The sequence below is a fragment of the Hemibagrus wyckioides genome, linkage group LG25, assembly GCF_019097595.1.
Source record: "Hemibagrus wyckioides isolate EC202008001 linkage group LG25, SWU_Hwy_1.0, whole genome shotgun sequence".
NCBI lineage: Eukaryota > Metazoa > Chordata > Actinopteri > Siluriformes > Bagridae > Hemibagrus > Hemibagrus wyckioides.
Genome location: NC_080734.1, coordinates 19,466,520 through 19,530,385, shown reverse-complemented (window position 1 = coordinate 19,530,385; position 63,866 = coordinate 19,466,520). Strand labels below are relative to the sequence as shown.

Genomic DNA, 63,866 nt, shown 5'->3' with positions numbered 1-63,866 from the left:
ATCATTTAACCTTCCGAGGTATAAACAGCATCAGTGCCCATATGTGGTCCATCCCATCATGCTATGCAAATATTTTACCTTGACAGTCTATTGTTTCTTTGAAGAACAATCTGGCTCTACAGCCTTTTATTTACTATTTGTAACAGACACCAGTTCCTGACGTACGACTGACTTTCTTTGTTCGGCTAGTTCTCGTAAGCCTTTACACTTTTAAGGCTTTTGCTTTTGTACGAGGAAGAACGCTGTCTGCTATGCAAAGAATCAATACTGCTGCAAGTTCACGTCAGGTCTACGGAACCGCAAACCGTCCCCAGTGCCAGACGAGTATATGCACACGATGAATAATTTAAATCTGTGACAAAAAGCAGGCTGAGAATAGTGTGCACATTTGTCCAGATAGTACTGTAGTGTTGACTGCTGCTCTCGGATAGATCATTCGCAGATAGAATTACTGATCTCAGGCCAGTCAGGGTGATGTCCACAGCCCGAGGGGACACTGTCTGACTGTTCTCATAACTGTGGAGTGTGTTAGCAGGACGGAGCTGCCTGTCATACTGAAAGAGAGAGAGGGAGGGGGAGAGAATGGGGGAGAAGGTGAGAAAGAGAGAGTGTGTGAGTGAGAGAGAGAGAGAGAGAGAGAGAGAGAGAGAGAGAGACGTGGTGGGGGAGAAGGTGAGAGAGAGAAAGAGAGAGAGAGTGTAGAGGTAGAGAGAGGAAAGGCCTGGTCGGAGCACTCTGTCTTCTCTGGGTGCCAGGGGAGCAGGACTGCTGAATAAGCTTGCAATGTGTGTGTGTGTGTGTGTGTGTGTGTGTGTGTGTGTGTGTGAGGCACTGCATAACTGCAAGAAAGCACTCGTCAGAAAGCAGAGTGCACGCAGACAGATCTTATCAACTATACAGAGCATGAATATGAATTATACGCTGAAGCCTTCTTCCACGCAGCGATCCTCCGGTCTCAGAGACGCTGCATATAAACACAGCTTTAAAGACTCAGGGGCTTTTTTTATATCCCTACTCACTGCTGGTGTTTACACTAAAGCAGCATTGCATTGATTTCATTAAAAATATGACCCCTCCTCTTTCTCTTCTCCTCTTCACTTCTCATTCTCATTCTCTTTTCTCTTCTGTCTCTATCGCTGACTCACGCTGCCCGGCTCTCCGTGTCTCATTACACACATCCACAGAGATGAGCGTCACCATGGGCTCGCTCCGACTCTGGGCTGCCCTTCACTTATTCTCTCTGATGCACTCTTTCTCCTCTTGACCACCTCATATTTTTCTATCCCTCTTTCATTCTTTGTATTCTGCCACTTCACTCCACCAAGCTCTCTCTAATAGCTATCCACTCCAAACACCTCTGCACACACACACACAAACACACACAGAGACACAGATTTTACTTCACCAAACAATAAACATTTGCTGTAAACGCAGTGTGTGTGTGTGTGTGTGTGTGTGTGTAGATGCATATTTAAATTAGCTGTGCAGATAAAAAACCATGGAGGAAGCAGTGAGAAAGCCACTGGTTTTTCTGGCTCGGTTATGTAACTCCACACAGCAGACCTCGAAGACCCTCCAATCTAACAATCTAATTCAGCAGTAATTACGGATCAGCAGACAGGGGGTGAGTTTAATCTGGGTCTTGATCTGGAACTGCAGTGTTATTACCTCTGTTCCTCAACTGACCTTTCAGACACACCTTCTTTAATCTGTTCTGTTTGGTACCTGGTAATGAATGTACTCTTCAGGGGTCATATTAGCACTGAGCAGCTGTGAGAAAATGTTGAATGTGTCTGTTTTTGGGGGGAACAGAAGAACCACTGCTCATGCCAGGGGACCAGCAGGTGTGTGTAATCAGGTATGAGTGTCACTAAGACAGGGAGTTAATGCAGCAAAAAGTGAAGTGGATTTTGGGTTCTGTCCATTAATATTTGGCTAATCTGTTTTATGCCACAGAGCAGCTGAATTCTCAGATCTGATTGGTCTAAAGTTGTCTGCACTCCATGCCATGGTTATACCAAATCATGACCTAAACACTACCCCTACTCTACCCCTGTACTACCACTACACTGCCACTACACTACCCTGCCCTACCCCTGTACTACCACTATACTTCCCCTGCACTACCCCTACAATATCTCTGCTCTACTCCTACACTACTCCTGCACTACCCCAACACTATATCTGCTATCTATCTATCTATTTATATTACCCCTGCACTTTTCCTTGTCTTATGTCCTAGATTTTGTGTTTCATTGTGGGTCTGTCATGCTTCTGTTCATCATGTGTGTTGTTCTTGTTGCTTTGCTTTCCATAGCCTTGTATGTTTTGCTTTATACTCCCCATTTTGTTGTTTCTTTATAAAATAAAAGTCTGTACTTGCATTTGCTGCCTCTGCTGCCTCTACGATCTTCCATCTGCTGCCTCTGCTGCCTCTACGATCTTCCATCTGCTGCCTCTACGATCTTCCATCTGCTGCCTCTACAATCTTGCATCTGTTGCCTGTACGATCCTCTGACACATGGAGCTCCAGTAGCTCTTGCTTTAACATGAGCGACGGGTTTATATTAATTATTGTTTCTATAGTAACGGCTCATACTCAGGCAACACTCTACAGAATCTAAAACTAATTATAAACATAAAATCAATCACGTTTATGGAAGGAGTCTCCAGTGTCACCACTTCCTGGTTCTGTCTAGAACTGGAAAACCATTAAAATGTGTGACGTGTCGTTCATTAATAGATTAAACACTTTGTCAAGATTGCTGTTGTATATGTGGATTATCATATTCCAGCCTGTGTGTTTATATTAAAATAATCCACTTCAGGGTGGTAACATTAACTCCGCTCCACACTGAGCCACGTCACAACACCCCAGCGTGGATTATTTCCATAGACCCAGGCACTCTATTGTGTGTTATTCCTTACATAACATCATACCAGACATAATGATATATGACTTCTGAGTCTTTCTACACAGGAGGCAAAACCTACAATATATTAACCTCCTACACTCCATGTATAACCTGTTCCTCTGAAATGACTCCAAACTGAAGCACCTGCTATTATTATTATTATTGCCTACATACTAGAAATGTTTACTAGAGGTAATGAGAGAGAGAGAGAGAGACATCTGAACTATTCTAACATGAATCAACATGTCTCACAGATGTTCCACAAAATGAAATCCACAAATGATTAAAAAGTGTGACATGTCATTTATTTATAAATGTAATATTGTAATCATTGCCATATCACTTTGTTTTAAGTGGAATAACACTCCAGACTGTTCGGTTTCGCAAAAATAATGCACTTCACTTCTGGGAATAACTCAGCTTCTGCGTCATGCCACATCACAGCACCCTGGTATGGATTATTTATGCAGAACCACAGTCTTTTATCTCTCTTCTCTCTCTCCCTCTCTCTATCTATCTACCTAGCTCTCTCTTACTTTCTCTCTCTCCAATATATATTTATATATAATTTATACAGAAGGGTTGATATGCCGATGTTAGTCCATACTCCAGTGCCTCAGAATAAACTAGCCCTCTCTTATGTTTTGATTTCCTTTCTATCAGACAGCAGTCTAAACAGTCTCGTTTACTCTGGCTGCCATTTTGCTCTAAGTCTCTGATAGCAGCCTAACCAGCTCTCCAAACAAGCCTTTTTTTCTTTCCATATGTAAACATTGCGCCCCTGCTTCACCCTCTGCTGGTCACTCACAGGAACTGCGAGGACTGAAGAGGTAGAGTGCTGCAGGAACAGTGCTGCAGTATGGCGCATTTCTCCCTGTGTGACCTGAGAAGCTAAAAACAGGCCCGTTACATCCAGTCCAGTACGAGACAGTAATCAGATCTAGCAGATCGAGCGGCTTCGATTAAACGAATGAGCTCGACTGACTAACACTTTCACTCTGAATTGAATGATGGAACAATTTCAGCTTGCAGGATGTGTAAACAGTGCTGCTGTGTTAGCTTTCAGTCTCCTTCTGGGTTACAAAAACACAAACATTACTTTGCATATGCTTTCTTCTAAGACGTGAGGCAGTGGGAATAGAGGCAGTGCTCTCGAGGTAGGAGCAGCATGCAGATAGGACTCTGAGATAAATAAGATAAAGGGGGAGGTGTGGAGAAATGCCTGCATAGAGTGGCCCAGCCCTGAACGCGCACACACACACACACACACACACACACACACAGATCTCTTCCCTCATCCCTTTCTCCACCTACACTGCTGTTCTATTTCATCAGGAAGAAAGTAGAGATGTTCATTATTATTTATACGGGAAGGTATTTTGTGTTAAGCAGTAAGACGTATAAAGGAGGGAGGAGTTGCATAAATTCCTTATATTCTACAAATAGTTTTAAATATATACAGCACTTTTACAGAGATCCTTTTACTTTTGTCACATGTACAAATAAATCAAACAAATAAACAAAAAAAACATTAATCCATAACTACATATGAAAAGTTCAGTCCTTCAATTTATTTATTTATTCTTTTTTATATACATAAAAATGAATGAATTAAAGCTGGGCTTTTAGTTTGATAAACCCAGGACATGGTGAAAGTCAGATGATTCATCCCTGGTCAAGTCTGCTCAGAGACCCGTGACAGCTCTAGCGCTTTCTTCTCTACATTCTTGGTGAAAGGCATCCTGAAGTCATCAAAATCCACTTCATAAGTAAAACGTTGTCTCCTTTTCTCCTTCTTCTCCATCTGCTGGCCGGTAGTGAGGTATTTACCCCACACCTTAAACACAGATCCAAATTATTATCATATTATTATATTAGGAATATAATATAATCTAATATAATATTATATTAGAAAATCTGAAATATCCTTAGTGAGGTACACTGAAAAAGGACAATCTCTCTCTCTCTCTCTCTCTCTCTCTCTAGCTATCTATCTACTTATCTATCTATCTCGCTCTCTCTCTCTCTCTCTAGCTATCTATCTACTTATCTATCTATCTCGCTCTCTCTCTCTTTCGCTCTCTCTCTCTTTCGCTCTCTCTCTCTCTTTCGCTCTCTCTCTCTTTCGCTCTCTCTCTCTCTCTTTCGCTCTCTCTCTCTTTCGCTCTCTCTCTCTCTCTCTCTCTCTCTGTCTCTCTCTCCCTCTATTTCTCTCTCTCACCATTATTATAGTCTTTAAAATAATCTGACTCAGGCATAATAAATGTATAATTTGTGTATGTTAACAGAATCTCGGACATCCTCACACATTACTACTAAAAACCAGAAACGAACACAGCGTGAGAATTATCACCCGTCTTCTCTCCAGTATCACACGTTTGTCATCTAACCAACATACTGTTTTTGGCACAAAGCTGATGTCCACTTTCTTCAGCACTCCGCTGGTGATCTGAGTGCTGTGAATGATCACACTGTTGGCCTGCGCTTCTGTTTTCCCTGTTGAGGCTGCGAAGTACTCTGAGGCCTGCGGTGTGGGAACAGCCCCCTGCTAGAGAGATGCAGAAACAAGATGGCATCAGGCCACAAACCCAATCGCAGGGTTGAAAACAATGTTGGTGGATTCGCTTTTCAAGGGGAATTGATTAATTTTTCCTGTCAGTTATAAGTCACATTTAATATCTGTTTTTGTGAGATTTCTGAAAGTGAGTGTCTCTTTGGTCTGGTTTTTTGCAGCATGCAGACGAAACTGTGCGTAAAGGGGAGTGTGAGCAGTCTCGACAGATGCTAAACATGGCTACATGACACAACCCAAATACCACACACACACACACACACACACACAGGGCCATAAAAATTGTTAGTGAAATGAGACTAGAATCTGGCAAAGCCATTACATTTAAAGCATTTGGCAGACGCCCTTATCCAGAGAGACTTACAGAAGTGCTTTAAAGTCTCTATCAATGAACATGTCAATTAAGAGTAATTAAAAGCAACATCAGTATAAATGTTTGGGAAAAATACAGCAAGAAATTCACAGAGAGCTGATTTAAGTGCTAATTGAAGTATTTCAGGAAGTCTTTACATGCCATTTGAAGAAAGTCAGTGACTCAGCTGCTTGCATATCTGAGGGAAGTTCATTCTACCTCAATGCCAGAAAAGAGAAAATTCCTGATGCTGGAGGATCTGGGGGATCACGGTGCAGTGTGGGGAGAGATAAGAGCTTTGAGGTAAGATGGTACTGGTTTGTTTTTGGCTTTGTAGGCAAGCATCAGTGTTTTAAATCAGTGGATGGAGAGTAGCAATGGGGTGGGCTTAAACTCAGATCAACACCATGTCTGCACTGGAATAAACCTGGTCATCTTTATCATGTTGGAACTGGTTAGTATCTATAAATGCACTTTTAAAATGATTTGAGACAGATAAACAAGACAAAACACAAGGCCACCTGGTGGTCCAGTGACAGGAACCCGCGCTCTCATTGCCGTGGCCCAGGTTTGATTCCCGGGCAGGGCGCCACCCCAGCCACTGAAGAGTTAACTCTCGGTAATGGGATAAAAATGGGGGGGTTGCATCAGGAAGGGCACCCGGCGTAAAAACCTGTGCCAAATCATGCGGATCGAATGATCCACTACAAAACAGTGGACCCTGCCATTGTGCAGGACTAATGCTAGGATAAAACATAAGCCTATAGCTTGTTGCTGGGTGTCATGTTCTATCTGTCTCTCCATCTGAAACCATTTTGTGCCACTGGTTTCTGTAAGTTGTAGCTGTGTACGGTGTTTCATTACCGGCAGACGAGAAGCAATGGCTAATAGTCGTTGGACTTCAGTTCAATTCAATTCAATTCAATTCAATTTATTTTGTATAGCGCCTTTTACAATGAACATTGTCTCAAAGCAGCTTTACAAAAGAAGAAAACAGAGAAAGGGAGGGGAAAAATGAAAAATAATAATAAAAAATAAAAAATAACTAATTAACTAGAAATTAGAATAAATTATTAAATTCTATAATTAGACTATTTTATCCCTAATGAGCAAGCCTGTGGCAATGGTGGCAAGGAAAAACTCCCTGGGATGGAAAGGAAGAAACCTTGAGAGGAACCAGGCTCAGAAGGGAACCCATCCTCATTTGGGTGACACTAAACAGAAAATAATGTAACTGTAGCTGATTGATGTCCTTTCTACAACAGCAATCAATGACCCATGAGGAACTATAAGGTCAGTGTAGTTTCTAAGGTCATTATAGACACTAATTCTTTGCTGTCACGGGCTGACAGATGAAATGGCAGATCTGTGATGGTGTGAAAGTCCCCAAGTGGCTCTGTCCATGGCTGTCTCCTGGTCCACACAGATCCATCCACAGCATCAGTGGGCACCAACAAGCGGCAAGACTCCGACCAGGGGTAGGGCAGTGGTCACACTGGAACTGGCAAACAGTGGGAGCTCAGGAGTGGGGTGTATAGCTCGACAGAGAAGGTAGAGAGAGAAAGAGTCCACTTCACGTGGACTGAGTGAGCTGAGCATCTACACTTTCACTTATAGGTCTACTTCATCAATGAGAAGAGAGCAGTAACATGCATTACATGTATGTTTATGTGAGTGCTTCCCTTGACGGTAATTAAAATGGTGACTGACAGACACCACACACATGGCATACACGCTTTCTCTGGCAGCAGTGACACGGCCTGTTAAAGCGGACGTAATCCGACACGTCCACTCTCATTTGCTTACACTTCGGCGACGTCTGCTCCTGCCTTTCTGCTGGTTCAGTGTTTCAGTACAGATCAGTTACAGGCTGTGTATTAAATAACTAACCAGCATGTATTCATCTGTTCTAGATACTGTATTTATAAAGAACATGGCTATTTATGTTGTTAAACCCCTTCTATGCCATCCATCACCAAAAGGAACCAATAATGGACCTCCGCTGGCCATTTTAATAGAAACACTACTGTATAAAGACTGAAGCTCATCTTTTTTTGGGGGGGGGGGCATAATTTGTGTTAATCAAGACTCTCATTATCAGTGCTCAGTTTCTGACCACAGGACCACTGGATATTTTGGATGATGAGATTGATGATTCTCGATTCAGCAGTTATGCCTGAAACACTAATAAAAATCTAACAAGTTCCCTTGCCAGTACAAGGGAGTCAATTTTCACTAATAGATTTGGTAGAGGTCTGATGAACTGTGTATAATAAGAGATGGAGAACACACAGTGATTGTAAACGTACATTCATGTGCTAGTTGTATATTTTAGAATGATAAATAAGTACAGTTATATAAGTGCAGGTTAGTTCTACCTTCTCTTTAATGGGTGTGCTGGTGGCTGGTCTTGGTTTGGCCTGAGGTTTAACTGCCTTATCCTTCTTCTGGTCCTTTGGCTTACGAAGACTCGTAGTCTTGGCCTGGAGCATCTCAACAATCCGTAAGTCTGCATAGGCACGCGCAATATCCAAGCAGCTTTGCTCTGCAATTTAAAGATTTAATACCCTTGACTCCAGTGAGATCCAACACTCATCACTCTTAATGATTTAATACACCACAATTCAGAACAGGAAGCACTGATCTAACAACAACAACAAAATGTGATATATGCCTTGATCCTGCAAAGATACTGTTTGTTTAGAGAAATGTTCATGCTGTGTCACTGCAATAGAGATGGAGAGATGATAGTAACATAGTGTATAGAGTAACACAGTGATGGAGTTCCTTAGAGTTGATGATGATGATGATGATGATATGTAATAATAGCTCATATGAAGGACTGTGCAAATGTTCAGGCTTTTATAGTTGTTTTTTGATAGATGGATGGATGGGTGGGTGGGTGGTTGGATGGATGGATGGATGGATGGATGGATAGATAGATAGATAGATAGATAGATAGATAGATAGATAGATAGATAGATAGATAGATAGATAGATAGATAGATAGACCTCCCTCCGTACCTGACTTGTTTTCTGCTGTAACTGTTGCACCAGCCTTGATCAGGTACTCAACACAGCAGGGCCTGGAACTCTCAATGGCCCTCATTAGGGGTGTGGCTCCACTGAAAGTGGGTGTGTTCACTGCTGCCCCTGCCTCCACTAATAGTTTAATGATGTCAAGTTGTCCAGCATGGCAGGCGTGGTGTAATGGAGTCCAGCCGAACTGATCGTATGCGTTCACGTCAGCCCTGTGTATGACACTTACACTGTGTTAACTGACACTTTTAACAACATTAGTGTTAATAATGAGTTAATGCAAAATTTGTATTGGTATTGATTTTTTTAACCATATTGTAGTCTAGGCTTGTGTTCCAGAACCTGCTGAATGTGAATGATGAAATCAGTGAGATTTACCTTAAACAGACAGTCAGCACAAACGCAAGGAATATAATTCTGTCTGCCTCCAATTTTCACATAGTCACTGCTGGCAAAACCTGGGTACTTTCTTTAAGAGTTTCTTTAATATATTTGACCAGACAGATAGATGTTCTATGGAGCTTGTCATGATTTGATTTAAAAGTTCAGATATCAGAAAATAAAAAATATCATGGATAATCTCACCCAAGATTAAGTAGAATCTTGGCCACGTCGTAATTCCCGCTTGCACAAGCGGTCATGAGAGGTGTCTTGTAAAAGCGATCCTTCACATCAACTGGGACCTTCTGACTAAAGGCCCTCTTCAGTGACTCGGTGTCTCCAGTCTTCACGCAGTAGTTAATGTTTATGTATGTCTTGTCTGGTTGTTCTGTGTACCAGGCGGAGTCATCTTCTATGGGGTGCCTGGGTGGATGGTCCTGATCAAACCGGTTTGTGTCTGTAACAAGCTGGTACTTCTCAATCATGAACTGTGGCGGCCCTCCGTCATCCCTTCGGTGAACATTTTCAGGTGGGACGATGCAGATAGGCAAAGGAAGGCTCAGTTTGCCTTTCTTCTTGCCCTTCCCTGACTTGGTCGCCTTTTTCTTCGTCTTCTTGAGGTGATACGAAGTCATAACGAGAGTCCGGGGCAGATATCTGAGACCTTTGAAAAAGTCATTGATGTTGATTAAACCTTGCCTACGCTTGTCATGAGCAAGCAGTATTTTCCGAACATGTTCATCGTCTATCGGTGCCTGGAGGTTTCTTAGGACAGACACAAAATTCTCGAAAGTCACCATCTCTAAGTGGTTAATTCCATGTGAAACGAATTCGAAGGTTTTCCGCAGTTCGGATTCATTTTCATGAGACCAATCGTAAAGAGTCAGTGGCCACGATTCATTAGTGTAGCTCTTTAAAAGCTTCCCATTCAAACGCTCAGCCTTCTTAAGCTCTTTCACTGCGGCTTTGTGACCCAAGTCATTAGCAATCTGACGGGGTAACAGGCCTTCCGTGTTTTTCTGTTTGGGATTGCATCCTGAAATTAATAGGATCAAACATGTTAGAATAAAACATATAACCAGTGCAGATGTTCAAAATGAGAGTCTAGACGAGACAGTAGTAACACCATTGCTTTTTACTTTACATTGTACTTACTGCACATAATAATGAACAAAAGATCCACATCAATGTTCTTCAATGTGAACACTCAGTGTCTCTGTGAATCATCAATACCAAGCCATTTGATTCATTAATTTGATCTTGCCAACACTTGGTTATCACGTGACACTTTTTGGATTACATCTTTGTCTTTTTTGCCATGAAAATAAAATTCACTGAGTCCCTGTATTTGCCTCCTCAACTGCATCCTGTTAAGTTGATAATAATAAAGACCGAACCTGCACCATTTGTGACGCATTCATGAGAAAAGCTCCTACTAAATTCCACCCTAGAAGATTCTAGAAGAGTGTAATCATTACCTCTCTGTGCCAAAAATCTGCAGCAGTCAGCAAAACCCCCTCGAGCAGCATAGTGCAGAGCCGTGTTTCCTTCTGCTGTCGTTGCTCCCATATCAGCCCCATATGCAGACAACACCTGAAGGATCTGGAGGGAAATCAGGTAAAGTTGAACAATTTACCCTAACAAAAATAGCTAAGATTACTAATAATAACACTTAGCATGATGCCAGTGGTGTCCACTGGGTTATACTGCCTGCTCTAGCACACCGTTCTACACAGTGCTTTAGAATCAACTAGCTTGTCTTTAGTGTTGAAAAATGACTTTGAAAGATATTTGGTAGTCACTTCAAAGTAGCCTCCTTCAGCACCGAAGTGAACCGCGTTGAACCTCTTGCTATCCAGCATGTTGACGTTTGCCCCTCGTTTAATGATGGCTCTCACCAGCGTCACTGCTCCTGCTCTCACCGCCTCCATTAGAGCAGTGCGACCCGTCACCTGCAAGTGCAAACATGAAGAGATTCTCATCTCACACCTGCCATCAAAGTGCATTTGGCTTATGTCGCCTCGTATCAAGTTGCAGCTGACAGGAATTCGACAGATACATGCTGTCACCGCAATCTGACAATGATGTATTTCATGCAGCGTGTCAGAATGGATAACCGTCATACGCTGATGTAGTATGGTGTCTAACACAAAACGTTCACTTTGTGTAACACTGCAATATACATAAATATCCTGAGCTTGGATTTGTTTCATTGGAGACACAGTTACTTAAATATGGTTCTATTTAATGTTAACAGAGTCTGTTGTAGCTTAGTGGTTAAGGTGTTGGGTTTCTGATCAGAAGGTTATGAGTGTAAATCCCAGGTCCACTAAGCTGCCACTGCTGGGCCCTTGAGCCAGGCCCTTAATCCTCAGTTGTATAAAATGAGTTAAAATGTAAGTCACTCTGGATAAGAATGTCTGCCAAATGTGATGAAATGTCTATTGACCATAAATGACAAAATGATTTGTGGAGTTTAAATGAAGTTAATTAAAATGGGTGATGATTTTATATTTAATGCTTTAGAAACATTTAAACCAGACCAGGTCAATACTGACCCAAGAGGACAAAAGCTGCATGGTCAACTAGGAGACAACAGGGCAGTTAAACACAGTCAATGGCATCAGAACTGTGTCCATGTTACAGAAACTGAAATCATACCTAGTAGTCAAGCTGGTTACACTGAGAATGCCATTTTAGTGTGAGATAAAACTCACGTCACCTAAACCCCTAAACTTTAGAATAACTCCAGTCACTTCTGGTTTTCTATAGTTTATTGTTTGCTGTTAGTCATCATGCTGGAGATATGTTACACTTTCCTGAGAGTCGATGATGTACCATTATATTAGGGTGTGATGCAATCAGCTCTCTAGGTGGATATCAGTATATCGTGTACAGAGTTATGGATCATGACACAATGGGACACTGATGACTCAATTTCTGGCTACATGACTATACCCACAGGGTAAAATGTCACCACTGGCATTTATATTTCTTACATTTTAGTTTAAAGTAGATTCTAAAAAATAAGTTTTTTTGACCCAAACTAGTTTGCATTGTTTATTAAAAATAAGTGTCACGAAAATGTTTAATTTTTTATTAATAATCTACATTAAAATACCAATCTTCAACACTTTATGTCACGCTTCTAAACACTTTTTTGACTCGTGCTCCAATTTATCCAACACAGTCTCACTCCAAAATCTAAAATCCCCAGAGTGATGATCAGGTTTCCACAAAACTCTGTCCATATCTGGTTTTGTGTATGTTGTCTAGATCTGCGGTCAAGCCTTCAGCTTGTTTCAGAGGCAACCAGGTTTTGGTACTTTTGGAAGCAGTCCATTTTTGTCAGAAGGTCTTCCAGAGCTTTGAAATTGTGTTTAATACTATATTTTTTTAATCACAAAAATGCAATAAACAATTTTAAACCTGGGACCTTTGTTATCTTCATTGCTTTCATCACAATCCTGTCTGTATCCCTTCTGCATGTTCTGGATGTTTGTTCTACATAACATTATTTTATGATGGCCAAGTGTCTGTTCAGATTGTTGTCTTGCTGCTTGAGCTTGGTGACCTTCAGAATTCATGTGTCCATTAGTTATGGAAAGTTCTGAAGCAGCACATCATCCCTGCACCATCACCCTACCACCACCATGTTCCACAGTGAAGCTCTTATTGTGGACTGCTGTTCTAGCGTTATGGCAGATAAAAATCAACTGGACAAAAATCATTAAAAGAAATGTTTAACTTTTAGCTCCACAGATCATTACCTGTGAAGGAAAAGTGTTTTCTGGTAAATGTGATCCGAGTCTTTATGTTCCCTTTCATGAGAAGCTTGCAGTTGCTGTTTGGTTCTTTTATGACTTCTTGGACATTTAATCAAGGAATTTTGGTAGAGAAGCAACTTCCGGAAAGATTCTCTACTATTCTTTTCCATACATTTTCTCCACATGGAGTTCATGGCTCTTATTGCACTTCACTGATGTCCCAGAGCCTTAACGAATAAATGTTTTTGTAACCTTTTCCAAACATGTTTTGAGAGCTGTTAGTCTTCTTCATGTTGCTGGTAATGTTTAGAGTCAGAGAGCCTGGAGTAATCAAGCCTATGTGTCAGGCCTAGTTTATTCAAATACTTAATGAAATCTGGTTGGATGAGTAACTAAAGAGAGCCATTACTTTTTCATAATAAAGCCTTCCTCCATTAGTAAATTAATCTATCATTTAAAAATGGTATTTTTGTTTACTCAAATTGTCTTATATAATTTTTTCTGAAGATCTGAGTGGTGAATATGCACAAATAGAAGACATCATAAAAGGACAAATACTTTTTTTTAAACGCAAAATAAGTTGAAAATGGTAAGAAGTAGCTGGAGACTGAAAACTGAGACCCACAATTCGTTTGCAAATACTTCCATTATTTTTAGGGGTCTCAATTGAATGAGAATATTTTTAAATTATTCTAATATTTCAGCTGTTTTCATGTCTGAAATTGATGATATCAAGTGAAATTGATGACATCAAGATCTTCATGTCATTTTACAGAACTGAGTAATCTGTTATCCTTAAACTGAAATGCACATGAATAAATTTCACACATACACACACACCATTTCTTCGCCTTTTTGCTTACTCACATTTGGCAAACACACACGGCACACTCCTCAGCGCTCTTTACCTGACTGGCAGAATTGGGGTCGGCCCCCTGATCCAGCAGGCTGAGGCACATGCCCTCGCATTCCCCAGCGTTCTCGCAGGCCTGCAGGAAGATCGGCGTGCCCGCATTTGACACGTTGTTCACGTCTGCCGTGTTGTGCAGCGCCACCTGCAGGCAGCGTGCGTGTCTTTTAGTAGGACAGAGGCAGTAGAATAGCAGGCCTAGGAGAGCAGACAGAAGCAGATCACATTACAAACAAGGTTTAACTCACCTTACTCTGATCTGTAATTAGAAAGACCCACAAAATAGAGGGTTGTGCACTGTGCTGGGTTTGAGCTCCAGACACGACCTAAGCACTGTTAACTTACGTGACATGAATAAATATGAGTGCTGAATGTCGCACAGCATGTGGAGTTACTGTATCATGAAGTGTGCTTGAAACCTCATCAATATATTAGCAGTGGGAGAGAGCAGTGCATCAGATGCTCATCCAGATACTCCATGTACTTTAGCACTTTAGCAGCACTTGTGCATCTCAAGTAGTGAAGCTGGAAAATGCAATAAATATAACACTGTAGAGACTTGCTTTAGGGCACTACATGAAGCATCAATAACACATCAAAATCTAAAAATAAATAAATAAATACTATCCAAAGCAAGCTATTAATCTATATTTACAATGGTTTTAAAAATTCCTCAGTTCTCTCACAATTTTTGTATTAGAAATTCAATTATAATAAAATATAAGTATTCAGACCCTTTATTATTTAGTACTTTGTCAGCAAAAGGAGCAAACTGCTCCACTCAATGACATTGAGAGTCCTGGCTGCATGCTTTAGGCCGGGTGTTGAGCTGAAAATGACCCTTCACTCCAATACTTTATATAATCATGTAAACTCTTTTAGCTGTATTTATCCTCCTGTCAGTTCTGACTAGTCTCCCTGTCACTTTTGCTGAGAAATATTCCCATAGTATGATGCTGCCACCACAATGCTACACTGTAGGGATGTTATTACCCTATTTATGTCATGGATGTTTTGTTTAATTCCCTGCAGGGGGCATTCCAGTAGGGGTTTGTTTATAACCTGTGCCATGTGTCTTTGTTTATGTTTTGTGTTCTCACGTGTTTGCCCCGCCCGATCTTTAGCCCGTTCCCGCCTCTGCACACCTGTCCCTCGTCTTTCACTAATTACCTCCCCAATATATACCAGTTGTCTTGCATGTGTTGTTTGCTGAGTCCATGTCTTTGGGTGCTGTTTTGTTATTCAGTGTTCTCTGTTTTATGTTCTTCTGTATTTTCCTAGGGCGGCCCTAATGTTTTCCCGGTATCTGTAAATTTTTTTATTTTAAAATAAACCCCTGTCTGATGTCTATCCCTGCACTTGAGTCTGTTTTTTTCCCCGCCAGTACCCCGTGCTAAACAGTAGCACTTGGAGCTCAACCAAAAGAGTTAGACATTTTGGTCTCTTCAGAGCTGAGAATCATTTCTCTTCGAGCCTCATGCTCTTTAAATCCTGTAAGTGTCTGCCATATGTCTTTTACCCAGGAGTGTCTACTTTCTAAAAGCTTCATCATAAAAGGTCTGATCGATATCTGAGAGCATTTCTGAGACTGTTGTCCTTCCAGCAGGTCCAGAGGATTTCTCAAGCTCTGCTAGAGTTTCCTGACTAAAGGCAAAAGTGTGACCATGGAGCGCATGAAGTGAAAACAATTCCACACTTGTTTTTTGAGCTGAAAAAGTGAAATGATCCAGGTACATGAAGTGCACTTCACACTGTTAGGGTATGAAGCACACTGTTTATAGTACACAATGCTACAGAATAGTGCATGTGTTCCTTGTACTCCGTGGTTTGTTTTATTGTCTGATGTCTGTGCACTGTGAATTATCATACACACAGGTGATTTCTCAATGATGTCCAGTCAGTTGAATTTGCCATGGTTGGACTCCAGCCATATTCAAGATACATCTCAAGATAATCAAAGCTAACATGAAGCACCTGGGCTCAATATAGAACATCTCTAGCATGAATACATGATTTTTAATAAGAAAGCTGGAAAAGTTTCTACTACAGACACGCTTCTGCTTTGTCATTATGGATTGCTGTATGAAGCTGTAACATATATCATCCATATGTATTGGTCAAAACATAAAACACAGAGAAATGTGTAGAACAGTGGAAACTCCAAGTCCAGGGTTAGGAAACTGTGCACTATAGAGCCTTTAGGCAAGATGGAGAAAGTGCAGAACGTCTACAGAGTTCAGCAGGAAATTTTATTCTCCCTGAATAACACCATTATGACGTTTTCCCTTCTGTTATGTCTTTCTTTCCCTCACCTTTCCCTTCTACGTCTGTCAGCTTCATGTCTGCGTGCTTCTCGGCCAGCAGAGCCACCACGCCGTCGTGCCCGAGTTCGGCTGCCAGCATCACCGCCGTGCGTCCTCTCATGTCCTGGACATCTGGCCGCGCGCCATGAAGCATCAGAAACTCGATCATGTCGGTGTCGTTGGCCACCGCGGCCACGTGCAGGACGCCTCTGCCCTCGCGAGGCTCCGTTATGTTGACGAGGTCGTGAACGCCACCGCGCAACAGCTTCTCGACCTGCGCTCTGTCTCGCGCGCGCACGCACTGCAGCAGCCGGTAAATCTGCAGCTCCTGCAGGCGGCACGTGGCTACCGGGCTCATGCGGGAACCTGAAAATAACACACAAAAGATGATAAAAAACTATGAATACTATAAATATATGATTAAATAGACTAATGAGTAGCAGTAGGTGAATATGTTCACATTCTATTCGCTGTTAAATGTACTAAAGAAGTTTTTATTATCAGTATTTTTTTGTTTTTATTTACAGACTGTGGAGACTATCAGCTGCTATCCTCATAGATATACATAGGTGTTTGTTTATTTGTTTGTTTGTTTTTTGACATTTTAGACCACATGCAATGCACGTTCTACATGTAGTACATGTGTTTTTATTTCACACGTGATTTCTACGCATGATTTCTTTGTCATCACATGTTAATCTTTCAGATCTGATTTTCATGACGTCATAAAGTGAGGTCCTTGGTATATTACTCAAATTTTATCTCACATGCATGCAGGTATGAAATTTATTATCACTCATTCTCTTACAGCTCATGTTGTCAAATCTGCTATTAAAAGGAACTAATATTCTGATGTAATCTCTCTCTCTCTCTCTCTCACACACACACACACAGAGAGAGAGAGAGAGAGAGAGAGAGAGAGAGAGAGAGAGCTTATAGAACAGAGCTTACAAAAACTTTTATTCAATTTAGCAAAAGTGTCTAAATATTTGCGTTCCTCATTTTTTGTGCGTTAGTGTTTGTAAAATATGCAAAATATCTGAGGATCTCCGATCTACACAACAAATGTTTGTAATAAATAGTGACTTGAAATCAGGGCATTTGCTGTGAAACAAGATCAGTATGTTCAGTACTCTGTTTTTAAGCCTAAACACTGACTACAAAAAGTGTCAGAGTATCAGGAGGACAATAATAAAACAAACTGATTGATTAATGTAAAAAATAATAAATGCATAATGACAAAACTGAGGTCAAAAACAGCTTGTTGAAACTTACAAACTTGCCCCCACCCATAAGGCGATCAACAGCCACGCTGCGCTGTCCAGACTGAGGACTTGTGTCCTACTGACCACATCCACTAAAGATATCTTTAACTCTCAAACATGTCCGCGAGAGCATGATTATTATTATTATTATTCCATATATGTCATATTACCTACCTTGAACAGGAGCTGGAAAAGATCAGCGGCTGTAGTTTCCTTTCTAACGTAGAGTGCCGGACAGATAGTTTCCTAACTCATTGTGTCCTTCAGTGCCAGCCCGTATCCATAGCAACAAGAACAAACGAGCGCTTCTTAAGTCTGAGCTAACGGAGAAGTGAAGCTCGCGCTCCCGTTTCAGCTCTCACCATCTCCATCCTTTCTTTAGTTAAAGCTACAGTGCGGAAAAAATAAAGAGTTGGGGTCTGGGGAGAAAAAAAAACCCCACACTGTAATATTGTAGGGACGGTGTAGTAATGACGGGGGCGGAGCGTGGGCGGGGCTTTAGGCGATAAATTTGCGTTTGGACCTGAACTTATAAGTGATAAGGCCTATGTTGATGCAGCCATTCTTGTTTTGTGTTAATTATAAGACTCAGTTTTCTGGTGTAATTGAATGACGGATTGTCTAAGCGTTTTTTGCCCAGTGTGTGTTGCTCAGTGAGTTGTATTAGTTGTGTGTGCATGCTCAGGTCCAGAGGTTAGGTGGTTTTCACAATGGACACTTCACAAAGGTCTGTGTGTGATTGTTTCCAGCACCCCAGAATGTTGGCACTTCATTTTATTAAACCCAAGCACATTTCTATCCATCATCACAAATGTGTACAGAGAACAACCTGACTCACAATATTGTTTCATTTTTATCATGTTGGTCCTACTGTGTGCACGAAGGCTCCTTATCTCATCTGTGTCCCACAGCATTCCCCTGCCTCTAATCACACGTGTGTTGTGGAAATGATGTCATTATCAGCTAAAACACATGTGCAGGTTACTTTGCTTCCTGAACAAGTGCAGAAACTAATATGACTTAATATCAAGTCACGGTTCCAGTGCACCCGAACACACACCACCTGCTGCAGGTAGTCTCGGGGTTCAGTACCGTTTTGCGCTTCCCAGTATACATCATGGCTTTCATTTGACCAATTGCTTTGTTATCACTGGTCACTTTTTTGTCTAGTCTTGCACACTAAAATGTTATTGTTTTTTTTTGTTTATATCCTGTGCTAATAACACTCACTGTCCTTAACCCTGTTCCATTTTGCACACAGTTGGCGTTGTATCTTGTTTGTCTGCACTGTCTCGTCATCCTCTGCACCTTATGTTGTATGTTTAACTTTAAAAATTCTTTGCACTTTAAAAGTAGTAGTTTAAAACTTTAGTTAAATTTATAGTTTAGTTCTATGTTTGTCTGCACCACCCTGTGTTTTATTTGGTTCTGTGTAGCACCTCTGGTCCAGAAGGAACAATGTTTCATTTCACCCTGTACTGCATCAGCTATATATGGTTAAAATGACAATAAAATCTTTTTTTTTTGTACTTTGACTCAATGGAGCATGTGTTCTCTTTCAGACTAAACTGTCAGCGTGAAAGCCTAATGAATGTATAAATGATCCCTATTCTTAAGACTGGTCACAGAGCTACTAGCTATATATGACACTTCTATCACAACTACCAATTAAATACTGATTTTTGCTCTAACATCAGAATGAGGCAAATGTGATCTCAGGGACTCTCAGGCTGGTTTGAGTATTTCCTGGGAAACTCCTGGGATTTTTACACACAGCAGTGTTCAGAGTTCACACAGAGTGGTGTGAAAAACAAACATCCAGGAGTCTGTTGGTGGAAAATCCGTGTTGATGAGAGGGTCAGGAGAGAAGCACAAGATTGGTTTGCACTGCTACAGCAACTCAGATAATCACTCTGGTGAGCAGAAAAACATCTCAGAATAAACGTCGATCTTTGGGCCTTCAACACATTCAGAAATCTTACATTGTGTAACCCTAAGCTCCACTTCGATAAGTGGAATACAATACACTACTACCACATTCCCATACCTAATACTCTAGGATAAAATAAATTGTACAGGTTATATAATAGTACAAACAAGCATTCATTGTCTCTCTACAAATTAGAATAAAGATTTGCTCCATGGCATCGTGAACCATGGCCATAGGCAACATTTCCAATTCTAAAAGTTTAATCATTCACATTCAGTAACTGTGTACTGTACTCACAGTGAGTCCAGATTCTAGCCTGGGAACACATCTACATAGGATCACACACACACACACACACACACATTGTTAATCAGATTATCCAACACTTTAAATTTAATGTCTAGGCTACATGACTTTTCATATATTATCATAATAATATGTGTGTGAATGCAGTTTAAGGTTGCAAAAAATATATTAACTGGCAAATACTGACTTGAAGCCTAACATTTTGAAATGCCTTGGCTTGTATTTCACACATTTTCTAATATTAATAAATATTGTAAATTCCTCTGTTAAACCTGAAACCTTCTACATTTTTATTTACCCCGTTGCTGTAAGTGCTAGTAAAATTATTAATACTTATATGTGATGATTGATGGTATCATGAATTCTGCAAAGTGCCAGGAGTTTATTTTACCAAACACTGATTTAGATCACCTGGAGGTTCCTAAGACTTGGCAACAAACAATACTTTCATAAAGAATAAAACTAAACATACATCAAGATCAATTAGAAATTGTTGCACGACACAAAATCTTATTGAAATACTAAAAAACTAGCTGATGTTATGAAAATCCTCTGAAGCAAGGATAACATATGCTAATTTATTCTATCATTTTGTGTTCTAATTGAATCATGAACAATTCAACCAATTTGTAAATAAAAGATCATGTAATGGAATCATCACCATGTTTAACTGCCCATCTCAGGGATAATTCCAGCACACTTACAAGATCTCTTTCCTGGACTGAAGCTAATATCAGTTTACAGGGTAATATATCCTCAAGGTGGTGAGTAACTAATAGCATCTCTCACAAAAGAAGCTGAATAATTAGGTTACGTCATTAATGCCAGATCAGATCAGAGCCTGTTTTTAACCCCGGTTAGAGGAACATTCCACACGTGTACTTTAGAAGTAGTACAGTGTGAGACAATATGGTGTTAGAATGGCAGAGCTCAGTGCTTCATAACAGACATCCAATCAAAAATCTGAACAAACATGCTTCTTATCATGGTCTTTGTACTACTTTTTTTGTAAAAAGTATTTGCAGCATTTAAGGGTAAAATTAAAAAAGAAAATGTCATATGATGATGGAAAACCAGTCAGTCGGTGACAGTTTTATTATTTCAGTGAAGACAGCTCCAGGTCATGGAGCGAGTGAGAGTGTGGAAATCTGTAGCTCATGCTGCAAATGTCAGCTTTTGACACAAGAGGTCCCCAGCACTAAACACATCCCACAGTACTGCGCTGTCTACAGCAGGGAGTCTCCAACATTTCATAGGCCAGGACCTTTATACCTACATTTTCCATAACAGATATTCAGGCCAAGGTGCACATGAACCCCTGTGGAGCCACTGATCTGTGTATACTATACTGTACTATACTATACTACCTGTATACTATACTATACTATACTATAAGATACTATACTACATTATACTATAGGATATTATACTATACGCACTGTGTATACTCCATCCTCAGCAGGTTCACCATGCTCAGCTGTTCTTCACCATTACTTTACTGACTCCAGCATTCAAGACTTTACATGTATGAATAATGTAATAATCTTTATCTTTATTTAAACACATAAACACCAACAAACACACAAAAACAATAAATGTCTATAAAGGTGTATCTTTTGCCAAATGTTAGAAATGAAAAGATTAGAAATGATAACCTTCATAAAAAAGCAAAAAATAATGATAAAAAAAAAATTATAACAATAAAAAATAAAAAGCACCATAAAGATAATTTTCAAACTATTTGGGTGACAAATAAAATAAATGCTTAGACTGTATTTGATACACAATAATACTGTATAGAAACTATGAGCATTTAGAGTATAAATCAAAATATACATATTATTATTGTTTAATGAAACAAGTCCAGTGGCTTTACAGGATCTGGTTCCTTTTCTTTTTTTCTCTCTCTCTCTCTTTTGGGTTAATTTCGCTCAACAGGCCAGTGTTTGTTCTCACAGCAGTCACAGTGAAAGGCACAGTCCCTTGTGTTGCGTGTTTTGATATTAACGTTCCTTCTGTTCCTCTCACAATCTCATGAACAGGATGTGAACTTGAAGCTGCAGTACGTATGAATTGTAGTTCATTGTTAAAAGCAGAAGCACACTGGCAGTCCTGTGGCTTCTCATGTCCATATATGATCTGAAATATCTCGTTCAGAGTGCAACCTTTTTTTGCCGTTTGTTTTTGCTCATTGAATTACAATCACAGCAGCAGGAGCATGTGAAACCTTCCCCCCAAATATGGAGCTTTGAAGGAATAAAATAATGACAGCTTTATTATTGCTATTTCAGGAAAACCTGAATGGAGCCTTGAGCAAACACATCAGACTTCTCTCTCTCTCTCTCTCTCTCTCTCTCTTGCTTTCTCTCTTCTTTTCAAATTCATTTCAACTTGCATGTATAGAAAAACATAAATGTAAAAGCAGTGGTTTGGGAGAGTTACACAGATCCCATGACATGTTCTGGAGGATTATAGAGAGCATCAGTATAAAATTTCAAGACTAAGCCACTGAGACAGTACAATCTTCTTGCTGTATAAAGCCCTTATTAACACTGTGATCAATCATCAGAAATGTTCAAGTCCTTTTATTGATCTTGACAAAAAGCACTCTCCTGCCCCAAATATCAACAGGTGGCAACAACAAACCTGAATATTTCAGGTTTCTTATACCAAAGCGTCTACGTCCTCATACAGCAGCATTCCACTGAACATGGTGAGAGGTTCGATGGAATCAGCCAGTTTCCCCGTGACCAGGTCAATGCACACGGTGTCTCCCACCTCCAGGGGAAGGATGATGTTGAAAATGACCAGAGATCCTGGAGCGTTCCTGGATTCAGCTATAGGTTTCTCCAGACCCTCTGGCTGGTATCCGGTCGAGTCTCCACGTGCGATACCGTAGTTAGACTTCGACAACACTGCCTCGATTTTTGCGTTCTTCTGACCAGTCAGGACTGCGCTGAAGAAATAACGTCCACTCACCGGTGCTGTGAATATACCTGTTGAAATAATTCACATCAATTACTGTGAGAAATGACAGCCTTTAATCATTTACAATTAACAGATCAGAAATGAACCCTTTTTACTATTGCATGTGGAACAGAAATCGACTTGTGGGTCATTTTGATTTGATTTTTGATGATTTTCTGGCTGTGAGTCTGATATGAAATGAGTCAGGACACAGAGACGTGTGTTTTTTCCACTGTTGAATAACCTTACACAAAAGTTTTGTGGTTGAAGATAACAGATTAAAATTTTAGATACTTATGATCAAGCACTTGGGGCATCTCCGAGAGCAGAAATGGGTTTGATATCAACATTTACATTGAAGATACAAACATTTGTGTGAAGAAAAAAACGTTTTTTGGAACTTTTCTCTAAATATATTACCACTGATAGCCTCGGTAAAACCAGAAATGCTTACGAAAACCTACAGAGTGACTACTCTGAGTATCTACTTTCATAAGAGCATCAGATTAACCACCACTGTGGACAGGGACATGACAAAGACATTCAATACTCAACATGGACACAACAAAACAGGAGCAAACTCCAGTTTTTGGCCCCTGGTAGAAAGATATAAAATGCTTGACTCCTAAAATCTGAGACTCTAGATAATCTTATTTATCAGACAATGATAGTTACAACATGGTCGCCTACCTGTGTGTGGACTATAGGACATCCCTTCATTGACAAACACCTGGTTGAAGACAATGGTTCCTGCATGACCCTGTGGTTGTGTAAGTGCTGCTGAAAAGGACAGCCGTGGTACTTTAGCATCGTCTCCTGGAGGACCTGTTGGGTGAAAATGACAGTCGTTATAAAGATGGCGGTCATGCCAGTGTTCCCTGCAGTGTATTTAACCTCCCCTGACCCATTTCCAATCCTTCTGCTTGTTCACCAAATATGGTTATATTTCCTATTATAAAAAGGATCATTCCGGCTCTTGTTTCTGATTGGATGAGACGCATTAAAAGGGTTTGTATTAAATGGTTTCAGGATGTCAGATTTTGTTGTGAATTTTGACTTATGGTGTGAACTAAGTGAGGATGAGTGATTGAAAGAGATTAACAGAATAAGAGGAGGAAGATAAAGAATGGAGACACACTGAAATTTTGTCACTTTCTTTTAATCAACAGCCTTATGTTCTTTTAAATGCAGCAGCATGCTAACGTACTACATTAAACCAGGCTACAATGCTAATTGTGTTGTTTCCACTAAGTCACTTTAACCATTCTTTTTCACAGTTAAAGCAGGGCTTAGACGTAGCTCTCAAATGTTTAATATTGGCCAATGATGCCACCTGAAAGCTGCATTATCACCACCTACTGGACTGGAGTATAACTGAGTGTACAGTGTTTATAATGAGTGTGCTGCTTCCAACCAGTCTGAAAAATGTTGCTGAAGATCTGAAAATAATTCTTGTATTTTTTGATGCTGTGTGTTTCAATGGAGTTTACCAGCTTGCCAGGTTTATGTAGTAACCATTTTATAAAGCCAATAAGCTCCATGAGCTGTTGGGGCCTAACAACACCCCTGAGCTGTTGTGTAATCGCTGTAAACCACGGCACAGGTCTTATTGCTTTAGTTTAGTACTGTGAGGTAGTGAAGTCTTACTTGTGTTGTCATTAAGCACTTTATCTGTGTGAAGGATAATGACTCGAAAAGCATTAAAACACTAACCTTTTTCGCCTCTTAGGCCTGTAAAGGAACAAAAAAACATTTAAAGGTTTAATTAAGTAGCAAATGAAATAGTTATGGAGTTTCTATATTTTTGGGCCTGCAAACAAAACAAAGACATTTAAAGGTTTAATTAAGTAATAAATTAAGTAGTCATGGAGTTTTCATAGTTTGGGTTTTTTTCCTTTTGTTTTGTTTTGCATACCTGGCTCACCAATTGGTCCCACAATCCCTGGTATACCCTGGGGACCTGGTCTGCCCTGTGGACCTACTGGACCTTGTAAACCCTGGGGTCCTCTCTCTCCTTGTGGTCCAGGCGGTCCTGAAACAAAACAGATTTTATTACAATAAATGTTTGGAATTTCATGTATATCAAAATGGTAACAGGTTCAGATACGATGTTTATGTCATTTTAAAAACTTCTAAAAGCTTTATTTGAGATTGTACAGGAGTTTATATAGCTGTTTAACAAGAGGCACAACATCTGTTTCTTGGTCTAGTGTATGAATGTTCCCTTCAGTTCGAAACACTAGTGTGTCATTAGGGTTGTAAGAGTCGAATGGATGAATTCATCAATGTGAAGTTCTTAAGATTCCTACAGATTGTTCTTTCATCATAAATTTCTCTCACAGGTGATAGTCTTCCTTATGAAAAACCCTGTTCCCAAGCTCCTAACACCTTTAAACTCACTATATAGCAGGAAACCACCATATTAGTACCTATTTGATGAGAAATCTCTTTCTAAAGTGATTTTGTTTTGAAATTTGAGTGAGTTTTGTTTATGCACCAAATGACACCTCTACTATTATCACCATTTCTCTTGTTATTATTCCTGGGTACGTACCGATAAAGTCCTGTTCAGTGAAAGTCTGGAATTCTTTCAGCATATCCTGTAGTGTAGAGTTGAGACCGTTCATCTTGCCATGGATATTCTCTAAATGAACACTCTCAATGTTGTGTATGGCTTCTCCCTGAGTAATGACGGTAGCATTGAGCCCGTTCACACAGGTCCACAATCCAGAAACCTGTCTGTTTATTATATTCTTGATCTGCTGCAGATTCTCTGAAAGTGACTCCAGTCTGCCACAAACATTCTCCATTTTCAAAAGCCTCTTCTGCAGCCCCTCACCAGCATATCTGCATTCTCCCATCTGCTCCAGCAGATTGATTTTAAACCTCTGAATATCCCGGCTAATGTTTTTGAACTGCTCCTGACTGTCCTCTATGTGCTCGTCCAGCTCTTCCTGGATCTTGTTGATCTGTGAAAAGATATTATTCTTCGTAGTACCCAGTTCAGTTATAGTGCTGCCGTGTCTCTGTACGGTGTGATCCAGTCTCTTCATGGTGTCATTGATGGAGTCGAAGGTCAGCTTGATTTCAGAGAGCTCACCCTGAATGGACTGGAGATTCTTTACTGCTGTGCTAATTATGAAATTCTGACCATCTATATGTTCCTGGTGTTCAGTCCTACTAATCTTTCCCTGTTCTTGGCATTGCTCCACTTCCTCTTTAAGCTTGCCCACTTCCTCCTGCAGGTTGGAGCAGACCTGTGAGCATGCACTTTCTTCAGAGTTCACTTTTCGGTGCAATTTAGTGAATTCACCTTGATATTTGTCAAAGGTGCTGAGGGTTGTGTTTTTCAAGCTCCTGAGTTCATTCTCCATGTCACTGAAAGCAGAACTGCATCCATCACAGTTAGCCCTTAATATCTCCACATCTGTGACAATCTTATTAAAATTCTCTCCGTTCTCACCAATCAGAGCCGTGATTTCCTGAACGTTGTGGCTTAAGTCTGCAATTTGGTCCATCATGGAGTCACCTGACACAGAGAGATCTTTCAGCCTGGTGTCAAACCTCTGGATGTCTTCCTGGTTGGCAATGACTTTCCACTCCAGTGTTTTAACAACATCCTCAGTTTTATTTTCTTGTGCCGCACATGTATCTGCACACAAAACAACAACTGATGATAACTTGCTGTCAAAAACAGACGTCTTGTTTTCCAACTCACTGATGCGATCCTTGTGGACATCAACGTAATCCTTTATGTCCCTCATGTCGAACTCAATGTTAGAAAGTCTAAGATTAAAAGCATTTTGATCAAGAACAGAGTTTCGTATCTTGCTGATTTCTCTTTGCACTAGCTCCTTCATGCTGGTCTCGGTGTGAGAGCATTTTTGCTCAGCTTTCCTCACTGTTCCATTCAGTCTGCGCTCCAACTCTCTCAAGCGGCTGCTTAACTTCTCCTCTGATCCCTTTCCGCGTCCATTGGTTCCTTTCAACTCTTTATCAATGCGGCCCTGTAGGACATCATATGCTTCTGCAGTGGAACTAACCTTCTTTTCAACTGCGCCCACGCGCCTCTCCAGGTCCTCCATGGAGTCACAGCAGGTCTGTGAGCGGGCCAGATCCCTCTGCAGCACCTCCACTGTCTGCCTGTGGTGCAGCTCCATGACATTCATGTGCTTTTCCAGGGCACGGATTCTCTCCCTGTCTTCCTGCTGTTGCTGCTGAATGCTCTCCACTCCACTCTGGCAGGCGGAGCAGGAGAGCGTGATGCGAAGTTCTAGCTCGCGTAGAATCTCATCCTTCATTTTGCTGTACTGACCATTTCTGTCTAGCTCATTGCCTGCACTACTGCCACCGACTAGATGGTTGTTTATACTGGTGAGGGTCTTGTCATGTACTTGCGTCATGTTGTCAAGCAGGTCCAGCTTGGTCTGAATGCTGTTAATGGTTTCCCTCATTTCTGGTTGCGCTGCATCAGCAATGTGGACTCCATGTGACTCTTCTTGTAGTCTATGATTCACTCCCTCTAACGTGGACTGAATTTTATGGAGTTCTTTAGTCAGACTCTGAATCTTCTCCTCAAGTTGTAGGATTTTATCACGATCCCCACTGCCTAGGGAAGGGGAAATAAAAACACTCAATAAATATGGGAATTATTCTATTGCTTCTATACTTCCTGATCTCTATGGCTTGGTTCTATACTTCAACAGAATGGAGCTGACATGAAACCAGGACTATGGGCCAGATAGATATCTTAGACAAACCATGAATGTCCAGCCCCGAATTTTGATTGAATGTGTACTACTGTCAACTGCCAGATTGATCTTTAATGGTGGGGAACAATGTTCTTCATGGTGGAGAAAGGATGTAGAAGGTAAGCAAGTCATAATGATTATGTTAATCACACAGTTACTGCAAATTTTAACAATATACGATCCTTCCACATTGATTCGCTGCTTAGAGAACAGCACTTGATACATGACAGCTTAGTTTTTGCACAGCAAGCATAGAACAACATTGTTGGTTCAACAAGAGCAGAATTAAAGCATAGACTGGACTGATCATCGACTGAACCAGGCACAGTTTTACCCTTTTATTTATTTTTTGTTAATTTCATGTTCTGACATTTAGTATGTGTTAATGAAGTCTGTAAAATTCCTTCTAAATGAAATCTTACTTGGCCAATAAAGGGCTTTCTCATCCAGAGATCAATAAATAAATAAATAAGTCTTATGTGCCTGTACAGGGCACTAAATAGTATTTTTGCATTTTAATATGTCTGGAAGATTTAAAATAGCACTGAATTGACCACTTAATGTTTGAACAAATTGGAAAGAGTACTTCTTGCTTGAACAGTTTTCACCCTTAGCTGAATGGATGGATCCTCAGAGCACTTTTACAGAGGGCTAAAACCTTTTCAAATCTTTTAAACGTCAAACCTTACCATTATCTAAAAAAAACACTGAGATGGAGGAGCAGAGGCAAGACCTATACATATGGCAGGGCCTATACAGATGTATGGCAAGGCTTATACGGGCAGGACATCAAACCCCTGTCTGTCAGACCTGGTATTATAGGAGGTCAGGGGATGAAAAACCAGAACTATTAAGCTCAGGAGAAACTGAAGCCCCATTCACATCCTTGGTGATCCAATTAAAAGGACAGCACAAAGTACATGGTTCAATGCTCTGTCTCTGTGTTTTCTGCCTGAAAACAAATACAGCACAAGATTGACGTAATAAATATGATCCTTCATCCAGAGGAAATGATGTATGAAACCAGATCCTGAGTGCTCACAGAGACACGTTCTCAATGCCAGGTGTAAATAGATGTGTTTCAGCGATTCACTTTCAGGTGTGAACAGGCCCAAATTCGCGAACTCTCCAATTACATTTGTTCACAGTTGATAAAACATACTGTAGGTACTAACTACATAGAACTATATATGAACCCAGTAGATAAACTGCTAGAACTAAAGGCTCTATAATTACAATGCATCATAAAATGGGTTTCTATAAAGCCAAGGTCACATGTTCTGTACCTTTTCCACCGCTCTGTTCATTCCCAGTGCCAGATCCAGAGGTAGAAGTTCCACTGTTGTTGAACTGTGAGTTGCTGTTGGGGCCGTGGCTGCAGTCTTCACCTGAGTAACCATTACAGCACTTCCATTCCATCTCTGACACCATTTTGTAAGCAATCTTGTACTTTGGTCTTCTGAAAGTCCGATATCTATTGAGTAAGAAAGTTTAGACGTAGATTTAAACACATTCAGTGAAGAGGAAAGGCTGATCTTAAAAATTTCATCTGTGGCATCATGTCAGGACAGAGGGCCAACACCCCCCACAGGCAATTTAGAGACTCCAATCAGCCTAGAAGCATATCTGAACTGTGGGAGGAAACCCACCAAGCACGAGGAGAACATGCAAACTCACACACAGAGTGAGCAGGAGCGAGACTCGAACCCAGGACGCTAGAGGTGTGAGGCAAACGTGCTAACCACTAAGTCCCCGTGCCTGCTGACCTTAAAAATATACTGTAAAATATCTAAAAATGCTTCTATAATACCAGAGTTAGCAATGTGTTGTATTGTATATTGCAGTGACAAAAAAATGTAAAAACATACCAACTGCTTGAAGTTTTAGATCAGACTGAGAATTGTATAAAATTATTCTAATGAACATGTTCATATACCCCCAAATCCCTCAGGATCATTCAACACTACTCTAGGTGTTATCTCATTCTATTCTTAGAGGAAAACTTTTGCTTGTTATGTTTCTAAGATACACGAGAAGGTACGAACAGCAACACAGTTTTCAAAGAACCAGAAGATTAGAAGAATCAGAGGTTAGTTTCAGAGCTTCAGAAGTAGAGAAAATCTGGCTATGTGCAGACATTAGAAACTCATCAATTGTGCATGTATAGCATGTGTATATTAGGCCTCATTTATCAGTGTTGAAGTAAAGATACACTATATTGCCAAAAGTATTCGCTCACCCATCCAAATAATCAGAATCAGGTGTTCCAATCACTTCCATGGCCACAGGTGTATAAAATCAAGCACCTAGGCATGCAGACTGTTTTTACAAACATTTGTGAAAGAATGGGTCGCTCTCAGGAGCTCAGTGAATTCCAGCGTGGAACTGTGATAGGATGCCACCTGTGCAACAAATCTAGTCGTGAAATTTCCTCGCTCCTAAATATTCCACAGTCAACTGTCAGCTGTATTATAAGAACGTGGAAGTGTTTGGGAACGACAGCAACTCAGCCACGAAGTGGTAGGCCACGTAAACTGACGGAGCGGGGTCAGCGGATGCTGAGGCGCATAGTGCGAAGAGGTCGCCAACTTTCTGCAGAGTCAATCACTACAGACCTCCAAACTTCATGTGGCCTTCAGATTAGCTCAAGAACAGTGCGCAGAGAGCTTCATGGAATGGGTTTCCATGGCCGAGCAGCTGCATCCAAGCCATACATCACCAAGTGCAATGCAAAGCGTCGGATGCAGTGGTGTAAAGCACGCCGCCACTGGACTCTAGTGCAGTGGAGACGCGTTCTCTGGAGTGACCAATCGCGCTTCTCCATCTGGCAATCTGATGGACGAGTCTGGGTTTGGCGGTTGCCAGGAGAACGGTACTTGTCTGACTGCATTGTGCCAAGTGTAAAGTTTGGTGGAGGGGGGATTATGGTGTGGGGTTGTTTTTCAGGAGCTGGGCTTGGTCCCTTAGTTCCAGTGAAAGGAACTCTGAATGCTTCAGCATACCAAGACATTTTGGACAATTCCATGCTCCCAACTTTGTGGGAACAGTTTGGAGCTGGCCCCTTCCTCTTCCAACATGACTGTGCACCAGTGACCAAAGCAAGGTCCATAAAGACATGGATGACCGAGTCTGGTGTGGATGAACTTGACTGGCCTGCACAGAGTCCTGACCTCAACCCGATAGAACACCTTTGGGATGAATTAGAGTGGAGACTGAGAGCCAGGCCTTCTCGTCCAACATCAGTGTGTGACCTCACAAATGCGCTTCTGGAAGAATGGTCAAAAATTCCCATAAACACACTCCTAAACCTTGTGGACAGCCTTCCCAGAAGAGTTGAAGCTGTTATAGCTGCAAAGGGTGGACCGACGTCATATTGAACCCTATGGATTAGGAATGGGATGTCACTTAAGTTCATATGCGAGTCAAGGCAGGTGAGCGAATACTTTTGGCAATATAGTGTATGTGTGTGAAACTTTGTGTAAAACAAACCGAACAAAACAATTCTATCACATTCTATCACAAATTTTTTTAGAAATGCTGAAGAGAACGCCATAAAATCTCACAGCTGAAATGCCGAGCAAACGAGGATGAGGAATCTCCTTTAATGTCTGTGGAGGTGAAAATAAATGTAAATAAATAAATAAAAATGTAAAGCACGTGAAAAGGCCTAAAGATGAAGCCAAATTACACAAAAATGTCAATTAGATTAAGCCAGAATTAAAGATTTAGATGAATTAAGAAAATGGTTTGATGTGAAATATCCAGGTGATTGAGGAAACCCAAATAAATCACACAAGGAAATTGTTTTTATATTCAAAGCAGCATGTTGGCTAAAATGATGCCATGTTGGAAAAGCAGGAAGGCGAGTGAGATCTGAAGTCAAGCATATTTGTATATGCTGCTATTATTAGACCCTTATTTTAATTTTTAATGTGTTCTTATATTTAATCTCATGGATGAAGGTGAGTGAAGAGAGGAACTGCTCCTCCTTTAGAATGATCGATATAGGTTTCTGAGTCCTCAGAGATACCATCCACGCTGCTGTGGAAGACTGCAGAGAATTTCAAAATCGCTCAGATTTGACCTTTCTTGTTTTCTCTTCAGCTCTTTACTCTTAACTTTCGTTTCTCTTCCAACTTCCTCCCAAAAAAATATATAAAAGGTGATGCAACTCGAAAGCATCCCACATTCCCTGATGAAGAGAGATGTGGATTTTAAACACTAATTAAACTGAAATGCTTCAGTGAATGATCCACTTGATGCTGCTGAATACAGATGAGTGAAAACACTTCAGAAATGTTTTCAGTAACAAATGACTTCAGTAAGAAGTTTTCTTTTTTCTTTTCCCCATATCTATTCATATCCATACAGATCATGGCAATCTCTGTTGCTTTTTGGGTTTCTTCCTCATTCGCTCTGTTCTGAATATGTGCTTTAAATATGTACAATGCATGCTTGTATGCTAAGTCACTGCTCTATGAGGACGTTGACCAGCTCACGAGAGAGGCAGGATGGTCAGTGGGATTACATTTCTAACAAACGGAGCAAATACTTACACCACAACCCGAGAGCATTGGCCCCAACCACACGGCTGGTAATCAGGCTTCACGTAGGTCTCCACTCCATCCTCCATTACACAGCTAACAGATTTCATCACCACATAGGCACACCAGTTCCTGTTCACAGAGAAATACAGAAAGTTACAATTACTGTTGAATATATACAGTACACACACACACACACACATAAAGACTAAACAACATCCTAATCCTTTTGCTAATTTTTCCTCAGCTCTGATTAGAGATGGCTGACAAAAAGGTCATGGCAGCCATTTTGTTTTCTCCCAGAAGAGGCACACAGCAGGCAGAAGTAAAGATCAACCTCAGGAGGGAAACTTCAGCCCCTGACCTTTATGCCTCAGACAGGACAAGTCCATAATAGCGATTAGATTTAACATGACAAAGGTGCACACCTGGAGTGAGGTCTTGAAAGGTGGTCTTATCCAAAGATCTGCTTCAGTGAGACTGTTATTCATAATCACTAGTAGATAATGTTTGCTTCATCTCACCTAGGAGATCTTGGATCCACTATGGGGTGAGGAGAGAGGAACGGGGTCGGGGCTACAGGAAAACAATACAAGAATGACTTCCTGTAGGATTGGCAGGGAATCTGGTACATAAAGGATACCGGTCCATTCCAAGATGAAACTTTGTGTGTAAGTGTTAATGAGAGAGGAAGAATGAGGAAAGACTATAAGGCTCTCTCTCACTCTCTCTCTCTCTCTCTCTCCACACACACACACATACACCTCTCTCTCTCTCTCTCTCTCTCTCTCCACACACACACATACACCTCTCTCTCTGTGTCTCTCTCTCTCTCTCTCTCTCTCTCTCTCCACACACACATACACATCTCTCTCTCTCTCTCTCTCTCTCTCCACACACACACACATACACCTCTCTCTCTCTCTCTCTCTCTCTCTCCACACACACACATACACCTCTCTCTCTGTGTCTCTCTCTCTCTCTCTCTCTCTCTCTCTCTCCACACACACATACACATCTCACATACATTTTTCTATAAAACTGTATAATGCTCGGTGTCCCTGAGGAAACTACATACTATACTGATTATTAGTTGCTTACTGTTTACTACTCTTTATGTTTTATACACCTGACATAACAGCAGCTCAACAGCATGTAGCAGCAGCTCAAATCATGCAGTTCCAGGTCAAGAACTTCAGTTCAAACTCTTGGGATTTTGATCTTCAACCCTCTCAATCCTCCTTACAAAGAAAAAACACTGAGTGAGTGACAGATCTGCAGAAACTCTTTGTTGCAGAAACGCCTTGTTGACATGAGAGGTCAGAGGAGAATGAGCAGACTGGTTCGAGCTAACAGGAAAGCCCACGGTAATATAAATAAACCCACGTTACATCTACGGTGAGGAGATAAGCATAAATGTCAGACCTTCAGGCTTTTATCGCTGCAAATATCCAGTCTCTGAGTGTCTGTACTACTAGTAGTATTCCTACTACTGGTTGCCATGGTAATAACGTTTATCAGTTTATATTTTCGAGGCAGATTTAGCAAATTTGTGCATAAAATTCCTCAGTGTATATACGCATAGATCACATGCACTCTACTGTTTTCACTTCCAATGGCAGTCACTGCATTGAGTCGCCCTGTATTTATATAAAGTTTAAATTCTCTCATCTGCTGGACACACCCACGTCCAGCTCTTACTGAAAATGAACAGTGTCCATTCACTTTCTCGCTGCATGTTATTGAGTGTATGAAAGCAGCTTAAGAATTGCCAGTGTGTGTGTGTGTGTGTGTTTGGCTGGTATAGGGTGTGGTGGAATGGTAATGTTGCTATTTTTTTCCCCCTGGAGCCCATGCACAACAAAATATCTGTTCTCGGCATGACACACAGGATCCATAAATATCTTCTGTATCGCTCATTACCAAGCCCCTGCCCTTCTTTTCCCCTCAGCAATGACTAAACACAATTACTCTTCTTCTAGCAGAAAATCTCTCTCTAGTGAGCAGACAGGAATAACACTTCACACTGTCATAGTTTGGGGTTTGCCAACAACGCTTTGCAGTATTGACTAAATTTGTTTGTGTTTCAGGTAACCACCCACCCACACTTAGTCTGTAATTTTAAACTATGTCAACCGTGTTAATGGTTGAAAAGTTAAATAAGCAGAGGTAAAAATATGATTGATTAACACCAGGCTTTTGCTTGCAAGTGGGTTTCCTTGCTGAAGCTTAGTATAAGAAACCATCATGCCTGCGTGACCCTGAGGAAAATCCCCTCAAGTGGGACAACAGTCCATCACAGGGCACCACACACACACACACACACAGAAATTGATCTTAGCCAATCCAGAAGGCACCACCGGTCAGCATACTGCTCAAAGCAAGATTATGACAATCTTGCGATAACATAACCACACTCACACTAATCCTGTCTCAAGGGCTATTTCTAATTAACACTATCCACTCCAGTTTGGAGTGGAGTTTCTTATAAACACTAGCCACTCCACACACACAAATCTTTAGAAATTACTAAACACTAAATGGAAAATGTTGGACAGCAATCTAATGCATTCACATACATTGTGTGCCAAAAAAGGAAGCATAAGCCTGGACTACTTCAACCACCAAAATGGCCACTTATGAGCGCCAACCTCTGTGATCTGTTAATTTACCATAAAGCTCTTCTTGATTAAGTATACAAAGTCTTCAAAGGCCTGTCAAAAGTTTTATTTTTTCCATTTGTTTTGTTTAGCAGAAAGCTAAGGTCTAGAGGTCACCAGAAGGCATACAGGTCAGACTTAAGACCTCTTTGATGGTCTCTTGTCTGATTCTGCTTCATCCACCCTACTGAGCAAGACAGTGACAGGCTCTTTGAGAGTCAAAATCAGGCCACTGCCCCTGCTCTTTAGGGCCATCGATGCAAGGAACCCGCCATTGAAATCACCCCTGAAATGAAGCAGCTTAGGCTTTGTGTAGGGTCTACTGGTTTGGGGTCAGCTTTCTTCTCTATAGTAGTAAATATCTATCAATTAAGTGTTAGAGCTCATCCAAAATCTATACTCATATGTAGCTATGTTGTCAATCCAGATCAATAAATCATTCTTATGTGTTCAAAAATTATTACAAAGGTCCTGTTGATATCAGAACTGTCCCAGCTCACATGAAAAGCAGAGGTTACCTAAAGAGATTAACTAAAACATAGTCAGGGTTATTGAAGCACTGATATTTTGGTGAGATCTTCCAATATTACAGAGACAATTCATAAGCTATCAAACAGATATTGTGGCCTCTGTAAAGGAACTGAATAAAAACTCTCTCCTAGGAGTGAGACACCAAAGCCAGTACATGGGGCAGCTTTCCACCAGACTGGTTTATGTTTGGTGCCAGTCTGGGTTGGCTCAGTCTCGCTTATCAGTCATATGTGGCTCCAATGTTTCCCACCACTAAAGAGTCCCATTGAGGGACAAGGGGATACATTACAGTTGAAAACATTGCTCACTTGACAGAGATTGGGACAGTAGGTCCTGATGATAATCACAGGGGGTACAAACTTCAAGAAAATTCATTCCTTCTTGAAGCTTCTTGAGATTTTGAGTTATGGATAAAGCAGACACCATGATTTAGAACAAACGGTTCTACTTAACACTCCCTACTTAAAAAATGGTTCTACTTGAACCAATCTAATTCTGCTTTCTTGCTTGCATGTTAAGGTGACCACAGTTTTGCATGTTCTCATTCAACCACAGAAATGATTATGACACTGGATCTGCATGCTGCCTCAAATCCCTACCCTTCTGCCTCTCTGTAGTGCTGGGAACACTCTATGCAGTCAATTCTGTGGCCTCTGATGGTCAGAGGCATCAGGATACTGCAACATTGGACGGCTGTGCCAAACCATAGACCAGCAGGGACACATTCTCTCACCACACACATTGTGAACTCAGAACAAAGCTTCCCAAAAAGGTGACACAGTTCATTGCTGGGAATATTGGTGCTTGCCAGACAAATTCAGGCAGATGGCTATGTGTGGTATTGGCTCCTGCAGAGGACACTAAGAATGCTGATACAGCTGCAGCAGTGGTTACATTGGGCCTGCTGAAGCGGGGTTCTCATGACAGGGGTCTGTTTAAAGGATCTTCCTGCCTCACTGGCTGGGAGACAGTGTGGTGCCACTGAGGTGCTGAGATACTGAGACATTGCCACATGCTCTTCTGTTTAGACTTCACTGTGAAGGTCAGATACATCAATCACCAGAGTGGTCAGATGGCACCAAGAGTTAGCTTCTCTGACAGCATCTCATGGGACAGTACAATTGTGGAGCTGAAACATCAATGTCAGTGCAGCACACATGGTCTGGAGACTGTGGGAGCAGTTACAAACTCAGATCTGTGAAAGATTTGGCAAGGCACAAGTGGACTCTTTCACCAACGTTAAATCAGCCATCTGCTGAGACGGGATGCAATGGCTCTTGATTGTCCTCACTGTCATGATACTCAGTTCCACTCTACCACTGTTTCTGCACAATACAAAGATAACAGTAATTAGGCCACACAGTCCTGGCCAGGTTTTTTTAATCACTGGACTGTCACGGTATATCTGTTGTCCTGAATGAACAGAGAGGTCCATTTAACCCAATTTTGTCACCCAGTTAAAAAATTAGTTGATCTCACAGCAGACCATGTGACTTCTGGACTGCAGCTTATCAATCATAAGACATGCAGAAAAGCCATAGATATCTCCCTGTCTTAATACAGACTGGACCACATGGCATTGGACATCATCACCATAGCACAAAGGTAGACCCAGCACCCAGCCAGGAAGATTCCAGGAAAAAATGGCTATATGGTAATTGTATCTATTTCTCTATATATCATAAGTTCATGTGTGTAGATTACCTTGTCCAGGTGATTTTCACTGCCCCAGGTAGCTATCCGGTGTTCATATGATTACAGTTACATATATGTCTTTAAATAGATTTCCTATTTGGGGGGAAAAACTAAACCTGACAAAGTCCTCTTGAACCTGGCATAAATGAAGTATCATTATTACCATATGTGACTTCATTGGATAATTTGAGAGAATTCTGTACACTTCTTCCTTCACAGAAGTGCTGCTGCAATCAGAAAGACTGTCCTGATCTCATCTCTGGAGTTTCCTTCCTGTCATACACTTCCCAAAATTATTAATATATTTCAGTAAAGACCACTTCCGAGAGCTGTTTTTCAGCTTCTTCTTTGTCACTGCTTTACACCAAATGACTTCTTCACCAGATAATCAGTACTGGACTTGGTCAAGTTTAAAGCCATGGTAAAAACATGCTTCTTATCTCCAGTGCTGTCATTCCACTTCCCTGTAAAGTTTCAGATAATCCCTGCAGCTTACAAAACTTAATTAGACTCTTAGCAAGCACTTAAAGAGGGCCAGAGATTGTATAGAGTAACATGTGCCCTAAAGAATTTGAGATCTACTGGATCAGACAGCAAGATGGTGCAAAATATCATCTACTTCTACTGACTACAGTTTTTATAAACTCTGTGACTGGCAAAAAACCCAGTGATAAACTTCACCTGTGCCAAAGAAGACAGTTGCAGTGTATCCAAATGTAGTCGGTTTTACACATACATCTATCACACAGTGAATTACTGAAATATGAACACAGGATATCCATCTAAGCACTTAAAATGCCAAAGAAAAGAGAGAGAGAGGGAGAGAGAGAGAGGCATTAAAAGTGACTGCTACTGCTAACCCTGTAATATTTCACACATCTGTTAAAATAAAATGGAGATCCAACAGACACTCTGAAGTGGCATTTTTACTCAAACAGAATGAAAGATCTCTGCTCATGGGTGTAGCTCACGACTCTGACAGTAATCCCAGTGTACCCCGAGCTCTTTCAGACAACAAACGCCAAAAAACTGCAGGGTTTTTTATAAACAGTTCTGTCATGTTGATGAAAACGCTGTTCACTGATACAGTTTTTTAGGTGCACTTTTACGGTCAGGGTCAGCTGTGTTTCCAGCTGATTCAGTTCTAGATGTATTCAGTTACCAGAGTTGTTTACATAGTGAGATTTAGTGACTTTTTAAAACCCCTTCAGAGACGGTTGACTATAAATTAGTGACCACACCAGGTTCCTCTCCTGTCCACCACAAACAGGAATCTGGGGCTGTTATCATTGATCTGTCGTATCTCCGCTCTGTTTACAGATCACATGCATGTACTACATATAAAAGTTATATAAATTTATATAATTATATAAATTATATAAAATTATATACATTTATATCAGTTATTCAATTTATTAAAGCTAATCATTTAAGTTTATGTATAAGCATTCCTGACCGTGTTAATTGGTGTATAATATATAATATATATTATATATTATATATATATGTATAATATATATATATAATATATTATTATTATATATTATATATTATTTAAAATCAGAAAATAAACAATAAATGTTCAATATCTTTAATATTTAATATTCTGCACTATTTTTAGCTCCCTATTTAAATGTGTGTATGATATGGATCATTGTAACTGCTTTGTATAAAAGGTCTGATTTTCCTCATGTCTAATCTCCTCTACTGAAGTGTGTGATCAGACGACACAACTATAGATTTGATCTAAAACAGAGCATAATGTTTTAAACAAACTTGTCATTGTCATTACAGCAAAAAGGAAACGGACCAAATAATAAGAATTTTTTAAACTGATGTAAATATTTCAGAGACACTACTTTTCACTGAACATTTTAATGATACCATTTGTATTGAAAATTATATAAATATATATTTTTAAATAAAAAAATAGTGTTCTCAGACTGCATACACCATCCCAGAGCCTATGGTCTTTTCAGTATGGTCACTCAGCTGTGCTCAGTGGGTGATGACAGGAATGACCTTGGAATATTGCACATTATTTCACAAGCCTATAACTTATTTCTAGAAAAGAAGTGAGTGGTTGTGAAACACATAAAGAATACAGTTACAGATACAAAAACTCATTAAATTCAGCCAAGACTAGACAATCCTGAGCTAATGTGGCTATACCGCTGATGCAGCTGTCAATCAAGATTCCCTCATGAAGATGCAACATGTCAAGGTTCACGTTATGAAACTCCTGGTCCACATTTGACCACATATTTTGAAAGTGTGGTCACAATGTACTAAGTGGCCCTCACAACCAGACTGTGTAACAGTTTCTTTCCTCCAGCCATCACACACACACACACACACACACACACTCACCTGTGTGAACAGACTCGCAATATAATGTTTACTTATTTGCACTACTTCAACCGCTGCTACTGCATTTTTTGCACAATCCACATTGTCATGCTGCTATATATTTTTTTTTTTTTTTTCGGCGCTGTGTCCTGTCTTGTGTTGTTATTTGTACTTCCTGTTTTTGTGCTGTCTTGTCTTTGCACTGTTTGTACCTGGTTGCACTTTATGTAGGACAAACTTCAGTCCCTAGCTCTGTGTTGTTGTTTCTGTTTGTAATTATATGTTGTGTGTTGTTTTTGTAGCACCAGGGTCCATTTCACTGTGTACTGCCTCAGCTATCTGTGGTTGAAAGGACAATAAAAGCTCCTTGACTTGACTTGAAGTGGCCTTTCACTTAAGTTTTGACAGAAATGAAATGTTTCTGAGAGGTTGTTAGAAATACGTGCAGCTCCAACAGAAACCTAGATGTTTTGTTGCTTTAAACATAAAAACAATGCTAATATGAGCAAAAGAAGAGAGAGTAAAGAGGTGTATAGATTAGGATTGAGGACACTCTGACAGATTGAAACAAAAGGAGCGAACTCCTCAGGGGTTTTTGTTTGCTGTGTGTCTGAGTACGATTTGAGAAGCCTGAAATTTGTGCTTTGATCGACAATGACAGAAAAGTTTCTACTTCAACACATCATTTTGTGTGAGCTGGTGCTAGCTCTTTTGTATTTTTCTTGCTGAAAATTGGCAATCAGTCCCTCCAATGATTTTGAGGCTGCTTTTATTATCATTCATTCATTCATTTATTTATTTATTTATTTATTTGAAACTGGTGATGCAACTTGTGGAGTTCTTTGGGGGGGGGTTGTTTTTGTTTTTTTTGGAAAAAACGGTAAAAAAAAATCCTAATTCTTTTTCCCAGAGGCCAAATAACTGGAGTTTCCTCCTGTTTGTTTGTGTCCATGTTCAGCATTGAATGTCTTTATCATGTCTCGCTCCACAGTGGTGCTTAATATGAAGCTCATATGAAAGTAGACACTCAGAGCTTTAAGAATTTTTAGTCTTTCAAAACTATTTCTAGTTTTTTCCCTAGCCTATATATTTGTAGAAAAGTTATTTTGATCAATCCCATCTCTGCTCTCTGTGACGCCCCCAAGAGTTTGTTCATAAGCATCTAAAATCTGAAGGTGTTTCTTCAACCAGTAAAATTCTGTGTAAGTTTATCCAACAGAGGGAAAAACACACGTCTCACACTGAAAGCCAACAGAGTCCTGTCTCACTTTACATCAGACTTGATCAGACAGAGAATTAAATAACTGAAAATGTCCATTTCCATTTCAGAGGTAAACTGGAACACCAGTGTACTGGTAAAGAGAGTTAAACTTCTGCCAGTAAAGACACATGATGTCTATAAATGGAAGATGGTTTTAGCTGAATGGGTGTTGTGATGATGCCACACGACATGTCTCTGAAAATGTCAAATCTGCAAAAGTATCTGTGGTCATTCTGAAAAACTACAAGCTCCTCCAATAATCATGCTTTTTTTTTTTTTTACTAGATTTTACATTCATTTCTGCAATTGCAAAATCTTGAAAGTGGCATATCGGCATAAGATAACTTTATTAATCCTGAATGAAATTCTTTTCACATTTTACATCTTTTCATACATTTCACAGGCAACATCTCTTGCAATGTTATTTATCTAATGCTAAATATAGCATCAAAGTGTGTTGTCCTGAGTTCTGCCCATGCTTTACAGACCGACCTGCTGATAACCTGCTAAACAATCTTGCCACTAATCTGCTGTGGGCGTGTCTCGGTGACACAGAAGTGCTTCATCTGCTTCACAAAGTATCTGTGAGGTGTATGATTGTGAAAGCTCAGGGTAGCAAGGGGGTCTGTGTTCAAATTTTCTAATCGTGTTCCAGTTTTGGAAATAATATGGGTAAAAGAAATATATTATATTATATATTATATTATTATATTATATTATAAATATATATATATTATATTATATATATTATATATTATATTATATTATATTATATTATATTATATTATATTATATTATATTAAACACTTTTTACACAATTAAGGAAGTCAGGATGGGTACAGTAACCTATCAAAGCACCAAATTCATGTATTGTTTATTTTTAACATGTCCTCTTAACATGACTTAGCTCTAATACACCGATCTATCCTACACATTTTCACACATTTATTGAACATTTTGTTTAATGCGCAGGCAAAGAATTAGTTTAAGCTTAACTGTTAAACCTGTAGACTGAGGTGAGGAGGTGTATTAGAAGAGTAAGTACTGTGTAGGACTTTTTTCTGTCACCTTCTATCATCATCCCAGAATCATATAATAATATAATCCAACAGGATACTGTAGTAAAAAAGCGTCCAATCTAAAAGAAACTAAGCAAAACCAACACACAGGAGTGTATGACGGCTCTACTCTTTATCTAGTGACACTAAATAGCTTTATAAAGTGACACATTAATATTTACTCTAAACATCAGGAGGATTTCATACAATAATATAATTTATAGAATGAATTTTGCTTGTAAACATAATATATACGTAAACATAAAAGTTTTTTTAATGCAACACAGGTGTAAAACTTTTGGGGACATTCCATGCCCTCACTATGGCCCCTAAAGCGTGGTGTTATTCTTCTCTCTGCCTGCTGACTCTTTTACTCTCTCCACTCATCCTCTCCTCACACCACTGATTTAAAGCTTTCTTTACTCACTGCCCTTCATTGCTCTCTTTCCTTTACTCCTATATTTCTGTTTAACCATTTGATTTGGAAAGACGTTTCAACTCTTATGCATTATGATGACATGAGGAATATATCCATTAGTAGTGTATTACTGCTAAAACTGGACAGATTAGGAAATGTTCCCAGTAAAAACAGTATACAATATATTTGAAATTCACTTCTAAAAATTTTTCTTCTTCAGAACATTAACATGATTTGCTTCACATGTGCTTCTCACTGAGTCTCATGTTCCTGGATCTGAAATAACTATGCCACTAATCCCGAAAGTGACATCACAGACACAGCTTCTTCCCAGGAAAGAACTCAAAGACGTTAAACTACAGAGATTCACAGTGTGTGTGTGTGTGTGTGTGTGTGTGTGTGTGGCACTTTAGCAGTATTCACTCTATATCTCTGCTCAGTTTGAGTGCAGGTCTCCTCACCTGTGTCTGCTGACGGCGCGCGCGTGCTGCGTGTGTGTCGGTGTGTAAGATCCCGATGAATTCACGCATCCATGCAGCAGCAGTGCAGCGACACACAGCAGAAAACTACTGAGCTCCATGATCCACTGAGTAAATCAGATCAGATCTAAACAGTTATATCCGATTCCAAAATCGACTCCTTATGATAAAAACACAGCGAAAAGGTATAATAAGCAGTAAGGAGCAGGCGTTCCGCGCAGGAGACAGGAGCGAGTGTTCCGCCAAGTTACACTCCGATCTCTCCCTCAGTCCCTGAGAAAAACCTCAGAACCTCAGGTTTAAGTTCATTCCCGTCATTCCGCAAACTGCTGAAGAGTCAAAGCTGAGGATCCTTTCAGCATCCAAATGTTCCGCTGTGTCTCAGAAACAACATGAGGAACTAACAAAGCTGAGAGTTCAGTGGCGCACAGGAGCTTCTCTCTCTCTCTCTCTCTCACCACTTACACACACATCTCTCTCTCTCTCTCTCTCTCTCTCTCTCTCTCACCACTTACACACACATCTCTCTCTCTCTCTCTCTCTCTCTCTCACCACTTACACACACATCTCTCTCTCTCTCTCTCTCTCTCTCTCTCTCACCACTTACACACACATCTCTCTCTCTCTCTCTCTCTCTCTCTCTCTCTCTCTCTCTCACCACTTACACACACATCTCTCTCTCTCTCTCTCTCTCTCTCACCACTTACACACACATCTCTCTCTCTCTCTCACCACTTACACACACATCTCTCTCTCTCTCTCTCTCTCTCTCACCACTTACACACACATCTCTCTCTCTCTCTCTTTCTCTCTCTCACGACTTACACACACATCTCTCTCTCTCTCTCTCTCACCACTTACACACACATCTCTCTCTCTCTCTCTCTCTCTCTCTCTCTCTATCTCTCTCTCACCACTTACACACCTCTCTCTCTCTCTCTCTCTCTCACCACTTACACACCTCTCTCTCTCTCTCTCTCTCTCTCACCACTTACACACACATCTCTCTCTCTCTCTCTCTCTCTCTCTCACCACTTACACACACACCTCTCTCTCTCTCTCTCTCTCTCTCTCTCTCTCTCTCACACACACCACTCACTCACACACACATTTCTCTCTCTCTCTCTCTCTCTCTCTCTCTCTCTCTCTCATCCCCACACACACGCACGCACACCTGTCTCTCTCTCTCTCTCTGTCTGTCTCTCTCTCAGTCTTTCAAAGGCCTTTTCTCAGCCATGTAACGCTTCTCTCCTGAGGTCGCGATTTTTTTTGGTATTTTTTTTTCATGGTTGCCATGCCACACTAAATCCCATTCTCAAAACCAAACAGTCAACATCCTGTTGAATCAAATACTCTTGGGAAATCTTGGGAAAATCTTGGGAAAACCATTAAACACAATTTGCATAAATGCATTTGCGAAACGAAAGTTTCAGAAGTTAAATTTCTTCACAGTGGTTGTTATTTAAATATTGTTAACACATGTTTCTAAAGAAACCAAAGAATGAATGTAAGCCAGTGCAAGTGGTAAGAGCTAGCTGAATGTTGATCCAAGCTATGGATGAGACGGAGGAGGAAGAGTTTGCGTCAGAGAAGGTGAACAAGGAAGGAGAGGATGAGGACGAGGATTTCTAAAAGCACAGTTTTGATATAATTCATGCCACCATATGTGTTCTTGGTTCTCGAATATTTATTTACAGTTCATCACTTTTATCTTCACAGTACTGTGTGTAATTCTGACTGGTTTGAGGAGGTGGCAGATGTTTCACGTTTTAAGAGGCTCACACCGATGATATGGTCCTTCAAAATAATGCTATCCCTCTTCCGAGACCAGGTAATCTGAGACCAGGTAATTGCAGGTGATGGCAGTTTTGAAGCTATCAACAGCGTGAGCCTCTTCACTATTGATCACATCTTGCAGTGGAAGTGACACATGAAAGGAGTGTAATAGAGTGATAGAGCTGTGATTTCTGTATGTGTACATTCCATCCGAGTTTTGGTTCTGACGCTGCCGTACTACACACTGTACTGTAAAGCACACAGATACAAGGAAAAGGTGAAGTCATTCTGTAGCAAAGGTACTGGTACTGTATAGAAGGAAAGTAATTGGCTAGTGGGTCATTGTGGAAATCCCTGGCCAACGAGGAGGCAATGTGATCCTTTATTATACAGATGAGGTCAGAGGTCTTAGGGGCTCAAGGGCCCAACAGTGGCAACCTAGTAATTCTGGATTCTGACCCTTTTTTTCTGGGTGGTCTTCAGGATATCCTGTTCTTCTCAACCTGGAGATGGAAGGTGTATGACCAAAAGTGGTGTAGAGATCTGTCAGGGTTGGAGTCGGCACTCCAGAGGAATCATCCCCACTGTGGGGATGTGATGTTGACGCAGTCCTCAGACCTCTGGTACAGTACAGAGGCGTGATGCTGAGCCACAGCACTGCATTGTAGTTTACTTTTCATTCATTCATTCATTCATTCATTCATTCATTCATTCATTCATTTTTCTCTTTTTTTAGGCATCCTGGAGTACTAAAGGTCTTTTTCCATGTGTGCTAAATTCGGGACGAGTACTAGAGCCCCTTGCTGGATACGATGCTTTAAATATTTATTGTGAAAGCAATAAAATGTGTCTTTTTTGTTTTAGTTGGTCTCATATTTATTTATGGACACAGCAATGGACCTTATGCAGAATAAATCATTATTTCTGCACCTGTATGTCCTCGTGTCTAAATGTTGACCAGTAGTGTGAACATTTTACTGGTTTTGGTTTTAAGCAAGGTCAAAATGATTTTAAGGCAATTATTCCGTTTTGAAAGAGAAGTTTTGGTGAATTTATGTTGAATATTTGGAATTGTGATCGTAGTATTGAGAAAAGGATGGGAATTTTCATGAAATATGTTTTAGCGGTTGTGAAGCATAGCACCTTTGAAAGGATGAACACCGTTCTACCAAAATTTTCAACTGGTATGAGATCTGATGACCGTGAAGGCCAGAGCTTATGATGTATATCATTTTCATAACCATTACGCTTCATGGATGGGGGCGGAGTCATCCTGTAAGACTCCTGTAAGGATTAAGGATGAAGATGATCATTCAGAATAACTTTCTTTAACTTTTTTTTACTGATTTTGGAGTGACTCTTACCTCAAAGAGGAAAAGTGGACCAAACCTTGGCAGCACAATTCCCCTTACAGTGTAACAGAGTAAACAATTTCATCAGCCTGTATCTTTAAAAAATCCAAATAATTACCTCAGTGTACTGTTTTCTCTTTCTGCTTAAGATCTCAACAGCATCAGGGGATCATCTGCTGTCTTTCTCCACGAATAATGGACATCTGTTCGATATAAAGACGTGTCCTTTTTCCTCTTGATGAAGCACAGGTCAATTTCTACAAAGTAATAGAGTAACCTCACTGGAAAACTTGCATAGCACACACATAGCTTAAAGAGTGAGGAATCAAGGAGTCTTAGTGTCCCAAACATCGACTTTATCCCACAGGAAACAGTTGTTGACACAGCCGGTGTTTCACTATTTCTTTACATTATTTATATTACAGTAGACCAGAACTGATAGCTCATGGTCTGATTCAGCCAGCTCTCTCTGCTCTCTACTTGCCTGACATTTTGACCAAAAATAGCTTCTTAAAAAATCCACTGGGATCCTGCAGTTAATCTGGGAGTTATTCGGAATTCTGGGAGAAAAAAGTCAGGTCATTGGCTTTGGATGAACATCAAGTTGTTTAAGATTAGCAACTAAGCAGCAGAGCTGACAAAAAGATAAGAAAAGTGTGGAATGCGTGCCTATCCTCCTTCAGTGCTTTCATAGCCAGCACAACTTGACCTCAGCTCCAAAAGCCAGGCATCTATTTAACGTGAAAATCCTGGTTTATCTCTTTTATCGTTTAATAACAGAAATATCACATTTGTCTGCATTGGATGTCAAACCGACTGACTGCTCCGTCTCATGCTCGGATAAATATTTTCTTCTTCAGAGTCAAACCATAAATATCAGCACAATCCAGTATATTTTTTTAACAGCTCTGCCACAGTGAGTACAGTTTATCACATCTGCTCTGTAACATTCTCATCCTGCTTTTCCTGGACCTTCACCCCTTTCATTTTGAGTTTTTACCAAGCGCGGTGGAATTTGTGGGAGACATTCCCATAAAATAACTAGTTTATAACCACGCAATGTTAAATCTATACCAATTCATTTGTTCTTAAGTCCAGATGTCAAACAGAGGACCAAACTCACAGTATTTTAAACCCAGAAACTCCTAATGATTATAAGATGTTTCTTTTGTGACATATGAAGTTCATTTATCCGTTCATTTTGTCTAGCATTTATACTACACAGGGTTTCTGGGAACCTGGAGTCTATCCCAAGTGACTCTGGACACTGTACTGGCGGTACATCACAGGTCACACACTATAGACAATATGTTGATGCCAATCAGCCTACAGCACATGGAGAACCTGGAGGAAACCCCTAAAGCATGAAGAGAACATACAAATCCATACACAACAGGAAGGAGACGGGAATCAATCCACAACCTCCTTGGAGTTTTGGGTCAAACTTCTAAACCCCCCACATATAAAGTTTCTTTTCATTTTGAAAGTTTTTTTTTTTTGTTAGCCTATTGTTATCTTGCTCTTTCACACACCCACAGGATGCATGTCACTGAAGAATGCTGTTTCACTTTCATATATTTTTACTAGCTCACAGCAGTGGTGCTATTAAGAAAGAGCTCCGGCTTAACAGGAGCTGCACTGGCGCAATAAAGCTCAGTCAGTTTTAACACAGGTCATTAAACTACAGTGTGCTGCCTGCCTCACACGTCGCTTTAGCGTGACCACACACAACCTTCTCACGTTTACATAAATACGCTCAATCAAACGGCGTGACAACTGCCTTCCCCTGCAAAACACAACCCACACTCACTGACAGGGACAGAGAGCTTCTTCCAAGATTAGCCTCAAATCCTCAGTTTTTACAGGATCAGATAAACTCCTCATGAAATGATGAGGTTTTAATCATTAGACTTTTAATAGGTATTTATGCATTAGATATAATCTAGGCTCTTTGTTTTTAGACCTTAAAATACTGCCTGGTTAATTACTTGGCATTTCCAGTATGTCTGAGAGCAGTCAGATCTCAACATCTGTCTAAAAAAGAAAAACACTGGTGAAAATACTTTAAAATACAGAGGAGATTTAGCTATAAAAAGAGAAATAACTCTTTAGTTCATCTTTTGTGGCTTTTCCTCACAAGCTTTTCTGTGAGAGAACAATGCTGACTTTCTTAAAATTGTTATCTCTTTACCAGGTAAGTCGATCTTAACTAAGTTAAGCTGGAATGCTTTTGGGAAACTGGGGTAATGGCTGCTATGCCTACACTGGAGGAAAGGAATGGGTCTGCTGCCAGACAGCCGAGTGACAGAGCTAATATTTACTCTGCTAGATTAATTGTGGAAAAGGTTTGGAGTCGCAGTCTAGGAAAGCTGATAGATTTTTCTCCTCAAAGACATTCGGTGCTTTGTAATTTTTGCATGTGGTGCCAGCGGTGCACATCATTATACAGAAAAGCAAAGATGCTAGATTATCTAGGTGTTAAGGCTCAGATTTGTCTGGCCTAACTTTGTTTGCGTGGTTCACAAGTGTCAAACTGCAAACTGTCTACTTTCATTTGGGATTAAAAACAGAGTTTTATAGTTTTACAGCTTTTAATACACGTCCTTATCCAGAGCAACTTACAGAAGTTCTTTATCAGTAAACACATCCTGACCCTGGGTCACAGGGTCACAAAGTAAGAAAATCATCTAAACACTCATGAGGAAAATCGGGGCAGTGGTGGCTCAAGTGGTTAAGGCACTGGGTCGTTGCCCGGAAGATCAGAGTTCAAGCTGCCACCGTTGGGCCCTTGAGCAAGGCCCCTAACCCACCCTGTTCCAGGGGCGCTGCATCATGGCTGACCCTGCGCTCTGACCCCAACCCCCAAGGATGTGATATGCGAAGAAAGAATTTCTCTGTGCAGTAATGTATAAGTGACAAATAAAGACAACTTCATCCTGATTCTTGACTTTTAGTTCCAATTAATCAGCGCAAGCTTCCAGGTTCATATTAACACGCTCATATTAACATGTACTGTATGTTTCGTTTCTATAGTAACAGCTCATTCACACGCAGTGATCTAAGCTCAATAATAAAGGTCTTATATAACAAAGAAAAATGATCAGTATTGATATGATGACGTTTTCTCTCAGGAGAATTTTTTTTAATATTCTTCAGTGCCAGCGCTCTGTAACGGTCAGTAAGTTTTCTGAGGACTTGCCGGTTTCTCAGTATGACATGAAGTGTTTTAATAGCTTCAAGAATGAGGAAAAAAAAGTAAAGGCTATTTATAATGTAAGCAAGAAGAGGAACTTTCTTTCTCTGGGATGTTCCATTATGTTCCATATAGCTATGAACAGGAACTTTACTGTGCTATAAGTTGAATAAAAATGTCTCAGGATGTTCTCTTACAGCAAAAAGAATCAACTTTGGTTTCAAGCCACTCAGTCACTGATTTTTCTCTATAACAGTAAACCTGCCATGTTTTATTCATGACATACTCTGCAACTGCTACAAGAACATCCACAGTCCCAATGGGACGTGCCTCCAGCTCCACTGAGTGGATAAACAACAGGACAGAATTCAGAGTCATGTATATTTTGCAACTCATTGATGTCTATTTGCACTTTGTGAGATTTCTTAATACACTACACAGTACAGCCAAAAATATGTGCACCCCCGACCTTCACACCCATATGTGGTTCTCCTAAAACACACTATTGTAAAATATCTCTGTGTTACAGTTTTCCTTTACTGGAGCTAAGAGACTCGAACCCTGTTCCAGCATGACGATGCCCCTGTTCACAAAGCACAGAGCTCCATGAAGACATGGTGTGTTAATGATGTAGTGGAAGAACTGGAGTGTCCTGCACTGAGCCTTGACTCTGACTCGACCCCACTGAACACCGACTGAACCCCAGACCTCTTCACTCTTACAACATCAGTGTCTGATCTCACTAATGCTCTTGTAGCTGAATGATCACTAATCCCCACAGAAATCCTTCATAGAAGAGCGAAGTTTAACAATGAATGAATAATTAATTAATTAATTGATCTGGAATGGGATGTTCAATAAGTACATATGGGTGTGATGCTCTGGTATCTATTTATGTTGAATGCATTTCTTCTCTCTCTCTCTCTCTCTCTCTCTATGGAGAAATGAGAGCCTTGGGAAGCTCTAAGTGAAAGCAATCTAATCACAACCTCCAAGGGTCTCACTTTCATTTTTCAATTTCCAACAAACAGAGGCCCTTCTACGGTCCTGTCCAAAATGAATGGAACTGAATACTTTGTGTTTCAATAAAATAAGCAGATTTGGTTGTGACATCAAAATGTAAGACAACAGATCAGAATTTCAGCTTTCATTTCCTTATCATTTCCTTTCCTTTCATTTCCTTATATTTACATCTAGATCACACCATGAACATGGCACCATTGGTGACAGTGCACCAAATTATTAGGTGAGGAAAAATATAAAAACAGATTATCTTAAAGTAAATGTTGTTGTTCTTCTTCTTTCGGCTGCTCCCTGTTTGGGGTCGCCACAGCGGATCATTTGGCCCGCCTGTTTCGATTTGGCACAGGAGTTAACTCTTCAGTGACTGGGTTAGTGTCCTGCCCGGGAATCGAACCGGACCGCGGCAGTGAGAGCATGAGATCCTGCTACTGTACCACCAGGAGGATAAAGTAAATGAAAGTAAATAACACTAAATATATGTTTGCATATCTTTTTTTTGTAAAGCTTTTCTAGGTTTGTAATGCAGCTTATTTGAGCTGTTTTGTATTTTGGGGGTTTCTTCCTTCAGTCTCCTCTGCAGGGGGTGAAATGCTGCTCAGATGGATTAAGGTCTAGTGATTGACAGGTCCAGTCTAAAATCTTCAACTCAGTTGTCAGATAGGAACAGAAGAAAAAATGCAATAGATCCATAACTTTATCACGATTTGCTTCACTGCCTTAGTTGTTACTAATCAAATCAGCAAACACCTGTAGTCTATGCGTGCAAACCCCAACCACACAATGCATGAGGTCCTTAACTAATAAAATAAAAATGGCTATTTCTGCACAGCGTATGCAGCACATGCAAGAGACTAATGACTAGTGCGGAAAAAAAAGAAACAACTTTTGTCGGTTGATCCGTTTTCATTTATGAGGCAGCTCTGTTGCTGATAATGTTTACCATCTGCACCTTGCTTTATTCTCAGTAGGTGCCACAGTTTGCGGTCACAAATGGCACTCGTGAGCTGCTGTTCATTTGGTGGGAAAAAGTGATTTTTTGCTCCAAACGAGCGGAAGCTTAATCCTGTTGCTATTATTTTTGACACATAACATTTAGATTGCACACTGGAAAGTGTCTTTAATTTCTGAACCAAAAGAAGATGACACATACATAACAACTGTCAACAAGCCATGGAACAAATGTGTTTAAAAATGAGTAAGATTTTATTAACGCCATTCCTACGTAAATAGATTCAGATTAAAGCTTCTGGCATCACTTTAAAATAACAGCGTATGAATAATCCTGCACTAAGGAAGGCATGTACTAATGATGTCTACATGTTTGTTAGCTAATGTACCAGTGATCATTCAGGGCTTAAACTCAACTAAATCTGCTCTATAATCTGAATTAAATCATTTCTTTTTGTTTATACACTATATTGCCAAAAGTATTCGCTCACCTGCCTTGACTCGCATATGAACTTAAGTGACATCCCATTCCTAATCCATAGGGTTCAATATGACGTCGGTCCACCCTTTGCAGCTATAACAGCTTCAACTCTTCTGGGAAGGCTGTCCACAAGGTTTAGGAGTGTGTTTATGGGAATTTTTGACCATTCTTCCAGAAGCGCATTTGTGAGGTCACACACTGATGTTGGACGAGAAGGCCTGGCTCTCAGTCTCCGCTCTAATTCATCCCAAAGGTGTTCTATCGGGTTGAGGTCAGGACTCTGTGCAGGCCAGTCAAGTTCCTCCACACCAGACTCTGTCATCCATGTCTTTATGGACCTTGCTTTGGTCACTGGTGCACAGTCATGTTGGAAGAGGAAGGGGCCAGCTCCAAACTGTTCCCACAAAGTTGGGAGCATGGAATTGTCCAAAATGTCTTGGTATGCTGAAGCATTCAGAGTTCCTTTCACTGGAACTAAGGGGCCAAGCCCAGCTCCTGAAAAACAACCCCACACCATAATCCCCCCTCCACCAAACTTTACACTTGGCACAATGCAGTCAGACAAGTACCGTTCTCCTGGCAACCGCCAAACCCAGACTCGTCCATCAGATTGCCAGATGGAGAAGCGCGATTCGTCACTCCAGAGAACGCGTCTCCACTGCTCTAGAGTCCAGTGGCGGCGTGCTTTACACCACTGCATCCGACGCTTTGCATTGCACTTGGTGATGTATGGCTTGGATGCAGCTGCTCGGCCATGGAAACCCATTCCATGAAGCTCTCTGCGCACTGTTCTTGAGCTCATCTGAAGGCCACATGAAGTTTGGAGGTCTGTAGCGATTGACTCTGCAGAAAGTTGGCGACCTCTTCGCACTATGCGCCTCAGCATCCGCTGACCCCGCTCCGTCAGTTTACGTGGCCTACCACTTCGTGGCTGAGTTGCTGTTGTTCCCAAACACTTCCACGTTCTTATAATACAGCTGACAGTTGACTGTGGAATATTTAGGAGCGAGGAAATTTCACGACTGGATTTGTTGCACAGGTGGCATCCTATCACAGTTCCACGCTGGAATTCACTGAGCTCCTGAGAGCGACCCATTCTTTCACAAATGTTTGTAAAAACAGTCTGCATGCCTATGTGCTTGATTTTATACACCTGTGGCCATGGAAGTGATTGGAACACCTGATTCTGATTATTTGGATGGGTGAGCGAATACTTTTGGCAATATAGTGTATAATTTACTCTATTCAGCTTTCGGCACTTAAACATCATTTGATAACGCTGGATTATTTTCATTATTTACTTATGGAATGTAGAAAGATGCACTAATAATAAACAACTTGACCAATTTTGCATCGTTCTCCATCCGTTTCTATTCCAGTCCCTTTGTAGCACTAGCACGTGCTGTAAATGAAAACAAAGCGAATTCTTCTCATTTTATATAACTAAGGGTTAAGGGCCTTGCTCAGGGGCTCAGCAGGGGCAGCTTGGTGGACCTAGGATTCAAACTCACAACCTTCTGATCAGTAGTCCAACAACTTCACCACTAAGCTCCCACACCCCAACTTAACAGCTAAGTATGTACTAATATGTACTTAAGGTGGTCATTATTCACACATGAATTCATCAGACTCATGTCAAGGTCAGCGCTTAAATAGTTCGTGCTCAGTACATGAACAGTTCATCATTAGTTCATATTTAGTTAAATATTAATTCAGCTGTTACTGTATAGACAAGATTCTGCTCAGAAAACACCAGAGTAGCTCCAGAGTGTGTTCCTCTCTGGACACTAAGTGATCTGACCAAACTCTTAATGACTAGAGCTCTGTTCTGGTGAATCATCATCCTGACACTGGTGTCCCATACAGGGGAATGAGGGATTTTAATGGGAGCAAAAGTTGACAAAGCAAAGGGACAGAGAAAAGAAAGGCTTTCTTTGTGTGAGCGGTCGACGGCTGAACTCATCCTGTTTCCTCCACTCCCTCCCCCTTTCCTTTGATTTCCGTTCAGCCATAACACCAGGAGCGACCAGTGACCTCAAATACACGTACACATCAAAAATGCAATTTCACTTCTGCTTTCATTTTGACTGCCAGGAAGGAAAAGTAAGATACTGGGAAAATAAAGCAAAAATAATATAATGAATGATTAAGCAAGCTAAAGCGAGAGAGTAATGAAATGAGGCTGTTAGGAAGCTCAGTCAGTCAATCAAAGTGCAGCACAGAGCTCAAGGGTCTCGAGCCCTGAACTTCCTTAAAGAGTGAAAGCATGAAGTATGGAGGCCTACTGATAAGGAGGTAGAAAAGAAGTCAAGAAACTTCATCTTTGGTAACACCTAAACTTCAGGGACAAGAACCTGGAGACATTTGTCCTCCTCCCTGAAATGGCCTACTACACAGAGTTTAACCAGACAGTAGTGTCATCATACTAAGAGAAACAGACAACACTATACCTGGTTTAACCATGCAATACATTTAATGCAATCCAATTTATTAGCTTTGTGTTGCTCTGTCAAACCCCCCAAAAATTCCTGCAAACTTGTCCCCTATTCTGTTTTCTTTTAAAAAATGAACTTTCCATTCATAATGAGTGATAAGTACAGGGAAGAAAATTTCCAGCCCATGTGTGGAGTGGATTTATCAGGTCTTATCAGCCGCACTTAGCCAGCATGCTGGTTTAGCATCTTCAAAACCAGCGAAGGAGTCTAGCGTCCTTATTTCTGAGACCAGACATTCCAGACAGGAACGCTATCAGACCAAATAACATGCTAATTGCTCACACAGGAAACTTAAATGCAGCTGGAGCTGAAATCAGTCGGGAAAGCTACAAATAATACAAACACAATCCAGTGTTGATTTCTGTCTGTTTCTGACAGCGTTTGGATGGCGTCTTACTTTGTGAAGAATTTGGAGCTTGTCCTTTGTGGTGGGAGAGAACCTGGCTGATATCAGTGGGGACACTGAAGGAGTAACTGGAATGTGTAGCAGCCCTGAACATTCCAGGCTATCAGCAGCATTTCCGCAGATTAAGCAGAGGAATATTCTCACACAAACACATTTATTTTTTTTCTGAGATACGCAACGTCAACACCTTGCAATCACACACAACAATGGAAGAACACATCTGCTGTGAAAGTAAAGACAGCTGTGGAAAAGTGTCTCCTGGACTTTCTGTGATCTTCAAAAGTCTAGTTTCCAGGCAGCCTGGACACACGGTAGCCTCAGCTTCCTGTTCTTGGCTAACAAGAACCTGGTTTAAGTTTCTGAAATACTTAAACCAGCCCTGGTACCAACAACCATGTTACAGTCAATCTGATGACATTTTCCACATTCTGATGTTTGATGAGAAGCTCTTGACCCGTATCTGCATGATACTTCATTGTGCTGCTGATACTTGATGGCAGTTGATCCTTACCATCCACTTTATTCGTCCACTTTATCGTACATCTGATGTTTTGTGCATGCTGAGATGCTGGTCTGCTCACCGCAGTAGTAAAGAATGATTCTATAAGCATTTTTTCCCCCATTCTGATGATTAATGTGAAGATTATCTGAAATCCTTCACTTGCGTCTGTATGATTTTGTATTGCTCTGTTACATGTTTAGCTGATTAGATAAATAAAGTTCCTAATAACGTGGACAGTGAGTGTATATATAAATACACAGTATGTCCTGCAGACAAGCTAATCCTGGTGATTTATTTGCAAGGTCTTTTGACATTTGTGCCAAAATAAATGTATGTTTCTATCTTAAATTTCAGAGTAAGCTGCCAAACTCAAACTCTGGCCTTTATCTTACCTTAAAGTCCACCATCAAGATCATTACTGCACAATTAGCATATGAGAGAAGGCTGCACGTGTCTGGTTTTACTACGAAGGTTTAATTTCTGAAAGTAAAAGAAACATGCTGTGGAACATTAGCATGGTGAGACACGTAGCAGATTCTTTAGATGGTGTCAGGATTTATCAGAACAAATTCACACAACAGATGTAACGTCGCTGACCACCTGAGGTCTGAGCGAATGGATCACAAGATCCATTTGACCCCATTTACATTTACAGACCACCTGAGACGGATGGTGAGGCATAAAAACTACATCCACACCAAATCCACAGAATCTCACACTGATCATTAAATGATGTTAACTGGTGTTGATTACAGTCCTCTAGTTACAATCAGTGCTCTGAAGTCATGCAGACTTATTCCTTATCATCTTATCCCTCTGAGGTTGTCATTAGTCTCAATCAGAGACTGATCAATAGGCAAGAAATCAGACGAACATTGCTTCCTCACATCTGTGCCTACATTCACTGTTGTTGTACCTTTAATCCTGCTTCTATAAGTCAAAGAGTCCAGCCAGGATCCACAGGCTGAGGTCCTCTAGAGTACGCACAGTACTCTGAACCAAATAAGAACTTATTTAAATAAATACATCAAAAACTGAAGCAGTTTCACGTCATCACAAGACAACTGCAGCAGTTTTCATTGATTGCTTGCTTTGTTGGGCTGCCGGAGGAGTTGTTCCTTAACATAATTTGCATAGTTATGATAAAGTATGTGGACACTGGTGCAGTTAATTAGCTAATTAATAATATAAAACGCATTATAACTAGTTATAAATGAACATAACCAGAGGTGGTAAGTGTGTGTTATGTCAGGGGATTTGTATTTTATATAAATGGGAATAATTGTAAAACTAATAAACTACTCTACTGTTCTCTGCTGATCAACTAAGCAGAGAACATTTTTGACACTAGCAGGTTATTGGTGCTACAGTGGGAATGAAACAGTATTTCATGTGTTTGTCTATAACTGATTCTTCCAGGATTTCACAGTTTTATTGAAATTATTGTAGATTTTCTGTAGATTTGGGACGTGTGGTGTGACGTCATCACAACACGCATTCAGCCCAATCCCTCTTCCATTCACGTGTGGAACACATGTACAGCTCTCATAGAAATCCATTACACATGTGTCTACACTGCTAGGAGTTTAAAAGAAAAGTCCTGCAGATTCACCAAATCAAGTAGATTTCTGCAGAAAGAGAATAACACATAAGCTGAAAAATCAGTTCAACTCAATTTATTTGTATAGCGCTTTTAACAATGGACATTGCCTCAAAGCAGCTTTACAGGAGTATAAAAATAATAAAATTTTAAGTTAAGTTACCATTTATCCCTTATATTTATCCATAATGAGAAGCCTGACGTGACGAGGGTGGTGAGGAAAATCTCCCTGAGATGATATGAGGAAGAAACCCCAAGAGGAACCAGACTCAGAAAGGGAACCTCATCCTCATCTGCGTGACACTGGACACTAAATGATCTAACTGTAACTAATGTCCTTCCTACAACAGTTTATAGTCACGAGGAATTGTGCAACCAAGAGCTCCTGAGGAACAAACAGGTCAGCGTTCATCATTGACTTAGCACTAATTCCTTCCTGCCGAAAGCTGACTGAGGGAACGGCAGCTCAAAGACGGTGAGATAGTCTCAGAGTGGTTCTATCCACAGCAGTCCCCTGGGTCACAGGCTGAAAAATCAAGCATTTTTGGACGTAATAAATACCACAAACCTCCTGGAGGTACTGAGTAATGGTTATAACTAGCAAGACTACATTATAGTTGCTAACCATATCTAGTTAACAAGCGTTAAATTCACCAGTGGGTGATAAACGTTGCCAATGAATCACTGAGGCAAACTGTAAAAAAGTTCATTATACTTAAATACATTCTTTTTATTATTATTATTTTTAAGATTTCACAGTTTGTCTCTGTGTATGTTACACTTCATACCTCAAGTATGGATTTTATGTTTAAACTTATGAGTGTATTTTCTTCCACTTCTGAACATTATACAAAGACGGGTACACTGTACCAGACATGAGGTCACACCAGTGTTGTTTTTGTTCAGTGATTAAACTCAGATTAGCCTTCGAGCAGAACCTTTTGGCTTTTACATTGTACACCAGACTCCCTCATGTTTATATTTCACTGCCAAGTGGTGAAATTAATGCACTGTATCACTCTAAAAAATACCAGTCAAGCGAGCACTCAATGTCTCTCTACTCTCTAGTTTTTGGCATGGGCTCTGGATTTCACACCAGGTGCCTGCCTTCGTTTATGACCAGCATGAACCCCATTAGGTCTTAAACATGAGGTAGTGGAGGTAATTCAATAAGGTGTCCCTAAACTGGGAAAATGCTCACTGCAAACCACTTCATTCTCACTCCAATCATTTCTCTGAGGGCTTGAGCAGAATTTACTCCAGTCTTGTGCAAATGTCAGCACTGAGTGCTTTTTATGGCCTCCTTGCTCCTCTCTAGTTCCCTGCAGGGCAATTTAGCTGAAGAGCTAATGTCTGGAATGCTGTAGTGAACCGAAAGCTGTCCTTCTTCTGCTTTTGTGAGACTGCAGCTCTAAACCAGGTTTAAAACATTGCTGGGTGATGAACTGGAAACCTTTTTTTTTTTCACAGAGGAAGACAATTGAAGCTTTTATCCAGGCCGGGGTTGTTCACAGAGCCACCGTTGCTCAAAAGAGCCGAGTCTCTTCCTTATAAATAACCTGAACTAATCACAGATAATCAGTTTAACATGGTTCCATCTGCCACTTTGATGCATAAAATAAGAAACGGCAACTAAATGACTGCTCACTAAATGCCTACTCACTTAGAGGCTACTCCTGTCCCTCCCTGTCTGACCTGAAGCACTTATTAAACCCGAGAACTAACCACTTGTGTCTCACCGTGTAAACACTAGGATGTTGATTCAACAATGTTTATCTTGACTGAAACTAAGTCCATTTCCCCTTAGAAATACCTTGCTTTTATCTAAGACAAGCCATTATTGCCTGACTGGATGTATATTTTATTGCTGTTTAACCCTTTTAACCAGTACACCGGCGTTCCAGTGGAAATCAACTTATGTGACATTTTCAATTAGTGTAAAAAAAAAGAATTATTTCTGATATAAAATTAGTCGGGACTCTGTTGGCTTTTAGTGTGAGACGTGTGATTTTACCTCAAGACAACTTTTAGCTGCTTATGGACAAGCACTTGGAGCATCCCAGAGAGCAGAAATGGGGTTGATTTCAGCATTTACTTTAAAGATAGAAACGATTGTGTGGGGAAAAAATAGATTTTTGGAACTTTTCTATAAATATATTGCCCCTAGTAGGCTAGGGAAAACAGAAAAACTACAAATTCTTAAAGCTCTGAGTGTCTACTTTCATATGAGCTTCATATAAAGCACCACTGTGGAGGTGTGACATGACAAAGACATTCAATGCTGAACATGGACACAACCAGACAGGAGAAAATTCCATTTTTTGGCCTCTGGGGAAAAGAATTAAATGCTTTTTACTCAAAGTGTGAGCGCTTTAGTAGTATTTAGGGGCTTTATAGTATTCAGGGCAAAACAGTCAACAAATTATTATATGGTTTAGGACTTTACAACATAAAAGCTTTATTAATGTGGACAAAATTCAGTGTGGAGCATGCAGAACAAAATAACTTCACCAGGTGAAGTATGATGCTGATCATATCAAATATGCAAATAATTAATGAGTAAGTGAGTAAGTGTGAGGAAAAATCTCCCTGAGACGACATGAGATACCGTGACAGAAATCAGACTCAGAAGGAAACCGATCCTCATCTGAGTCACACCAGAGAGTGTGATTAATTATCATTTTGCTGCTATTGTGTAGTAAAGCGTATTAAATGGTCAAAAAGTGCTATTGTGTAACCAGGAAATTCATTTTAGTTTTAGCGTGACGTCTTGTTGAGGCTATAAGCTGATCACTGCTGGAGATTTGAGAGCAAAACTCTTCATGGTAAATGCGGTCCAAAGACAACGTCATGGTTTCTAAGTGGAACCATCCAGAGACATTATAACTATCAAATCCAACATAAGCACTGAACTGGAAATGGCACTGAACTCTACTGAGCGATATTTAAATCATTACACAGAAAATCCAAAAAAGCTTTTACTCTACTGGCTTCTTGCACAATGTCAGTGTCCCATAAAATATCCTAGAGCTTGTTTCATTTCAAAAACAGAATAAAGTCTGCATTTTATCATTCATTAATCTTTTCTTAAATCCTTACTCTGTGAAGAAAGCGCAGCATGTGGAAAAGTGGTCAGAGGTTGAGCTTTCTTCACTGTGGAGCATCACTCCTGACCTTTTAACCCCCATGTGCTGCATTTTACAAAGATGTACAAAGGGAGTAATGTATGTGTGCGTGCTTCCTGTTTCTGTGTGTAGTACAGACTGAGGATTTGAGGATTGGGATTTAAGGAATATTTGGTACTTTGTTTAAACAGACTGCACCTCCAAGCTATTTCAACATCTCATAGTGAAATACGGGATTCTTTCCAAATGTCAGCAATAACCTATTTTTAAAGAAAGGAAACAGCGAGGTATTAATATACTGCAGTTCCTTTTTCTCAGAAAAATGGATCTTTGGCAAAATAGAGAGGAATGAAACAGTTATTGTGTGTTGTGTGTGAGAGTCGTGATGTGAGGCATCCTCAGTGTGTAAGTAATGCAAGAGCAGAGGCATATGGACTCCTTCATCCGTTCGTTCTGGTTTAGTCAGGTCAAACCTGTGGGAAAGCTCCTTGCGATGAGAAGTCACAGGTTCCGAGGGTTGTTTAGCTCCTAAGAGAAAAGTAGCTGAAATTGAGCAGGTCAAAGATGGACAAGATGATGGCTGATCCCAAATCAGTACTTAGTCCATAAATGTGTTAGATAAAATTCCACAGTGTGCAGTGCAGTGCAGTCGAGTCGTCTTTACACACCACTTACTGCCTTAAATCAGTGTGATGGAGAGCACACTCGGGGTTAGACTGAGGGTCCAAACCTGCTGTGGACGACACACACACACACACTCAGAGTCACACACACTCAGAGTAACCTGTGATAATGTAAACACTGAAAAGTACATAAAATAGGCAGCTTTATGGCTTAACAGACGGCGAGGTTTTTCTTTCAGTCTGCACACAAGTGGCTCTGGTTTGTGCCGAGCTTGTGGTTCGGTTGTATCGTATCCCCACATGTTTTTTCAGCACAATTTTATTGACCTCATTTCACAAACATTCCAGCTCAGTGAGTAGTAGAGCCGAGTAAGCAAAAACTTAGCGCTCGTTACAGAGAGTAAACCTGATTGGAAATATATCCAAAATGTCTTTCGATTCAAGAAGCTTTTTTGTAGTAAAGAGCAGTGATAGTCACACTGCTGATAAAGAGCATGCTGAAGGCACGTCAGGATACAGAGATTAGAGCAGACTGTCACTCGAAGGCTCTTGGCAAAGTGATGGCTAGATGAGTGAGTAAACAATTTTACTAAACACGCCCTGGTCCTGATTTACTCAACACTCGACCCACACAAAGCCTGATAGAAGATGAAGTTAAAGTGGAGCCTGAATGAAGCACTCCATGTAACATAATGCACCACAACCTATAATGAGCTCTGGATGGGATTAGATTCCTGAGGTTTCCATCTTATTAATCCAGGCTGAGGATTTATTCATGCTTTTCCTACAATGACTGCCTCTCTGTGTTTGACCTGTCCAAATCTGCAGGAGGCTTTCTTATCCCTGATGACATGAGGTTTTTGGAAAGGAAAAGTAAAAAAACCATATGCCAATGGTGCCAGCTCCCAGACGCGTCATAGGTTATAAAAAGACCAATGGCTGAGCGAGGAGAATGTCTGTATGGAAAAAGGTTTCAATGACTTGGGTGGAGTGTGTCTGTCAACTTCAGCCTTGCAAATAAAACCTTCTTTGTTGGGTTCTTTGGAAAACCTGGCAAAGAACATGATGAATCTGAAATTCCTTCACCAGCAGGCATATGTAAGTGCACTTCAACAGGGCTTTATACATTGGAATGCTTACCTTTCACGGCCATTATCTCTAAGTGGGGCCTCTTGTTGATTACTCAAGTTGGACACAATGGATTTATAAGTATGATCCAGTCTTAACTGATGTAAAACTAGTGATTTTGACATTGTATTACCTTTTCAAAGGGTGCTTTCGAAAGCAAAGCAAATCAATCCACTGAGTCATTGTATTAATAGTATTCAGTGTCACGTATTTGTTAATGTACACGTGTAGTGGAGTTTATCATAGTTTTATTATTTTTCTGCTCTAACACACCTCCAAGCTGGTGATTAATTGATGAGTGTAGTAGAAACACTCTCCATACTGTGAAGGACTCCAGGATTTATATAGGGTATGGATTCTCAATCATTTTGCAACAGGGGGCACCTTTAATTGTAAAAAAATCAATTCCAAGGATCCACTCAGTGCAGATTTATTTAATGAATCCAATACACTGCTTTAAACATACAATATAATCTTCTACACAATAATATTTTGAATATTTATTGGAGCCATGGAGCTTTTTTATTCATTAACTTTCCTCTTAAAGGACATGATACAGCTGTATTGTCAGTTTGGGGCATTTCACCACCACGCCACCAGGGGGCACTCTTCCTTGGTTGTTACATTCAAAGAACATGGAAAGTAGCCAAGCATCACAAATCACATACTGTGACATTACCTATGGCTTTTGATTCAGTACCTGTTGCTTTCAATTCAGTACCTACCTACTCCATTCAATTAAGTACCTATTGTATTCAATTAAGTACCTGCTGCACTTGATTCAGTACCTACTGTATTTGATTCCGTACCTAGTGCATTTGATTCGGTACCTGCTGAACTTGATTCAGCACCTACTGTATTTGATTCAGTACCTACAGTATTTGATTCAGTACCTACTGTGTTTGATTCAGTACCTACTGCACTTGATTCAGTACCCAGTGCACTTGATTCAGTACCTACTGTATTTGATTCAGTACCTACTGTGTTTGATTCAGTACCTACTGCATTTGACTCAGTACCTATTGCATTTGATTCAGTACCTGCTGTATTTGATTTAGTGCCTGCTGCATTCTATTTGCTACCTGCAGCTTTTGATTCAGTACCTACATATAAAAAGCGCCTGGACAATCTGTCAGACACGAAGTCTTTCCGGTTCTCGTCCTGAGTCGTTGTTATCCTTGCGTTTAACCTTGTGTATGGATTTTCCCTTGGGCTGCTTCATTCTGCTATCCCACATGCCTGCTGTTGCTCATTACCTGTGGTTATTGATCACCATGTTGGATTTGTCTTTTGGATTGTGTTACTCTGAGCCTTTATAGTGTATAATCCTGACTTATCATAATTGGATTCTGGATATTTGTTGTCTTGAGCACTCTTATCATTAGAAGACTTCAGTACTGTGCAGTTATTTGTCTGTTATGTCACCTCATGTTGTTCTTTCATGTATTAATCCCCCTGAATCTACGCCTCGCTCTCTTAATCCTCTAACACACATCCATCAGCGTGGACTCACTCCATGTCTGTCGCCTGTTATTTTTGTTTAAGCTTCACCACCAGTTAGATCAGAACAATATTTCTTATTAGGAATAAATGAATTTGATTCAATTATGTCTCGATGTGATGAGGGAAAGCATGAATGTCATGATCAGGGCTCTGTAATGTGGAGCTTATGGAGATTGCTTAGTCTTTCATATGTGCTGGCATGCTGTAGTGTAGGACGTGCGCTCCTCAAATGTACATCCGGGTACGCTGTTATCTCCAGCTCATGCAGCTCATGAAGAACACGCTCTGAGGCATGTCAGAGGAAGACTACTGAAAAGCAGGATAAATATACATATATATGCAACATCTGCAAATGGTGCTTGTAATTGGAGAGAGATAGCAAGAATGTAGTTATGCTATTCCTATCCATCCATCCTGCCAGATTTGCTCTCGAATGATGTGAGAGGAAAGTCTTCCCTGACTGCTGGCTGGACGGTAATGTGCTACACCATGCGACAGCTGGTTTATATGTTTCTGATAAGACATTTCCTGCCTCAACTCCCTTTTAACATACAGTGGAACATCAATAAATCCACTCAACTGAGACTGGAAGACCCGATTCCCTGCAGGAAACAGCATGAGTACAGTGGGATTTGCTGATTACACACGCTCTGGGCTTTGCATTGATTACAGAGAGTTTTGCCTTTTCAGTCACCCAGAAAACATGTCTGTTAAGAAATATCTTACTTTCATACAGCCGTGCAAAATATGATGCCCCGGTAACGTTTTGAAAAGAGCCTAGCTTGTGGCTTTATCATTAAACTAGTGATGAAATTTAATTTTATCCAAAGCATGCCACAAATCCTAATATTTTATTTAAATAATGCATATCCATTTATTGAGCACTTTATTAGGAACACCTGTACAGACCTATAGCTTTGGGTAATGTTCACATCAAACACCAGAATAAAGAAAAAATTCTGATTGCCGTTGCTTTAATCCTGGCATACTTGTGATACTCCCTGATACTCAGATGGACTGGATTTTCACACACAACAATCTGTAGAGACAGACACATCTTGATGATGAGAGAGATCAGTGGAGAATGGCCAGATCGGTTGGAGCTGACAGAAATGTTACAATAACTCAGATAATGACTCTGTTCAACAATGATGAGCAGAAAAGCATCACAGCATGCACAACACATCAAACCACCAGGTGGAAGAGCTATAACTACAGAAAACTATGTCAAGTTCCTCTTCTGTCAGCCAAGAACAGA

The 63,866-nt window shown here is 40.4% G+C and overlaps 2 protein-coding genes across 4 annotated transcripts; both read right to left on the bottom strand.

Annotated features, from left to right (window-relative positions):
• Positions 1-4,359: 4,359 nt before the first annotated feature.
• Positions 4,360-17,898, bottom strand: ankef1a (ankyrin repeat and EF-hand domain containing 1a). Of its 3 annotated transcripts, none has more exons than XM_058378671.1 (10): positions 17,679-17,898; positions 16,249-16,605; positions 13,935-14,134; positions 11,062-11,211; positions 10,738-10,861; positions 9,464-10,295; positions 8,864-9,090; positions 8,218-8,384; positions 5,314-5,460; positions 4,360-4,752 (listed from the first exon to the last, which is right to left on the bottom strand). In XM_058378671.1, the coding sequence occupies exons 2-10, from the start codon at positions 16,595-16,597 to the stop codon at positions 4,591-4,593; spliced, it is 2,358 nt and encodes a 785-aa protein (XP_058234654.1). In that variant the 5' UTR covers positions 16,598-16,605; positions 17,679-17,898; the 3' UTR covers positions 4,360-4,590. The 3 variants fall into 3 exon arrangements, with proteins under 3 accessions (XP_058234654.1, XP_058234652.1, XP_058234655.1); XM_058378669.1 differs by having other exon boundaries at positions 4,362-4,752; positions 5,314-5,463; XM_058378672.1 differs by lacking the exon at positions 17,679-17,898 and adding an exon at positions 14,282-14,461 and having other exon boundaries at positions 4,362-4,752; positions 5,314-5,463; positions 16,249-16,376.
• A 3,989-nt stretch (positions 17,899-21,887) lies between these two features.
• On the bottom strand, positions 21,888-42,920 carry emilin1a (elastin microfibril interfacer 1a). The gene is made up of 8 exons (XM_058379207.1): positions 42,436-42,920; positions 32,015-32,134; positions 28,745-28,932; positions 25,262-27,316; positions 24,623-24,739; positions 24,421-24,438; positions 23,398-23,532; positions 21,888-22,736 (listed from the first exon to the last, which is right to left on the bottom strand). The coding sequence occupies exons 1-8, from the start codon at positions 42,552-42,554 to the stop codon at positions 22,405-22,407; spliced, it is 3,084 nt and encodes a 1,027-aa protein (XP_058235190.1). The 5' UTR covers positions 42,555-42,920; the 3' UTR covers positions 21,888-22,404.
• Between the last annotated feature and the right edge of the window lie 20,946 nt (positions 42,921-63,866).

What these genes read in the sequence shown, in the direction of transcription:
- emilin1a (XM_058379207.1), bottom strand. Translation starts at nt 42,554, where the DNA reads ATGGAGCTCAGTAGTTTTCTGCTGTGTGTCGCTGCACTGCTGCTGCAT. An exon ending in CGCGCCGTCAGCAGACACAG is followed by an intron (nt 32,135 to 42,435) that starts GTGAGGAGACCT and finishes CTCTGTGAACAG; the next exon opens with GAACTGGTGTGCCTATGTGG. An exon ending in CAATGCTCTCGGGTTGTGGT is followed by an intron (nt 28,933 to 32,014) that starts GTAAGTATTTGC and finishes CTTACTCAATAG; the next exon opens with ATATCGGACTTTCAGAAGAC.
- ankef1a (XM_058378669.1), bottom strand. Translation starts at nt 16,597, where the DNA reads ATGAGCCCGGTAGCCACGTGCCGCCTGCAGGAGCTGCAGATTTACCGG. An exon ending in GACAGACGTAGAAGGGAAAG is followed by an intron (nt 14,135 to 16,248) that starts GTGAGGGAAAGA and finishes CTGCTCTCCTAG; the next exon opens with GCCTGCTATTCTACTGCCTC. An exon ending in ACCCCAATTCTGCCAGTCAG is followed by an intron (nt 11,212 to 13,934) that starts GTAAAGAGCGCT and finishes TTGCACTTGCAG; the next exon opens with GTGACGGGTCGCACTGCTCT.